This window comes from Enhydra lutris, unplaced genomic scaffold, assembly GCF_002288905.1.
Source record: "Enhydra lutris kenyoni isolate GAN:26980312 unplaced genomic scaffold, ASM228890v2 scaffoldscaffold2, whole genome shotgun sequence".
In the NCBI taxonomy this organism is placed as follows: Eukaryota; Metazoa; Chordata; class Mammalia; order Carnivora; family Mustelidae; genus Enhydra; species Enhydra lutris.
The window spans coordinates 18,275,838-18,347,926 of NW_019154086.1; the positions used below are offsets into that span (position 1 = coordinate 18,275,838).

Genomic DNA, 72,089 nt, shown 5'->3' on the forward strand with positions numbered 1-72,089 from the left:
TTTGGCTGGGACCTGGACTAGCACTTCCATGCGCAGCGTTAGCTACACAGGGACAAGTGCAACAACGGCACCATGTTTAGCCATGGTCATCAGTGGCTCAGACCCCCCAGGGAGGAAGGGCTGGGTCACTTAATCAGGCCAGCTATGCAGACTAGTATAAGTACTAATGGAAAGGGATGGGAATCTAAGACAAGGGGAGGAAGAAGATGACAGAATGTCATTTGCCACCCCCATGACTAGCTGCAGCAGCGGGGACTACGGTACATCCCATCAAATCTGTCCTTGCAAGTTTTCCTTAGAAACTGTAGCCAAAGAGGATCCTGCAGAATCTCTAAGTCGATGGAGGGAACTTAATATATTAAGAAGCAAATGGATCTGACTCTACGTGGGGAGGAAACAGTGGGTGCCGTTGATGTGTCCCAAGATCTGCTTTGCCCAGCTAGGCCTCAGTCCCCACCCAGCTGCTGTGCTCCTTCTCTGGAGAGTTATCTCTGGCCAACAGGAGCTGCCTCAACAAGTTTTGGGGCATAGGGGTGGCTAAGTCAGTTAAGCATCTGCCTTGGGATCAGGTCATGGTCCCAGGGTCCTGGGATCAAGCCCCGGGTCAGGCTCCTTGTGCTCGCTCACTATGTCTATCGCTATCTCTCAAATAAATAAATAAAATCTTAAAAAAAAAAATGTTTTGCCCTCCCACCTCACCACGGCCTCATCCTTACCTAGCCTTCTTCCCTTGCCCTATCCTGGTTCATGTTTCCCCTCTCCTTCATTAATCTCCCGCACACCCATGCCAATGTCAGGCTCTGCTTCTGGGGTGATCCCAAACAGTCACCATTAAATAGGTTTTAAAGAGGCTTTCTTATTAATTACAAAGAATTTGATGTCTTAGATGGTATTTTAGTTACACTTCTGTTAAAAAAAAAAAAAAAGATCCTTTCGCCAATTAAACTCATAACTTTGGGTCACTTTTCTCCAGTTTTTGTGTTTTTCCAGGGGGTGCTTTGTGAGAAACGAGTTTCTCAAGATAGTCCACCACTTATTTGCTCGCTCTCTCTCCCTCTCTCTCTCTCTCTCTCTCTCTCACACACACACACACACACACACACACACACACACACACACACACCACGTAAAAGATTTTGTGTTATGTGTTTTGAGAAACCCCGCAGTACATATGCTAGTGTGGGAGACTCACCAGGGAAACCATGAGCAGCAGTACCCAGTGGTTAAGTGACCCAACAGATCTGTTTCCAAATCCTAGCTCAGCCAATACTCATGATTAAGATCAACCCTTAACTTTTCTGATCCCCAGGTTCTTATACATAAAATTGATGGGCACATGCCTCACAGTTACAGTGCAAGAATTAAAGGACAGAATGCATGGGAATCACTTAGCACAGTGTCAGACACATAGTAACCTGCAATAAATCATAACAAATAAAGAAAAATAAGTGCCTTAAGCTGCTGGGAAGAAGAGGACTGTTACATTTTTTTCACCACAGAACCCTTAAAACAGACACACAAACACACACAAAGATCAGAGAAAAAACACAAGATGCATTTTACAAAATGTGAATTTGGTGAAATTGAATCGCACTCGCCACAAAGTAGGGAGCATTATCTAAAGAATATGAACAAAGTAAACAGCAAATAATTTCAGTCAAATACCACTAATGACAATTCAGAGATCTCTGCATTAAAAATAAACAAACCAAAATAACCCCCAAAAAGAAGTCATTATATTAATTCTAAGAAAATTAGCATCTGCCTTGCTTTTATTTTCCAAATCAACATTAATTTTCCACCTCGACTACATTTTTTCATCCAAATGGTATTTTCATCCAAATCTTCCACCTCGACTATATTTTTCATCCAAATGATATTTATTTACCTGATTATATGTTATATGTCAAATTGAAAAACTGCAATTCCCCCAGCGTCTTTTTTTTTTTTTTAAGATTTTATTTATTTATTTGACAGAGAGAAAGAGCAAAAGCAGGGGGAGTGGCAGGCAGAAGGAGAGGGAGAAGCAGACTTCCCAGCCCTGAGCAAGATCCCAGAAGGCACAATGGGGCTGGAGATCAAGAGGCTCTGAGCTGGGTGTCTGGGTGGCTCAGACCTTAGCATCTGCCTTTGACTCAGGTCATGATCTCAGGGTCCTGGGGTGGAGCTCTGCATTGGGCTCTCTGCTTGGCGGGGAGTCTGCCGCTCCCTCACTCTCAGCCCCTTCCCCCCTACTTCTGCTCTCTCTCTCTTTCTGTCTCTCAAATAAATAAATAAAATATTTAAAAAGAAAAGAAAAAGAAAAAAATCAAATAGCAGATTAAAGAAGAAAAAAAAAAGGCTCTTAAGTACCAAAGTAGTGGGTGGAGACAAGGTGTGTGTGTGGTTTGTTCGGTAGGGACAGGAGGCTGCAGCCAGAGTACTTTTGTAGAATTAAGTCAACAATTCTTCTTGTTCCCAAAATAATCATGAGAAAATTTCAGACAAGGAGACTCGGTGGATATTACATTAGTTTGCTAGGACCACCAGATAACAAACCATCACAGATTGGGGTGGCTTAAACATCAGGTACTTATTTTGTCACCGTCTGGAGACTGGAAGTCCAAGATCAAGGTACTGGCAGGCTTGGCTACCCCTGAGGCCTCTCTCCTGGGCTTGCTGGTGGCTACCCTCTCGCGATGTCTTTTTATGGCCTTTTCTCTGTGTGTGCAGATCCTGATGTCTCTTCTTTCTCGTATAAGGACATCAGTCCTGTTGGGTTAGGACGCCATACTTAAGACCTCAGAACCTTCCTTACCTCCTTAAAGGTCCCATCTTTAATACTGATCACATTCTAAGGTTGGGTTTCAACATATGATTTTGGGAGGAACATAATTCAGTCCATCACAGGTATTAACATTAGCCACACATATTTTTTGACCCCTAAAAAAACAGTCCTGAAGAGCTATTTATTACCCTTGTACTCAGTGACAGAGTTGTATCTATGAATATTTACCTCTGGAGTGTACTGCAAGGTATGATTTCCCTCTCTGGACTCTTAGGAAAATGCTATTCAACTTTAGAATGATCATTTTTAAATCATTTCAACGTTGAGAAGAGAGCGGATCTCCTCTCTCATGGGGCCTTCCCCAAAGGCTGTCTATGTCAGATTCATAAATTTCCATGCAGAGAAAAGAGCCATTTTGGATTCAGAAATCAGAATTCTAGTCATGGTTTTACCTCTTTGTAGTTGGAAAGTTCACTATGTCTCCTTAGGGCAAGGAAAATTCACCCTGCAGCATTCTTGGGACATAGGTTCCCTTTCACCTTTTTTCACTTAGGTTCAAATGTGTCAAAGATCGTTGGTGTTCACTGTTCTCATTTAGCTCCTTTGTTACCAAAGCTAACATTTAGATAGCATACAAAGGAGTGAGCACATTACCATGGCATGAATCCAGGCTTACCAGATAAACAAGATAAGTTCATAGAAACACAGAACTTAAGGATACAGACTCTGATTTCAACAGAGGAAAAAAACCCACCAAGATTAATTTTTTTTTAAATTGGCACAGATATGGGTTTTTCTCCCCTCTTCCTAAAAATAAAAAATAAAAAATAAAAAAATAAAGTTTCTTTAAAGTAGAAAAAGTGTCTCTTTCCAGTTTTCTTCTCAGATGAGTCATTTGCAGATTATCTGTGTTTTGACGGCCTTCACATGGGTGGGGGAATAAAAAGAGCTGTTATATGGAAATTCATCAAATGTTAGAGCTAAGAAACCGGCAATACAATAATATGGTATAACTTGAGTGCCTGAAAACTAACAAACCAAATCCAGATATAGTCAGAGATAGCATTGGGTCATTGTCATGTTTCCCCAGCTAAAATATGTATTTTTCTGCACCAAAAACAGTGATTTATGCTTTATTACATTTCTTGTAAATCCCAGAAAACTGCCAGGCACATGTTAATATTCTATAAATACTTGTGTATCAACAGTGCCATTATTGTAAAATGATGGTAGTAGAGTCTAAGAACATTAAAATTCTCAACAACAAACAAACAAAAGGACAGGTATTAATTTAATAACAGAACCATATTAAAATATTTTATTTATTTATTTATTTTAAAAGATCTTTTTATTTATTTATTTGACAGAGATCATAAGTAGGCAGAGAGGCAGGCAGAGAAAGAGGGGGAAGCAGGCTCCCTGCTGAGCAGAGAACCCAATTCGGGGCTTGATCCTAGAACCCTGAGATCATGACCTGAGCCAAAGGCCAAGTCTTAACCAACTGAGCCACCCAGGTGCCCCTAAAAATATTTTAAAAGATTAATATAGTTTGGTAAAATAATTGCTAAATCAATGGTATCATCAAGAAAAGCCACCATGTGATTATGCAATATGCTGTGATATAGAATCAAAGAAATCTGTTAGAGTTAGAGGGAGCCACAGAAATTGTCTAGTAGCAGCTTCTAATATTGAAGTCAAGAAACTCAAAGAAATGACAAGAATAACCAAGATTCCTTCTCTTGAAGAAGAGATGAAATGGCTTATTTATAGAAGACAGTGTAGTATTGATAAAAGAACAGGCAAATATATCAACGGTCAAAATTGGGAACTCACATAATAGACCTATGCATATACAGATACTGGATATGTGACCGAGTTAGCACTAGAGATGGCCAGGAAAAGAGTGGATTTATCCATAAAAGTTCTGGCACAGTAGGTTATCCAAATGGAAGAAAAATAACATGGGGTATCCTACTTCACTCCATACCAAAAAAAAATTTTTTTAATTAATTCCAGGTAGATTAAAAGCATAAATGTTAACACCTAAATAAATGGAATTTTACATTGTGTTTATGACTTGGAGTAGGAAAGGATTTCTTTTTTTTTTTTAATTTTATTTTTTATAAACATATAATATATTTTTATCCCCAGGGGTACAGCTCTGTGAATCGCCAGGTTTACACACTTCACAGCACTCACCATAGCACATTCCCTCCCCAATGTCTATAACCCCACCCCCCCAACCCCCCTCCCCCCATCAACCCTCAGTTTGTTTTGTGAGATTAAGAGTCACTTATGGTTTGTCTCCCTCCCAATCCCATCTTGTCTCATTTACTCTTCTCCTACCCCCTTAACCCCCCATGTTGCATCTCCTCTCCCTCATATCAGGGAGATCATATGATAGTTGTCTTTCCCCGATTGACTTATTTCGCTAAGCATGATACCCTCTAGTTCCATCCACGTCGTCGCAAATGGCAAGATTTCATTTCTTTTGATGGCTGCATAGTATTCCATTGTGTATATATACCACCTCTTCTTTATCCATTCGTCTGTTGATGGACATCTAGGTTCTTTCCATAGTTTGGCTATTGTAGACATTGCTGCTATAAACATTCGGGTGCACGTGCCCCTTCGGATCACTACGTTCGTATCTTTAGGGTAAATACCCAGCAGTGCAATTGCTGGGTCATAGGGTAGTTCTATTTTCAACATTTTGAGGAACCTCCATGCTGTTTTCCAGAGTGGTTGCACCAGCTTGCATTCCCACCAACAGTGTAGGAGGGTTCCCCTTTCTCTGCATCCTCGCCAGCATCTGTCATTTCCTGACTTGTTAATTTTAGCCATTCTGACTGGTGTGAGGTGGTATCTCATTGTGGTTTTGATTGTATTTCCCTGATGCCGAGTGATGTGGAGCACTTTTCCATGTGTCTGTTGGCCATCTGGATGTCTTCTTTGCAGAAATGTCTGTTCATGTCTTCTTCCCATTTCTTGATTGGATTATTTGTTCTTTGGGTGTTGAGTTTGCTAAGTTCTTTATAGATTTTGGACACTAGCCCTTTATCTGATATGTCATTTGCAAATATCTTCTCCCATTCTGTCAGTTGTCTTTTGGTTTTGTTAACTGTTTCCTTTGCTGTGCAAAAGCTTTTGATCTTGATGAAATCCCAATAGTTCATTTTTGCCCTTGCTTCCCTTGCCTTTGGCGATGTTCCTAGGAAGATGTTGCTGCGGCTGAGGTCGAAGAGGTTGCTGCCTGTGTTCTCCTCAAGGATTTTGATGGATTCCTAGGAAAGGATTTCTTAAACAAGACATAAAAAGCACAAACCATAAAGGAATAGATCATTCAATGTAACTACATTAAAGTTCAGACATTCTCTGAATATCTGCTTATCAAGACACACATTAAGAAAATGCAAAGAAAATCCACAAAAATATCAGAAGATATTGGGAATGCATGTAAACAACTAAAGACATGCATCCAGGATATGTGGAGATTTTCCATGAATGCGTAAGAAGACAACCCAATAGAAAAAGAAAGTTTAAAAAAACGTGAACAGTTCCCTCACAGAAGGTGGAACCCTAAATGACCAACAACATATCAAGAGATACTCAATCTCACTATTAGAAAATCCAAATTAAAGCCACATGATTTCCCATTCTACTCCAACTAGACTAGCCCCAAAGTCCTACAATTATAAGTGTTGATGAGTGTGCCATGTAGCAAGAATTCTTTTACCGAAAGTGGGATTACAAATAGTGCTAGTGCTGGAAATCTTTCCCTAGTCAAGTGACATGAACATAACCTATAATCCAGGTTAATAGGCATATGCTTCAGGGAACATTATGAATGTGCTCATAGCAGCACTAACTATCCAAAAAAAAAAAAAGAGAGAGAGAGAGAGAGAGAGAAACCACCCAAAAGTCTTCTTAGTGGATAACTTGTGGAATATTTATGTGATGAAATACTTAAAAGCAATGAAAGTTTTAATAAATTACAGCTTCATACATCAACATGAATGAAGCATAAAAATAATGAGACTAAATTAAAGAAGCAAGTCACAAAAGAATATTTACTGTATGATGCCTTGTATGTAGAATTCAGGTGGTTAAACTATCTTTTAAAAGGCAAGAAATTGGGGCACCTGGGGGGCTCAGTGGGTTAAAGCCTCTGCCTTCAGCTTAGATCATGATCTCAGGGTCCTGGGATAGAGTCTCATATTGGGCTCTCTGCTCAGCGGGGAGCCTGCTTCCCACCCCCACCCCAACCCTCTCTGCCTACTTGTGATCTCTGTCTGTAAATAAATAAATAAAATCTTAAAAAAAAAGTCAAGAAATTAAGACAAAACTCAAGACAACTCTTTTCTCTGGGAGCAAAGGGAGCACATAGTGAGCATCCAAGTTCCTGGACAAGGTGACCGATCTTGTTCTAGACCAAGGTCTTATAGTAGGCAAGGTTCTATGTATGACTTGGTTATAATTTTAAGACTTTATGATTATTGTTTATATTGTATGTATATGTTTTATAGTATCTTCTACACGTATGATTTTTTTTTAAGTTTATTTATTTCTTAAGCAATCTCTACACCCAATGCAGGGCTAAACCACTCACAACCGCAACCATAAGACCAAGAGTCACATACCCTTCTGACTGAGCCAGACAGGTACCCCATGTATGATATATTTTGCATCACAGAAATAATTTTAAAAGGAAAAAAGAAAGGCAATCAAATCAACATAGAAGAAAGCGTACTAGACTTGGAGCCAGGAGGTACTACCATAAATTCAAATGTTAAAAAAAAAAAAAAAGTTTCTGTAAACTGTTAGTCACTCAACTGTTCAGTAGCAGGAAAAGTGTTTGGAGCAAGTGGAAGTAGTATAGTGGATAGGCTTTTTAAGTTCTTTGGATAATATCACTATTTTTTTAAAATTATGTAAAGTTTTTCGGGCGAGATAAACACAACACCAGGCAAAGTGGGTACAGGCAAGATTTATTAAAGGCACTCTCCGGCGAAGTTTCAGGGCTCAGGAGAAGGGGAGCCAGGAAAGTTGCACCGGGAGGAGGTGGGCACCCTCTGGCGAGGTTCCGGGACTCAGGAAAGCAGAGTGGCGGAAGTCGCGCCCAAGGCAGGGAGAAGGGGGCTTTTAAGGGGTCTCAAGGGGAGTTCAGGAGTCTTTTGGCAAGTTTCCCTTATTTGGATATTTCGCCTGCTCGTCGGGGTCCCATTGGTCCACTGGAGCCCGGGGCGGGGCGGGGGGGGGTCTCAGATTCCCACTTGTCAGGGTCCCATTGGTCCACAGGAACCAGGGGCGGGGGGGTTTTCAGATTCCTGCTTTGGTCTTTGTTCTCCTGTCCGAGCTCAGGTTTTGTGGCGGGAACTTCCGCCATCTTAAGTAGCCCTTTCTTTCTGCCAGCCCAACAAATTAAAGTCTTTATTTATTTGTCAGAGAGAGACACAGTGAGAGAGGGAACACAAGCAAGGGGAGTAGGAGAGGGAGAAGCAGGCTTCCCGCTGAGCAGGGAGCCCAATGAGGAGCTCGAGCCCAGGGCCCTAGGATCATGACCTGAGCTGAAGGCAGATGCTTCATGACTGAGCCACCCAGGTGCCCCCACTGACGATTTTTGAAGTCTGGGAATGCCCAAGCCCTCTCCCAGCACCAGACTCTTCACAACATTGTTTTGTGTTATTACAACGTGTCTACAAAAACTGTTTTACAGATGAGAGATCTGAGGGTCAGAGAAGTTGAATGCCTTGCCCAAATTAATCCAGTCAGAAAGAAGATAGTACACCAGACCTCCTTGAACTTTACTGTGCAAATGAATCTCCTGAGATCTTATTAAAATGCAGATTTGGCTTCCTGAGGTCTGGGAACCTAGGAATCTGCATTTATAACAGGCCCACAGACCCACTCTGAATATCATGGGTTCTGGAGCCACACTGCCTGGAACTCCGATGCCACCATTTTGCAGTTTTGTTTTAGAGGACAGTTACATTCCTTTTTCTCATCTGTAAAATGGGAGTAGTAAGACTTTACTCATCAGGTTGTTGTGATGTTAAAGTTACAGTATTCACACAGGGTTTCAAACAGTGCCTGGCACGTAGAAAGCATTTGAAAATATTAGTTATTTGTAGTCAGTAACATACAACTATGCTTCTAAGGAAAATCTGACTGTTACTAAAGGAGCTAATAAATTCTACCAGAGAGCCCTCAGCACAAACATTAGGAAAAATCGCCGAGACTCTCAGCAAGAAATTCTGCCATTCTGACTCCTTATACTCTCCTCATACATCGTGTCCTATCTTGTTATTTCATGTAACTTTACAGAAAAATACTTAATACCCAGAAGACTTACTCATGTGGAGGCTAATCTACATCTGTCTACAAACGAGCTGCGCTATGTGGGAGGAGGCAGCTTTTCTGGGAAAACAGCTAAGCCTGGGAATCCATCCAGCTGTTTAAAACTGCTGATCAAAGCCAGACTGACAAACACTTTTTTAACAGAAACCATTTTGAATTAAAATGTTACATTAAAAGGAATCATGGACTAAAGGTATTTGGGGAAAAATGCAAGCAACAAACAATATTAATACCAAATTCCTCTCTTCCCCAACATCCTAACACAACACTGCTGTCTCTCCCTAATCACAGAGGTTAAAGCTGGGGAGTGGTCTTTGTTCATTTCTTTCCTTTATCTTCCTCCTTTCTTCAGTTAGTCAGCCTATAAGGTTATATTCAGAACCTTTAGAAAGGATCTTAACACCACCAATAACCCTGTCTTTGGCCAGAGGAGAAACAAGGTAATTAACTGGGTTGTAAACACACTTTCCAAAAAAGACAAATGTGTGTTCCCATTGCTTAACAGAAATTGAAAAGTAAGAAACCTACTGGGAAGTAACAAATTGGTTACTCTAACCCCCCACACCCTCAAAAAAAGGATGCAATCCAATTCAGTTAGGGGACAAGCGAAACCACTTGGCCCGAGTCTCCACAGGTGCATCTGTCAGAATGATTAACCTTAGTCACAATCAGACATAGTGACCCCCATCAGTTAGATAATGGAGGTGCAAACAGATAGTGTGCCTTTATTTCCTGGCCAATTACACAGCCCTATTTTCCTCTGTGCTCAATGGAAGTGACCTAAAAGCTTTTGAGGTGCCCATCTAGATATGACAACCCCTCAAAAATTATTTCGTTCTCACATTTCTTTGTGGGGGGAAAACATCCTGCCGCCAAAGGGTATTGTTTTGTAGACCGGCAGAGACTGTTTAGGGGCGCTCTGGAATAGAAAAGAAAAGCAGATCTGCCTGTTGGGGGTTTGAAGCTGAATTTCCTCTTTCAGACAACAATTAATTTGGCCCTTTGTCTGAAAAGGAGGCTGAACTCATTGTGGGTGGGACTCTGTTTACAATGGATTCTGTAAGTTTCCATAGTTTTGTGAGTTTGAAAGTCAAACTGAACTTGAAATTTGGCTACTTGTTTAGTTAAAAAATTATATTTTTAGCTAAAATTCTACCTGTGACTGTCCCACAAAGATAAGAGGGAACTGTGGCAGGGCGGTTCCCCATGGGAAGCCCAGTGTGTTCTTTCCTGAAGACAGAGGAGAGGCTGTAAACCCACAGAAACAGGAGGAGTAGGTGTGAATTTGACAAATTTTACAAACATTGACGAAGCACCAGCTTCATAGAGACATGGAGTTACTGACACAAATGCACAGGGTGTCTGCCTTCAGCATCTCACACCCTGTCTGGCAGGTCCTCAAGGCTTGGCTCTGCCCTTCTCAGGACAGCCCAGGACAGGGGCAGCGACTAACTTATTGAGAAGCCAGACTAGCCTCCATGTATCCTTTCCCACACTGGGATGCATATCACCAGGTTAAAACAAACTTCTTGTCTATATATCTATACCCAGATCTGCCTAGAACTCTGGCCAGCTGTTGTACCCAGGACCTGGTGCAGGCTGAAATGCCACATGGGATGAGTTATGGAAACTTCTCACCTTCCCGAGCACCACTCCTATTTCCTAACTGGAACATTTCAGTCCTGTCCTCTGGCAGTGGGGTCTGGCAGTGAAGCACCACCCTTCCACTCTTCCCTGGAGCACACGCTCATCCCCCCCACCCCCTCCCTGTGCTCCCAGGGCATGGCGCTTCTGCCAGCCCCCTTCTCTCTCTCTCATTCTCTCCATCCCTTCCTTCCCAAACACTTACTGCTCCCTTATGGAGTGCCAGGAACTCACAGCACCGAAAATCAAGGACTTACAGTATGGGCCTCTGCCTATTCAGGGTCACTCCTGTGAGGGACCCCGACATATAATAAAATTTAGAGATTTTTTTTTAAGATTTTATTTATTTATTTGACAGACAGAGATCACAAGTAGGCAGAGAGGCAGGCCGAGAGATAGGAGGAAGCAGGTTTCCTCCTGAGCAGAGGGCCCGATGCGGGGCTCGATCCCAGCACCCTGGAATCATGACCTGAGCTGAAGGCAGAGGCTTTAACCCACTGAACCACCCAGGCGCCCCTAAAATTTAAATGCAATTAAAAAATCACAGTGTCCTTGAAAACAAAGGGACAAGGTACAAAAAGGGTAAAAAGCAGGGTGGTATATATTCTACAGGTGTGGGAAGGATAACAGAAAAGTGTTTCCCTGTGAGGTTACACTTGAATTGTTTTCTCTCTCCTCCCACTGGACAAACTTCCTGGTGTTTGTTTATCACTGGCTCAGAGTTAAACTCGCTGAGCGGAGCAGAGCAGTCTTCTGGGCTGCAGGGCTAATGGCAGAAGGCCTGGAGGAAGGGGAGGAAAGGGCTCTGAACTCCCTCCCATCCTCTGCCTACTCCGACTGCCATGGAGCTCTTGGAATCCCAACTCTATAGAAGAGAAGTTCTCATTGGAGAAGTTCATTGGCCTGCCCAAGGGCACACAGCTCCTAAGGTCTCCTTCTGAGGAGCATGACCAAACACTCAAGCAGTCTCACAAGGCCACTTGATCTTTTCCTACTCCTGGAGTCTCGGGCTCTTCCGCTCTACCACAGAAGACCATCTCTTAAAGGTGGCGTGAGGGCTGCAGTTCGTGGGAAAGGGGCAAGGCCAGTAGCCTCTGACAGGAGTGACAGCCTGGGGTGTAGTGCTGGGGACCTGCCCACTGCTGGGGTGGGGAAGGGCGAGCACAGAGTGCCCTCCTCCAAAAGCTTCTGCTTGTCTATCTTTAACCATTGATTACTGTTTGATGAACTTCGCATTTCTTTAAAATCAGTACCAAGGTGCCACTTCCGGAAGCTGTCCTCAGCAAGTCCGAGCACTTCCCGCTCCTTAGCACCCTCCTTCCTGAGCTCGTCTCAACTTCCGCTCGGCCCGGAGACGCAAGTCCTCACCTGCCTGCGCAACGAAAAAGGGCTCCCTGCAGAACCGACACCCAAACCCGCTGTGTGCTGTAGCCCCAGGAGCTGGTAGGGGCATCGTGTTAGCCCCCTGCCCCCATCTCCATCAAACACCCCCCTCCCAGACACCACAAAAAAAGCAAATCTTATTGGCAACAGCGTCTGATACGGACCTGCAGCTACCAGGTGAGAGCTCTAGCCATCTACCGCTATGCTCTTCCCACCCAAGACCACGCAAGCCACTTTACAAAAGTCTGTGGCCACCGCCACCGCCATGCCATGGGTTTATCACCTTTGACAAGGCCTTTCTTCCTGTCTAAAATACCAGCTGATGGTATCTTCAGGTATTTTTTTAAAGCTTTTATTAATTTATTTTATATTAGAGAGTGTGCACGAGTGGGGGGAGGGGCATGGAGAGAGGGAGACAGCATCTCAATCCAACTCCGGGCTCAGCACAGAGCCCCATGCGGGGCTTGATGCCAGGATCCCCGAGATCACGACCTGAGCTGAAACCAGGAGTCAGATGCTTAACCGACTAAGCCACCCAGGTGCCTCACTTCAGGTATTTTCAGTTTTCATTTCTACTTAAAAAGTAAAACCACCTGGTGCACCTGGGTGGTTCAGTGGGTTAAGCCTCTGCCTTCGGCTCAGGTCATGATCCCAGGATCCTGGGATCAAGCCCCGCATCACATAGGGCTCTCTGCTCAGCGGGGAGCCTGCCTTCCCCTCTCTCTCTGCCTGCCTCTCTGCCTACTTATGATCTCTCTCTCTCTCTCTCTCTCTCTCTCTGTGTGTCAAATAAATAAATAAAATCCTAAAAAGAAATGTAAAACCACCTCTTTTCCCAAAATTCATTGGTAGGGTAGCTGTACTTCTGTTTTCGAGATGGTGCTGGTTAATGCCTTTTCTCCTGGCAGAGTTATACCAGTGTCTCATGGGGACATTTCTGTCTGGCCTTTCCAGGCCCTGTAGACATGTGTGCCCCTTCCTTACCCACATGGATATCCTCAGGTGTTCCATTAATATCCCCTATAAACCCTTTCATGTGCCTCTTCAGTGTCTAATGGACCAGCATTTTTACTTTGTCTCCTGTGGTTGTTACTTTATACCCATCCTTTCTCCCATGTGGACATTCCTTCTAGTGTTGCATGCGGACATATGTACTACTTCAATAACTCACAGGTAGTCCTCCCTGTGAAGGCTGCAGGCCCCAAAGTCTTACTGAGTGGCAAAGAGTCCTTGGGTGCAAATGCTTACAGAGCAAATTTCACAAGTGGCTGAAAAAATTTTTCCTCTTATTTAAAGAGAGTCTATCCCAGAGCCACTTGGTAAATTTGTGTAAAAAGCAGATTCCTAAGCTTCATTCTAGACTTACCGAATCTGAATGACTAGGATTGAGTCCAAGAGTTTTGACTTTAAACAAGTTCCATGGTGCTATGGTCTGAATGCTTTTGTCTCTCCCAAACTCATATGTTGAAGCCTAACACTCAGTGGGATGGTGGTAGGAGGAGGGGCCTCTGGAAGGTGATTAGGTAGAGCCCTCATGAATGGAATTAGTGCTCTCATAAAAGAGGCTCAAGAGAGCTCTCCCCAAGTGGGGGGACCACTGCAGAGAGCTCCCTGTTAGGACAATGCCCAGTAGAGTCATGGTGGGGGGAGGCAGGCAACCCTACAGCCCCAAATAGGCAGAACTTCCAGCCCTGCAATGGGAATGTCAGGCACGCAACACAGGCACTGAGCCTCTGCAGGGATAGGACCACCCAAAGCCCAAGGGCAAGGCCACTCAGAGCCTTGGTGACCCAACTTCTGCCCCAGGGCATCCAGAAGATACTGGGTTTTAATGTCTTTTAAAAGGATCATTTTGGGGGCGCCTGGGTGGCTCAGGGGTTAAAGCCTCTGCCTTTGGCTCAAGTCATGATCTCAGGGTCCTGGGATCGAGCCCCACATCGGGCTCTCTGCTCGGCGGTGAGCCTACCTCCCCCTCTCTCTGTGCCTACCTCTCTGCCTACTTGTGATTTCTGTCTGTCAAATAAATAAACAAAACCTTTAAAAAAAGGGATCGTTTTGGTGTACAGCTTGGGTTGAAAACCAGTGGTGTGGCCCTCCTTTCTTCTATTCTCTCTCCTCTCCATGAAATACCTTCTTTTTCTTCCTAACCAAATTCTGGTTCTGTTCACGTATTTGTATTAATCCTCTATGCTCCAAGCAGTTCCTTGCCTCGGAACAAGCCAACTCCACTCTTGACTGCAGGCATAATTTTTTATTGTTAATTAAAGCTCGTTGCTCAAGAACAGTCTCAAAATATTTAGGAAAAAATAGGGACCCAATTCTAGCCAATGAACTATTAGGAGAACTTGCCAGAGATATCTGGAAAAACTCTTCCTTGTTCTTAAGAGTAAGTCAGTATTGGACTTCTAACTTAATAGAAGAGTGGCACGTATTGGACTACTCTTCTTCTGGTAACAGTTATAAGTTTTGAACAAAATAGAAGAAGAAATAACAATTGTTTTAAGGCACTGGAAAGCAAGCAAAAGCAGGCAAAAACTGAAAGGGACACAATCTTGAAAAAAGGGAATCATGCTGAGTAAGATATCACATTTAACTGGCACTTCCCTTGAGATAATGTCCTCATCTGAAAAATACATGAGTGGTCTCACTGGGTTGCGGAGTCAGAGGAGAGTTTTTAGGGTTATTGTACCTCAAAACTGAAGAGAAAATTCCAGAAAGGAGGGGGTCACAGAGAAGCAAATCCCAAAATCTGAATACAAACTTCCTTCACATGCTTGGCTGACTCCTAAATTATGCATGTATGTGCCAAGACTCCAGGAAGCCCACCCAGAAAGAAATTCTGGAAACCTGAAAGAGATGGGCAAGGATTTTAGCAATTACTTAGTGTTACGAAACCTGAGTTTGGAGTTCAAATCATGTTAAATTGGATACTTTGGTCTTTCCACTGAAATCCCAAGTGTCAGATCTTGAGAGTAAGAACCAAAATCCAGGACTAACAGCTATACCCTAGAACTAACAGAAAACATAAAATAGACCTGCTGTAAAAAGCCAAAGCCAGGGGTGCCTGGGTGGCTCAGTGGGTTAAAGCCTCTGCCTTTGGCCCGGGTCATGATCCCAGGGTCCTGGGATCGAGCCTCACATCGGGCTCTCTGCTCAGCGGGAAGTCTGCTTCCTCTTTTCTCTGCCTGCCTCTCTGCTCACTTGTGATCTCTGTCAAGCAAATAAATAAATAAATCTTAAAAAAAAAAAAAAAAGCCAAAACCAAGCCTCTGTAGGATCAAAGTGTTCTATCTGTAATTTAACTGTCTGCTAGGAAAAAAAACTCAGCACACCTTATAGGAAAATTATGGAATCCACAGTTTCTACAATGTGTCATTGACAATGTCTGGTATATAATCAAAAATTACTAGAAGTGTGAAGAGACAGGAACATGTGATCATATTAAATTTTTTAAAAGTTGATAAAGAGCTCTGGATTACCCAGATGTTCAAGTTAGTAGACAAGAACTTTAAAACAATTAAAAATATAATTTAAAAATCAATAGAAAACATTGATACAATCAGTGAAGGGATAGGAAATTTCAAGAGAGAAATGAAATCTGAAACAGAACCAGATGTAAATCCTAGAAGTTAAAAAAAAATGTTGAAATCAGCAGCACCTGGGTGGCTCAGTGGATTAACTGTCAGCCTTCAGCTTGGGTCATGACCCCAGGGTCCCGGGATTGAGTCCCGCAATGGTCTTTCTGCTCAGCAGGGAGAGAGCCTGCTTCTCCCTCTCCCTCTGTCTGCCACTCTGCCTGCTTGTGATCTCTCTCTCTCTGTCAAATAAATAAATAAATCTTTTTAAAAAATGTTGAAATCAAACATTTATCAAATGGGAAATATAGAAAGATATGGCAGAAGAAATTTGATAAAGTTTGATGATAAAGTTGTTGACAAGTCAATAAAAAAATTGTGCAAACTGAACCACAGAAAGAAGGAAAACTGAAGGAGGAGGGGAGAACAGAGGCTCAGTGGTTGTGGAACAGTATCAGGTGATTTAAATTCTTATATTTAAAGACTCAGAATAAGAAGAGACACAATGGGGGAGAAAATACATTTAAAGGTAGATTAGGGGCACCTGGGTGGCTCAGTCAGTTGAGTGACTCTTGGTTTTGGCTCAGGTCATGATCCCGGGGTCCTGGGATCAAACCCCATGTCGGGCTCCCTGCTCAGCACTCTTTCCTGCTTCCCCTAATTGTGTTCCCTCTCTCACTGTCTCTCTTTCTGTTAAATAAATAAATAAAATCTTTAAAAAAAAAAAAGAATTACTAAAAGAAATTCTTCAGGCTGTAATGGAAAGGTACCTGAGAATTCAGACCCACAGGAAATGATGTAGAGGGCTAGAAATAATAAATATGAGGTTAAATGTAAACCCTATTTTCCCTTTTTCCCCTTAGATTTTTTATAAAGACAGTAGGGTTATTAAAGCCAAATAATAATAATGTATTGGGGTATATAACAAGCAGAAGTAAAACATATGTCAACAATAGCCCAAAAAAAAAAAAAAAGAAAAAGGAAAAATAGTATAATGCTACAAATTCTTTTTTTTTAAGATTTTATTTATTTATTTGACAGAGAGAGAGAGCACAAGTAGGCAGAGAGGCTGGCAGAGAGAGAAGTGGAAGCAGGCTCCCTGCTGAGCAGAGAGCCCAATGTGGGGCTCGATCCCAGGACCCTGAGATCATGACCTGAGCCAAAGGCAGAGGCTTAACCCACTGAGCCACCCAGGCACCCCCAATGCTACAAATTCTTATATATGAAATTGTATAATTTTAATTCAATAATTCATAAAGAATACATAACTTCTAATAAAAGATTCAGATTTTTCTTGGGAAAAATACTAACAGAAATCAAGTGAAAAAAAGAGGCAACCCACAATTATAACTGAGATTTTAATGTACTCTTCTCAGCAATTAATTGAAGTAGTTATAAAAATTTTGAGCTACACCAACAACCAACTTGTTTTATTTGATATTATAGAACACAACACCAATTACTGCATTCTTTACAAGAGCACATGGAATTTCCAAGACAGATTATATGTTGATTCATAAAACAAATCTTAATTCATTTCAAAGAATTAAAATCATATAGAGCACATTTTCTGCCCACAATAGAATCATATTAGAAAGTCACTATCAATGATATGTTTAGAATATTCCATAAATATTTAGAAATTTACTACATACTCTTAATGACCCTCAAAGAAGAAATTATAGAGTGTCAGAGGACATCACCAAATTTGAAAAACCCATGATTCTCCCTCCTTTGCAGGGAAAAACCCAGTTCTTCCTTAGTGGGTGTCTTTCTTTCCTTTACACAGAACACTCACGACACTTCACTTCTGACACTTCCAGTCACCAAATGTGGGGGAGCCATCCCAAGCAATTCTCCATGACATCAGCTGAGTACTCTGCAATTCAAGTCAATTCTGACACTATCTACCCAGGGATAGCATCTGGTCCCATCACCCAACTTTAGATGCCAATCACAAGTAGTAGGTTCCCAGGTTACCAGCAACTTCTGTTGATTTGGCTACAAATCAGAGGTTCCTAAGAGCCCCCCCACCCCAGGTTTGATTAATTTGCTAGAACAGTTCACAGAACTCTGGGAAAACACTTACTTACATTTACCAGCTTATTAAGTGATGTGATAAAGGATACGGATGAACAGCTAGATGAAGATACACATAGGGCGAAGTCTGGGAGCGTCCCAAGCTTAGGAGCTTCTGTCCCCATGGAGTTGGGGTGCACCAGTGTGAATGTATTCACCAGCCTGGAGACTTACTGAACCCTGTTTCATTGGCATAAAAAACAGAATATAGACAACAAATACTAATCCCATTTCCAGCCCCCTTCTCTCTCTAGAGGATGAGGGGTGGGGCTGAAAATCTTAAGCTTCTACTCATGATTTGGTCTTTTGATGGCCCGCCCTCATTCAGGAACCATCTAGGAGCCTAACTAGAGCTACCTCAATAGAACAAAAAGTACTCCTAGTGCTGTTATCACTTAGGAAATTACAAGAGTTTCAGGAGTTCTGTTCAATGAACCAAGGGCAGAGACGTATGTGTCATATACATGTGCCAGAGTCAAGCCTCCATCTAGACACACAGATATATGAGCTGATTGTTAGAAATTTATCTTTCACTTTGGCTGGCCAGCATGCAACCACTTCTATATGTTAGGAGTTCCCCACTTTATGGACACCCCACTTTTGCCACAGAAGCTAAAAATGTCAGATACTCACCTCATTGTTCCTTGAGGTTAAGGTGTGGTATGAGTAAGGCTCCACCAAACAGATGCATAAACCCACACTCAAATCAGAATCTCATTGTAATTCATGAAGTTTCATGAGGCAGAAGCAGGGGCTGAACATTTCTGTGCTGTTTCCAGAAAGAGCAATGTCACTGGTTCTAGTGGTAGAATCTGATGTCTAGTGTAGGTGGCGTCTGTGGGGCAGCAGTTACCTCAACACCAGAACATGTGGATAGACTGTGATGTTGTTTCTGAATATGAAATCTCCAAGTCTAAGTTTCCAGGAACCTCCATCACAATTCTAATTCCCCCAAATCTTCTATTAAATTGCTTTTTCTTATTCAATTTGTCTGAATTTGCTTCAGTTGCTTGCCATGAAAGACCCAGTTGAAATCTTCTTTGTCACAAATAGGGTTCTCTGTTAATTACAGCTGAAAAGTATCCTAAGTAACCCCAGTCCTGGGCTCTTTCAGGTATCTATTACCACATAATGCTTTGTAGCCAATGATGCAGTGGATTGAAACAACAACTATTTATTCTTGTTCACTTGTCTGTGGGTTGCCTGTAGGCTGAGGTCAACTGACTTTGGCTCCAAAATGTGGACAGGGTCTATGGTGGATAGCATCATGCATCTGTCATTCTCCTTTGACCTCCTAGGGCTTGTCTTCTAATGGAAATGACAGTAGTCAAAAGGACAAGACCAACTGTGCAATTATAATTCAAGCCCTCTCATGTTAGGTATACTAGTATTCCAATGACCAGGTCCCATGGCTAAACCCAACATCAACAATGCAGGAAATATATCCTCTAGTGACATGAATGGCACAGCATATGGCCAAGAGCATGCATAGAGAAGGGATAAATAATTGGGACAATAATGAAATCTTCTACATCAACCTACAGCCCATTCCTATCCCCACCAAAAACTGAAGTGTTAGGTGACACCTGGTGATGGTGTCATCGTTTCTGTTTTATAGGTGTTGAACACTTGTCGGAAAAGGTCTTGGACACACTGCCTTCAGAGGAAGAAATGAACCTCTGTCATCTTTGTATGCTCAGGTAATGACAGAATCATAAATGAATGGTTTGTTAAAGATCTTAAAGACCCCTTAGTAAGTCCATTGCTTGATTGATAAGGAAACTAAAGCCCCAAAATGTGAGTGATGTGGTCATGGTATACAGCTAGGAAATGGCAAAAGAATGACTGGAATGCACACTGAATGTGGTGGGGTTAATATTTTGGAAAAACATCAATGTGTTTTTCTTCTTTGCCTGAGTATGTGAATGCTCCCTACTTCCCTGGCCTGACCCAAGTGTGTGTCTGTGTGTGCGTGTGTGTGTATACACAAGGTAATGGTGAAGAGGGATAGGGGTGGAAGTAAGAGTGGGGTGGGTTAAAGATGAGGAGGGAGAGTATAATTCATTACAGGAGGTTTGCAAAGAGAAAAAATAATTTATATTCAGATTCTGACATTCAACATAGATTATGTAGGAAGACAATAGCTAGGAGAGAGTACTTCTGCCTTCCTTTATCTGCTCCAAACTCACTCCTCTCCAACCTCACAGTAGCGTAAGAAAAATCAAGTAAAGGGGCGCCTAGGTAGCTCAGTCAGTTAAGCGTCTGCCTTCTGCTTGGGTGGTGATCTCAGGGTCCTGGGATTGAGCCCTGTGTCAGGCTCCCAGCTCGGTGGGGGCCTGTTCTCCTTCTCCCTCTCCCTCTGCTTCTCCCCTTGCTTGTGCTCTCTCACTTACTCTGTCATTCATAGATAAATAGATAGAAAAATCAAGTGTGAAAATTTCGACTCACATAAATTCTCTTACAGTTTAGAAAACAAACCTTCTGCCTATGGCAGGCTTGGAGGTCTATGAGACAGTGAGGATATGTTATGATGAATTAGAGAAAATTCCACCTCCCCCCCTTTATCTTGAGGGGACTGTAGAAAGAAGGAGAGCGAGAAAGAGAGCAAGGGGGCAGAGGTGAGGACTATAGAGGGGTACACAGCCTCCAGAAGTGGAAGAAGGTTGTGCATTGTGCCCCCTTGTTTTCCTTCACGCAGCCTTATTTCAGGCTCTGCTTGGGCCGTGGGGCAAGGGGGCAGGGGTGAACAGCTGCAGACTCAATTAATCTGAGCTGGGACCCAGGAGTCCATGCTTTCAACAGGCTTCCTGGTGATTTTAATATGTATTGGGTTGAAAACCACTGAGGTCAAAGTGAGACAAGAATGAACGTGCGAATTCCTCTAACCTGCTTCTCAGAATGAAGCCCTCATGAGAACAGAGGTTAATTATGGGTAAAATAAAGAAGTTAATATTTTGTAGAACATTTGGGGCATGGGTTCATCTGTCACACATAACATGTGACAGAAAGTACTCTATAAATTGTAAAGAGCTCTCCTCTGGAAATTTGCAATTTTTAAATATTTTATTTATTTATTTGACACAGAGAGATACACAGCGAGAGAGGGAACACAAGCAGAGGGAGTGAGAGAGGGAGAAGCAGGCTTCCCACCCAGAAAAGAGCCCAATGCAGGGCTCTATCCCAGGACCCTGGGATCATGACCTGAGCCAAAGGCAGACACTTAACAACTGAGCTACCCAGGTACCCCTGGAAATTTGCCTTATGGTAACAAAGTTGCAGCCCATGGTAGAAAAGGAGTTCTCTGGTTAGGACTCCAGGAACCTGGGAAATGAAAATAGATGCAGGTTTTAGCTAAAAAGCCCACTGCCCAGGTGAATGTTCTTCTTCGAATAAAATTAATTTCTTTTCCCTAAATCAAAGTGATATTAGCCAAACAAAAGTCCTTTCTTAAGTAATTGATCACTAGTTGCAGATTCTGGAGGGCTTTGCCTCTGGAGTTGGAGGAGGCAGGTGGAATGGTCGTGGTTACAGCCAGGGCTCTGGAGTCAGAATGAGTAAGGTTAGAATGCTGGATCTGCCCTTACTGACTGCGTGACTTTGGAATATTTGCATAATTCTTGCAGCCTGTGTTCTCACGAGTAAAATGGATGTGTTTATACAGTTTGCCGTATACTCACAAAGGCTGGTGTGAGAGAAGACAATCCTCAGTACATGCTTTTGTGGAAAGGTTAGGAGTCCCTTTATCTAAGAATTCTGTTGAAATTATTTTAAAAACTGTACTTACTTGAGACAGAGAGTGCACAAGTCGGGGAGAGGGAGAAGCAGGCTCCGCACAGAGCAGGGAACCTGGTAGGGGATTCGATCCCATGACTTCGGGGTCCTGATCTGAGCTGGAAGCAGACACTTAACTGACTGAGCCACCCAAGGATCCCTCTGTTGGAATTCTTAAGAGAGACCTAGGTTCTATGGTAGACCTACTGAAGAAGAATGGCCAGAGGTAGACTTCAAACAGCCACACAGGATGTCCCTGTGCACATGGAAGGATTATTTGAGAGCAGTGGTTCTCAGATTCTAGTGCACATCAGCATCAGCTGGAGGGGCTTGTGGTAGCCGGGGGGCGGTGGGGGGGGTTGGTGGAGCATTTGCTGCACAGTTTCTGATTCTGGAGGTCCAGTGTAAGGGCCTGAGAATGTGCACTTCTAACAAGCTCTCAGGGGCTGCTGATCCTGCTGATGACCATGCTTGTAGAACCGTCCCGGGGTGAGGGTCAGCCAGCTAGGCGGTCAGCACAAATCTGACCACTTCTTGATTTGGTGAAGGTGATTTTCTTAGAGCACAAACCCTGAGGATATAGTGTCTCAGGTCTCTTCTGTACTACAATGGCGAAGTCAAGTCGTTGTAACGGAGATCACAAAGATTGGAATATTTACGATCCAGTCCTTTCCAGAAAATATTTACCAACCCTTTTTCCAGAGTAGAAGATTTCATGTGCTTTGGCATGACATCTTAGTGCTGGGAACACACCCATTATTAGATTAAATTATTCAGGGCTTGATAAAGGGTGGGGTTCAATCAGGAAAGTGTGCTTCCAGTATTTCAGTGTTGTGTTTCTTCAAATCTAGCTCTTGTTCTGTTTGTAAACTTACACATTCTTAAAATGAGTAGTTACGAGCTGGTACTAAAATTTTAATAAAAAATTCTATGAAAGGTAAATATTGATGATACTGTCTACTTGATTTTATTAGTCTTCATTGTCATGTCTAATATGTTAGCCTAACCACCTTTTATGATGCCAATAATTTACTTCAAATGGCTTCATCACAAAGGAATACTTGCACATAAGAGTCACCTGAGGAAACTTTAAAAACATACCAATATCCGGGTCCTACCTCCAGAACTTCTGATTTAAAAGTTACGGGGTGGGACTCAGTCTTTGATGTTTTTAAAAGCTTTCAGATGATTCCAATATGCAGCTAGCATTGAGAACCACGAACACAGTGCGATTTTTAAAATGTACTAGTGAAGGGGTACCTGGGTGGCTCAGTAGCTCAGGTCATGATCTCATGGGTGATGGGATGGAGCCCTACATCCTTTCCCCACAGCCAGCTCTGCGCTAGACAGGAGCCTGTGTGAGAGTCTCACCCTCTTCCCTTCCCTTCACTTGCATGCACGCCTTCTCTCTCTCTCTCTCTCTCAAATAAATAGATACATCTTTAAGAAAAAAATAAAAAATAAAACGTACTAGTTTAAATTATCCTCAAGGTCCTGAACTCTATGAATTGACACCTATGGGTGGTCTCTGTCATTCTCATTACAGAGCTGCCTTCTGAGCCATCATACTTCCTATTGTTCATGCCACACCCATACCATAAGCTCTGCTAATGGGCATAATGAAAGTCAGAAATTGGTTTTCATTGGTAGAAGTAGTGACTTGTTAATAATGAATATTAGACCTGGTGTCTGTTGAAACGATTGATAGTTAAGGTTTCCTAACCTGTTCTAAGTCCGGCTGTGAATTAAGAGGATTCTGATTGCCTGGTGCTAAGAGTCAACGAAATCCAGTCACTTCTGCCTTCAGTGAATCTTTTGTGTAAGGTGAATAGTCTGAGCATCTAAAATTTTTAGAGATCAGTTGTTCTCAGCTCTGGTTGACATTAGAATCATCTGAGGGAGATTAAAAACCCTCTCATGGCCAGGGTACACCCCCAACCACTTACCTTAGTCTCTGGGGTGGGACCCAGGGATCGGTATTTTCTAAATCTCTTCAGGTGATTTCAATGGGCAGAAAACAATGAGAACTGCTCATCTCAAAACAACAAACAACTGGGACTTCATAAAGTTGCAGGACAGGTGACCTGGTTGTTTCAGTATGCTAATAAATGTTTGCTTCGTGATAGCTCCACATGTGGAAGAAATGAGTCTGAGCCTTAATTTCATTTATAATGTGATGCAAGTTTTCTGGGAGAGTAGCTAACATGCACCCAGCTCATGAACAACATAGGAAACCATCAACAAAAGGAAAAGGCAACATCTGGAATGAGAGAAAATATTTGCAAATCATATACCTGATAAGGGGTTAATATCCAAAATATATAATGAACTCATACAACTCAATAGGAAAAAAAAACAATCTGATCAAAAACTGGGCAGAGGATCTGAATGGACATTTTTCCAAAGAAGACATACAGTTGATCAACAGATACCTGAAAATGTGCTAATCACTCATCATCAGGGAAATGCAAATCAAAAGTACAGCGAGACGGCACCTCATACCTGTCCAAATGGCTAGTATCAAAAAAACAAGAGACAAGTGTTGGCAAGGCTGAGGAGAAAAGGGAACATCTGTGCACTGCTGATGGGAATGCAAATTGGTGCAGCCACTGTGGAAAGAGTGTGGAGGTTCCTCAAAAAATTAAAAATGGAGCTACCCTATGATCCATCCATTTCACTTCTGGGCATTTATCCAAAGGAAACAAAATCACTCTCTTGAAAGAAGGACGTACCCCCATGTTCATTGCAGCATTATTTATAAAAGCCAAGATACCAAAACAACCTAATCGTCCATCAACGGATAAATGGATACAGGAAAGGTGGTATGTATACACAATGGAATATTATTCACCTAAAAAAAGGAAGAAAAACCTGCCATTTGTGACAAAGCAGATGGACCTGGAAGGTATTATGCTAAGCGAAATAAATCAGACAGAGAAAGACAAATACTATATGAGCTCACTCGTATGTGCAATCTCAAAACCAAAGCAAAACAAACAATCAAAAAAGAAACAAGAAAAAAAAAAAAAAACAAGAAAAACCTGAACTCATAGATGCAGATTACAGATTGGTGGTTGTGGTTGCCAGGGGAAGGGGTGGGTATTATGGGTGAAGGTGATCAAAAGATACAAACTTGGGGGCGCATGGGTGCCTCAGTGGGTTAAGCCTCTCTCTTCAGCTCAGGTCATGGTCTCAGGGTCCTGGGATTGAGCCCCCATCAGGCTCTCTGCTCAGCAGGGAGCCTGCTTCTCCCTCTGCCTCTCTCTCTGCCTGCCTCTCTGCCTACTTGTGATCTCTCTCTCTGTGTCAAATAGATTAAAAAAAAAAGATACAAACTTTCAGTTATAAGACAAATAAGGCCTGGGGATGCCATGTACAACATGGTGACTATAGTTAGTAATATTGTACAATATATTTGAAAGTTGCTATTACATGGAAAATAATTTTGTACCTATTTGTGGTGATGAACTGTAACTAGACCTCTTGTGGTGACTATTTTACAATATATACAAATAATAATGTCAATATATGCAAATATATCAAGTTATGTTGTACACCTGAAACTAACACAAAGTTACATGTCAGTTACATCTCAGTTTAAAAAAAAAAATGAGTCTGGGGGTGCCTGTGTGGCTCAGTTGTTAAGCAGCTGCCTTCAGCTCAAGTCATGATCCCGGGGTCCTGGGATTGAGCCCCGAATTGGGCTTCCTGCTCAGCGGGAAGCCTGCTTCTCCCTCTCCCACTCCCCCTGCTTGTGTTCCCTCTCTTGCTGTCATTCTCTGTCAAAAAAATAAAATCTTAAAAAAAAAAAAGAGTCTGACATTATAGATGAAGAAACAGGTGCTTAGAAAAGTTTATAAGGTACCAAGAGAGGAAACAGAAACCTAGTCTGTCTCAAGGGACCACAGACTTTTACTCCCTAGAGCCTGCCACATCTGTGTTCTCTCGAGGGCTGAGAGGCAAAGCTGAGATTCCTGCCCACATGCCCCCACCTCCTTGTTTTCTGAATGTACTGGGAGAGCCCCTAGGATACTTCCCATTTCTTTTTTATTTTTTTTTAAAGATTTTATTTATTTATTTGACAGAGAGAGAGATCACAAGCAGGCAGAGAGGTAGGCAGGCAGAGAGAGAGAGGAGGAAGCAGGATCCCCGCTGAGCGGAGAGCCCGATGCAGGGCTCGATCCTAGGAGCCCAGGATCATGACCTGAGCCGAAGGCAGAGGCTTAACCCATGAGCCACCCAGGCACCCTGGGAGAGCCTCTAGGAACAAATCTGATTAACATTCCTTGTTTTATAAGAGCAGAAGCACATCCACAGAGGTAACGTAACTGAAATCACCTGGAGAGTCAGTATTAGAGACGGCCACAGAACTCAATGAAGTGTTTCCACACCGAGCTCGGGCAAAGGGGGGATGAAAACGTTTTTATTTATTTATTTATTTTTAAATTTTATTTTATTTTTTTAGATTTTATGTATTTATTTGAGAGAGAAAGCACAAGCAGGGGGAGCAGCAGAGGGGAAGGGAGAAGCAGACTCCCCACTGAGCAGGGAGCCTGACGTGGGGCTCCATCCCAGGCCCCCAGGATCATGACCTGAGCCGAAGGCAGACCCTTAAGGACTGAGCCACCGAGGCTCCCCTGAAGGAAGTTTTTTTTTTGTTTGTTTGTTTTGTTTTTTTTAAAGATTTTATTTATTTATTTGACAGAGAGAGATCACAAGTAGACAGAGAGGCAGGCAGAGAGAGGGAGGGAAGCAGGCTCCCTGCCAAGCAGAGAGCCCGATGCGGGACTCCATCCCAGGACCCTGAGATCATGACCTGAGCCGAAGGCAGCGGCTTAACCCACTGAGCCACCCAGGTGCCCCCTGAAGGAAGTTTTTAAGGTGAAGTAACCATTCTATAACTTGATTGTGGTGGTTACACCTTATATCCAATTACCAAGGTATACCAAAACTTTGACATTGATGAATTTTAACGTGTGTAAATAATAACCTAGATAAAGTTGGAAAACCAAATGGATATACATAATTGGGGTTGGGGTGCCATGACAAGAGACCAAAACAAATGCCTTGCATTTCTTACCTCGTTGATCCTTGGGGGATCAACATTTCCTTGGTCTTTCTGGGTGACATTTTCTGGAATTCCATATCTCACTGTCCATAAAATCTCACTTCGGGGGGGCGCCTGGGTGGCTCAGTGGGTTGAAGCCTGTGCCTTCGGCTCAGGTCATGATTCCAGGGTCCTGGGATCGAGCCCCGCATCGGGCTCTCTGCTGAGCGGGGAGCCTGCTTCCTCCTCTCTCTCTGCCTGCCTCTCTGCCTACTTGTGATCTCTGTCTGTCAAATAAATAAATAAAATCTTTAAAAAAAAAAAATCTCACTTCGGACTAAATGGGACTTAATTTTCAAGTTGGTGAGCAGCCCTTGCCCCATCCTCTGGTCCACTCCACTCTCCATGTCTGTAGCTAGAAAGGTTATGGGCTATATTTGCCAAGCAGCCCCAGGAAGCCAGGCATGAGTAATTAATTCATTTCATCCACCAGCTATGCTTTGGGGGTAGGTGCTGCTATCATCCCTACTTCATGGATGCTGAAGTTTAAGGACAAAGCCCTTAAAAACCCAGGTAGGGTTTCACATCAGGAAGCAGCAGGGCCGACATCTACCTGCAGGCAGTCTGAGCCCCTGAGGTCATTTGCTAAGCCCCACACCACGTGGCCTCCCAACCGAAGACACCAACCAGGCCGCTGAACTGCTGCACGGGGCCACCAAGTGACCTTGGAGAGATGACAAAGGAAGCTTCTCCCCCTGCAGCCTGCATCTCCGACTAGAGTGGCCTCTGCGGATGGTCAGATCTGTGGTCTGGCTCTCAGGGACCGGCTGCTGGGATGAGATGCAGCCTGGGAGCCCAGGAATGAGCACAGTCTCTGGGCAAGAGCACAGCCACAGGACCCCCAATGGGCCCCGAGCACTGGGGAAGCAGCTGTTTGTCCTAACACACAGCCCTGCCAGTTTTGAAAACAATTTTAATGTCTGTTTCCCTCCTTGGTCCCTGATATTCCCATAGAATGGAGAGAGCTTCCTGGAATTCTCCTTTCCCTAGCCTGTTGTTTTCAGTTTCATTTTGACTCTGTTTTTAAATAAATGAAACCCAAGAAGAGCTCCACCCCTGATCGTTGGTTCAACAGAATAACCCGCTGTCGGCTGCCTTTGCCACAGTGAGACTTGGACAGGATCACAGCGAGATGCAGGCCCCGGGGGGCCCCAGCCCTGGGCAGACTTGCGTGCTGATTCTGATTTTCACCGTGCTCCTGCAGTCCCTCTGTGTGGCCGTGACTTACATGTACTTCACCAGGGAGCTGAAGCAGGTCAGTACCATGCACATCCCTGACAGAGGCGCTCAGCCACCCCAGGGGGTAACGGCCTCTGTTTCCTCTTCTGGGAAAAAAAAAAGTTCCCTCTCTCTGCCTGTAGACCTTAACTGCTAACGCATATGATTACCGAGGACCTTGCAAAAGTTTAAGTTGAAAGGACTGTATGAACAGAGTGGGGTTACAGAACTCGTTCTATCAGCTCCTGACAGATGCAAAAGCAAAACTCCTAGCATATTTATTTTTTCCCTCTTCATCAGTTTGTGCATTTTATAATACTAGCAATTGAACTAAAAAAATCGGCACCAAGTCTTGGAGTGTCATTGGGTTTGTCTTTTTCCTCCAAGACATGGGGTGGGGGGTAAGTCCAATCTTTGAAACATGTTTTAGTTTGAGATCTGTGGCATTTCTGTGTGGACAACAGTGAAGATAGGAAGGACTGGCATTTGTCTGTTCCCTGGCCCCAGACATGTCATGCATAAAGTCTAGAATTAAGTCTGTTATCATATGGACTCCACATTTTATGTTCATGATAAAATAATTGAAAATAAAATGATTGCTCTATGTCTGTGGGTGGTCCAAGTGTGAATGCAGGTACATTTGACAGAGGGGGAAAAAAAACTTAGTACCATTTTAGTTCCTACATTCCTCAACTATATAGAACTTTTGGAATCATGAATGCAAAATTGCTGAAAATAAACCAAGCCAGCTTTTGGGTTCTAATGTATGTTTTGACTAATTGTGTATTATATAGTAGAGAACTGTGAGTTGGAAGGAAATTTGGACACCCCCCATTTTATAGATGAGGAGACTAGAGACCCCCAGACAAAATGACATATCTAAGCTCAGACAGGGCTTTGGAAGCAGAGGAGAACTCAAGTCTTTGGGCTCCTAAAACACACCTTCCTCCTCTACAGAGTGTTTATAGAGTTAACATATTTGCACCCTCGGATGCCCCCTGCATCCTGCCACATTACGATAAAGCAACATTCCATCTGCCAGCTGGCTAGGAAATGCAAGTAGAAGGGACTCAGAAAAATAGAAATTATCTAAATGCCATAGAGTGAGTATCTGTTATGGAAATGCTGTTTGCATACCCTGTGGAGCATACATCTGGTTATCTCAAATAGTTGCAAAATTTTCCTTTGGAGTTGGATGAAGTAGACTCTTGTTTGATTTGCAAGGAATTATGAAAATGAGGGGCTACCCTTGACCTGTAAAGTCAGCTTTGCTCTAGGGCACATTCAGAAGAGCCCTGGATATTTGTAACTAAAACATCTGTGAAACTATAAACATGCCTCTAGTTCTAAGTCCACCTGAGAGTCTGGAATACAGCTGTGTTCGTGAGTTTGGAGCTAGCATGTCCTAACTGTTGTTAGTTTTGCAGGATAAACAGAATGAGTCTGTCTCTATTGCACAAGCCATTCCCTCGGTTTGCTGACATTACAAGTTGGCCAAATTTTAAGACTGAATTAACTAATTATTGACTCATGCACTTCTCTGTGTATATGATCAAGTATTTTTTATTCAACTATAAAAATGGAAATTTTGAATAAAGCTTAACATCTCCCCACATGCATACATTTTTCTTAATTGCATAGTTATATATGGATACATATACGTATAGCCATATGGAAGAATTCATGGAGAGTGCCAGAAAGGGGGGAGAATGAACAGATCTTCAGCCAATACTGTGTTCCAGAAACTTGGCAAGATATTGCTCTATTTGATCCTTGAACTTGTAAATAGAATTACTGAGCTCACAACGAACTTGTAAATAGAATTGCCCTATTTTACAGATACATAAGGCACAAGGAATTAGATGATTTGCCCAAGATTATAAAACAGGTTAAGGGGAAAGCCCAATTTTGAGCCTTGGCATTAAATGAGTGCTTCATAAACTACAGTCGTAACTAGTGTTGAGAAGTCTCCTGCTGCCATCACCCTCTTCATCAGGAATGCTTGCAAGGAAAAGTGACTCTGCATCTCTTTGGTTGACTGTGTAAAATTTGGAAAAGCATATTTAATGGAAGAATTAATTTCCTTAAACAGATCAGAGATTCTACTTGGATTGATGAAAGTTCCCAGAAGGTAAGCTGAGCAAGGATTATAGAGAGCGTGGCCTATGCAGGGCTGAGGAGCTCTGATCTGACCTTCACACATAAGCACAAAGAAGCCTGTAGACTAGCAAGCCTGGATGCTAAATATGGGCTTAGCCTCTAAAGTTTATGTCTCTCTGAGAATATCTCGTGACAAGGGACTGCCTACCACTTTGGCATCATAGATGGGAAAGACAAAGGAGAAGGGGAGGCTTAGCCACCATTTATGCTGCTTGTGGTTCTTTATGCTGCTTGTGGTTCGCGGAAAATGATTCCTTAGAAACTCATGTCAGGGCAGGAGAGAAAGCCAGTGTCTCCACCTCGAAGTCTCTGAGCCAGCTGGCAAAGGAGTCTAACCTGCAGACCACAAGCCCTGCCAAGGACTGCCAAGGTTGGCCTTGGCCTAGACAATCACCATGTTTGTGATGGCACCAACAGCAGTCATGGTGGAAACCACCTGTCAGGGCTTCTGGGTCAGAAGAGCAGACGCTAGGTGCAAAAGCTCTCCGAGTGGCGTGCAGATGAAAATAGCACACATGACTCCCCGGCCTCCAACACCCAGATGTGGCTAATGAGAGACTAGCTCTGGTCTGAAGCATGCTTCAAGAAATTCATGCTTTGAAGTGGGAAGGATGTGGGAAAAAAGGACAGAGAGGGACTCATCACATTAATCATCATGAATCATTCTTGAAACAACCATGGTACCCCCTTACTCACGCAGCTAGTCACCAGCCCTGGCCAAAGCCTGGAGAAGAAACCACCAAATATGAAAACGCAAGAAACATGTGGGGCTGGGGAGGAGTGCTGGGCTTTCCCTTGGGGTTTCAATTATTCAGAAACCAGTATTCATGCATAAAATGTGTAGTAGGTGAAATACCAAAATGTTGATCATTGTGATCTCTAGACTGTATGATTAAGGATGTCTTTTTTCCTTTTCCATGTTTTATAAATTCTCTACCATGAATGCCATAAAAATATCTATGCTATCTATATATGATTTTTAGGTAGGCTTTAAAAACGTGACATTTTTATACAGTCTTAAGAGAAAACAACCATAGACGCAATTGCCCACATACAACCCTGAAAACAAGAGATATCATCGAGAGGTTATTTAAGAACTAGGATCAGGGTGATTTTAGTGGGTTTTTTGTTGATTTTTCATTTAGAAAAGCATTCTTTGCTTTTTTATATTTTGCAGATTGCCCATATACCACCAATGGTTCTAGGCTTCATTAAATTTCGGGTAACAGAGGAGTCACATTAGCTTGTCAGCCTCCCTCCCATGTAGGCCTAGGATCTTATGCGACAGGGTTCTCCCTCCCACCTCCTGGAGGTGTTTCTGGAAAATCCCCAGAGCGTGTCCAGAACCACTCAGCCGCAGCTGGTTCTGGCCTGGGCTGGGCCCTGCAGCATTTCCACCCTCTCAGACTCCCCTTCAGTTCCCAGGAAGCTTCCAGCTACCATGACTGCGGGGGCCCCAGGCAGCTCTCAGCTCTGCCTTCTCCTGCCCCTGGCCCTAGCTTCTCCTGTTCTTCATCTTTTTGTGATGAGAGAGCTTCCAGCTGCTGTGAAGTAAGAAAAGAAATCCTCCTCCTCTCTGTGTCATGCACACCTTTTCATGTCCACAAGTTATAGGCGTTTGTGAGCCTATTTATTCAGTTTCATCAGACCAATGTCTGGGCAGAGAACACCCATACTGGTTGTCCCGGGACAGGGTCCAATGTAGGTAACTTGCTCTTCCTGGAACCACCCTCTGGGCTTTGTACTGAATCCAGCTCCTCCTCTCTGACCCTCCCCACCCCCAGTTGCGGGATATGTTCTCCTATTTCTAAAGCATACCTAATCGAGTTCCTAGGAAATGCTTTTTAGCTCCCATGTATATTGGAGATGCAAGTAGATGTCTATAGGAGACGAGCATGGTGGGGAGAGAACAAATCAGTGTTGTTAACTCCACACAGCTTAGGCGGCCCCAGCTGTCACCATAGTACATCTACTAACACGAGAATGTTTGACTCTTGTAATTAAAGGCAGGAAGAAAGAAAGTAAACATCTATTTAAAAGTAAATGAATGTTCTGTGCCAGAGTCTGTGGAAGGAATTCGTCAACTCAGATTTGTGCTTTTGCACTTGAGGGAGCTTCGTCAAATGTCCGAGGGGCACGTGGCTGGGCCCAGAACAATGTGACTCTGACTGGGACCTCGCACAAACAAATTATTTTGATTTGGAATGAGATTGTCTTTTTACAGGAAGGAGCATCATTAAGTTTGATCTTTCCTTCAAGCTTTGGTGTCCCTTAAGTTCAAACAATAGATAAAAATGTCCATTTATTTCTCCAGAGAAAAGCAATTCAGATTTGCACAGGGAAATAACAGCTCCTCGATCCCAGTTGTTAAAAACAAAAACAGGAAAAAAGAAAAAAAAGAACTAATGTCTGACCTCGAATGGACTTCCCGTTTTCCTTTGTAAAATTAACCAGTTGTCAGCCTAGAATGTGCTGGATGGTTTGGGATGTGTGCGTGCACACGTTTGTGTTTGTGTTTGCGTGTGTGTGTGTGTTTGCGTGTGTGTGTGTGTGTATGTGTATTTGATATCAGGCTAGTACTTTGTTGACAGTTACCTGGCCATTATAAATGCTTGTTCTCAAACGGAAGGAGGGGTGAACCTTCAAATGGTGTTTCAAGTGTCTGTAGATGAATCCCTAACTAGTGTGGACATTTAATAAAACAGCGTTTAAGATTTCCAATGGAAATATATTCTAGATTCTACCATCCAGAGGAGTAGAATTCACAAAAGTAACTAGAATTTACTCAATACCAGAAGCACGGATTGAGAAAAAGAACATTACCTGCACCCCAAAGGCCCTGAAGGATTTGTTTACTTTTTTATTTAGGATCCTGGAATTTAAATGGACTCTATTGCCTACTGTTCATTTCTTTTCTTTCTTTCTTTTTTCTTTCGTTCTTTCTTTTTTTTTTTTTTTTATTCGAGAAAGAGAGAATTTGAGTGGGAAGGGGCAGAGAGAGAGAGAGAATCTTAAGCAGGCTCCACGCTGAGCCCAGAGCCCAGCACAGGGCTTGATCTCACAACCCTGAGATCATGACCTGAGCCAAAATCAAGAGTCAGATGCTTAACAGACTGAGTCACCCAGGTGCCCCTCTATTGCATACTTTATACCTAGGTGGTTTCCCATCTTTGAAATGGGATCCTCCCCATCCCAGAGTTGGAAATGATCTCAAAGATCACCACAATGAACCAGCTCAAAGATCAAATGAAAAACAGACACAGAAGAGAAGAAGCAGTTTGTTGAGGGACACACTGGGGCAGCGAAGGGCATTGTGACCCAGGCTGTCTGGCCCACACCTGTAACCTTTCCACCATATCCAGCTGCTTCCTTGTATTCACCAAACAAAGGACAGCATGCCTACTTCTATTTCAAGCCATGAGCTTATCTCAGGTGCCAAGACATCTTTGAATCTGTCATCCATCAGTTCCCATCACTTAACTTGTAAATGAACAAAAATAAAAAGCTCTTGTGCCTAATATTGTGTTCTACTCCATCTTAACCCAGATGCAGGACAAGTACTCCCGAAGTGGCATTGCCTGCTTCTTAAAGGAAGACGACATCCCATGGGACCCCCATGATGAGGACAGTATGAACAGCCCCTGTGGGCAAGTGAAGTGGCAACTCCATCAAGTTGTTAGAAAGGTAGGTGGGCCACCAGGTCCCTCCACTAGCAGGCGTGGAAGGTCACAGGACAGGGAACACTTAAGAGCATCGAGTGGAGATGCTGCATTTTGCAAAGGAGGAAACTGAGGCCCAGAGTATTTAAGTGATTTTTTCCCCAAATTCATAGAACTAGGAGAAAGTGGAACAGCACCAAACAGTGGGTCCTGGCTGACTCCTTGGTCTTGAGTTCACTCCTCTACTCGATCCTCCCCATCTAGTCTAAACTTTTCATCTCCCATCGTAGAAATTGAGGCACAGACAGGGCAGTGTGTTCAAGGTCACACGACAATAAAAGACATGTGTGATTTTTTTTGTTGTTCAGAAGACAGACGAAGCCGTGTACTGGTATTTTTATACTCTTCCAATCTTATTGATCTCTGGAATTAAACATATATTTATTTTTGTATGCATATAGAGATGAAGAAAGAGGAAAGGAAGAGGGAAGAAAGAGAAACTTTGAGAAATTGAAGGTGATGACATCTTGATTTATAGTTAATAAATAACCAATTACAAAATGTTTGTAGAAGTTGCTTAAACAGGATCCCTAGCAAAAACTCTCTGTCAGCAAACAGTTTATTTCATTAAATTACATAATTTTACCTTCTGCCTGTCCAGAAAGGTCAGGATGAGAACATGGGTATGAAAATAACTCTGTAAACCGTGATACAACATCATTATTTAAAAAAAAAAATGCTGGGGACATTCCTAGGGCAGGAAGGAGGTGTGTTTTGAAGATATGATTGCAAGCCCATTGTTTGGTGCTCGGTCTGTCTTTGCATATAAACTGTCGTGCTTGTGGTTAGGGCTCCAATTTATAACCCATGCAATCCTCACAGTAGAGCCCAGATGTCCTCTAGGATGCCATTTCTATGAGAAATGGAATCTGACCTCACGCGGAGGCCAGGGCAGGGCGCCCACTGCACACAAGCTGTACAGAAGCAACTTGACTCCATTGCCCCAGGTGGTCAGGTGCTGAGGACCAGGAAGTCTGGGGCTGGGGTGGGGGGCCGGGGTGGGGGTGGGGGTGTGGGGCAGGTGCCGGGTGGTGGGCGGGGAGTGGGGGCATCCTGAGAAGACTGAGGAATGGGACTCAGCAGTCCCTGGGGTTGGTGGGGGCAAACCCATGGATGGCAAGTGAGAGAAACTCAGCGCAAGAGCAGAAATCTGGAGCCTGAGGAGGGGGCTGGATGCTGGGGCCGGGAGTGGGGGGAGGGTAGAGAAGTAGTGGGAGTAGAATTCACATACCTCTTCCTGCTGTTCTCTCTCTCCCTCCCATTCTCCCACACTGCCACTCACTAGAATAGGGAGAGGCTGGGAGAGGACACAGATGGGTGGTCAGGATAGGGGGATTCCCATTTCCCATTTTTTTCAGGTGCCATTAATGGAACAGATTATTTTCCAGTAAACATCCTAAAATTCCATATGGTATGTCATTTAATCCTCAGAACAGCTCTTTGAGAAAGGAATCCAAACTATTATCTTCCTCTCCCTCTCTTTTTAAAATGTATTCATTTATGTTAGAGAGAGAGAATCTGAGGGGGTGGGGTAGAATCTCCAGCAGACTCATCACTGAGCGTGGAGCCCGACTTGGGGCTGGATCCCATGACCCTGAACCTGAAATCAAGAGTCTGACACTCAACTGACTGGGCCCCCTCTTACTCTTCTCCTTTTTTTTTTTTTTTATTAGATGAAGAATTTAAAGTTCACATCAGTTAAGTAACTTAAGCGAAGTCTCCCAGAGCTAGTGATTGACACATTTGCATCTGGACCATCTGACCAGACTGTTATTATTCTTTTATTCTGCTTCCCACACTACAGGAACTACCCTTCTCTCTTTCCTGCTGCTCCTCCTTCTTCCTTCCTTCCTTCCTTCTACTCCAGAATGAGAGAGAAAGAGAAACCATGCTAAGGCCACTGCTGGCTTCCCTCCTCCCCACCATGCCCATTGTGCCAGAGGTGAACCTGCCCTTATTGGGTCAGGGCTTGAGACCAAGGGAAAAACAGAGAGTTTCTGGTTTGGGGTGGGAGTATAGAGGAGGAGAGTTTCTGGCAGTTTCAAAAGGGACAACAGTTGCAGGAAAGGAGGTCAGTTGCAGGAAAGGATGGACAAAGGCCCAGGGGACAGAACTAAATGGAGGGAACTTCAGAAGCCACAGCTGCGCTCAGTATTAGCTCATCTAATAGAAAGATTAAGGTTTCCCTCTTTCTTACTGATTTTTCCCACAGGTTAGTACAAAGAAGGTGATGCTAGCTGTTTAGAAAAGGTATTGGCATGTGGTAAAACATGTTTATGTGAAGAATGCCCTGGCCGCAGGTTAGAAACGAGAGAATGGCACAGTATTGCCAGGTCCTGCCTTGGTGGGCTCTGTATGTCCAATGTGCCTTACACCTTGAGGCTTGGGTCTGCCCAGCCATTCAAAGCCTCTGAACACTGTTCCGCAGTGCACTTAACCCACACACTTGCCTGCAGACTCACGCCCCACATGGAGAAAGCGAGGAGGCCTGGGGGCCACATCCAGTAGCCACAAGGAGGTTTGGGGAACATTAGCCTCATCTACCTTGCCAGATGGCACCTTCCTCCTGGGCCGGTGTGGTCTTTGAAGGCCCCCTCCAGAAACAGAACTTTCCACAGCTGCCTCTGCCTCAGTGTTCACCCCAGCTCCCACCCTACCCCACGCAAACCCTGTGCTTGGACATCTAAAGCTTCCGAGGTTCCTCTCTGGCGTAGAAAGGACATCTTAGACATCAGCAAGAAGGGCCATAGACATTCTGTAGTCAGTTGAAATTTTTAGGGAAATTAACAAGCTTTATTCAATACTGTTTGCAGATGATTTTGAAAACCTATGAGGAAACCATTCCTACAGTTCCAGGTAGTATTTTTTGTTTGTTTGTTATTTTAATTTTCTGCTGTAGACTTCATCATGGGGTGAATGGCTCTCCAGCCCTTTTCCTCCACTCCCTTCCACGCATCCCTCCTCAGACTGTGATTCAGTGTCTCAAGCCACTTGATTCTATCTTTCTCTTTGCATTGGCCATTAGGAAGCTTAGAGCCAAACCTGGGGCCCCAACTGTGGTCAAAACTTTATTTCTTCTGAATCTTGTTTTCCCACCATGAATTTCCTTTTCACCTCAATTTCTTCAGTTATTTATTTTTTACTTTCAAATGTGTTGTAAGTAAGTCATCTAAATCCTTTCTGGAACATGGCTGAAAGTAAGATAAATGAGGGCCCAACATGACCCATCTTCTCTGCTTCTGACCACTACGAGGCTCTATGACTTTCTTTACGCAAGGGCCTCTCGCTTTGTCACCTTTCCCAGCAATCATTTACCACCCCCCCACTTCTCATCCTGTGGTCTCTCAGCCACGGCCACCTTCCTGTTCGCGGTCAGCAGCCTACTTCACCCCACATTCTCTTTGAGGGCTATTACCCAGGCTGCCTTCTTCCTGGCTTCTCATATAACTAACTCCTTTTCATTCTCATCTTATCATCTCATCACCTCTTCAGGGAATATTCCTCTGCCTACCTTTCTAAGTAAGTTCCCCCACACCCTGCTATTTCTATCACATTTTCTTATGTATTTTCTTTTATTTTTATATATATATATATTTTTATCCGTGTGCTCTCTGATTCCCTACTAGATTAAAGATCTGCAAAGATTGAATGCATGTCTGTTTCTCTCATCTGTCTATACCTAGTACCTAACTTGATGCTCGAAACCTAAGAGATTCTTTATCTCCCTGGCCCTGAGGGGTAACACCTTTTGTGTATGTGTGTATGTGTGTGTGTGTGTGTGTGTGTGTGTGTATTTTGATTGAGATGAAATTCACATAGCATACAAATAACTTTTGGGGGCACCTGAGTGGCTCAGTTGGTTAAGTGGCTGCCTTCAACTCAGGTCATGATCCCAGGTTCCTGGGATAGAGGCCCACATCAGGCTCCTTGCTTATTGGGGAGCCTGCTTCTCCCTCTTCCTCTGCCTGCCTGCTGCTCCCCTTGCTTGTGCTCTCTCTCTCTCACTATCTCTTTCTCTGTGTCAAATAAATAAACAAATAAAAATCTAAAAAAAAACAAAAAACAAGTAACTCTTTTTTGAGGTATCATTCTCATTTTATTTTTTACTGAAATATAGTTGACATACAATATTATACTTCAGGTGTATACCATAGTGAGTTGACATTTACATATATTACAAAATGCTGACTACAATAAGTATGGTTACTAACTATCACCACACCGAGTAATTATAGTATTAGTGACTATCTTCCCTATACTGCATTTTATGTCGCCATGACTTTCTTGTTTTGTAACTGTACCTCTTAATCTCTTTCACCTGTCTCACCCTTCTCCCCAACCCACTCCCTGGCAGCCACCAGTTGGTTCTCTGAATTTATGTGTCTGTCTTGTTTTGCTTGTTGGTTTGTTCTTAGATTCCACATACAAGTGAAATTTTACATTATTTGTCTTTATCTGTCTGACTTATTTCACTCAGCATAATACCCTCTAGGTCCGTCCGTGTTGTCTCAAATGGCTCGATTTCCTTGTCTTTTACGGCTGAGTAATGTTCCATTGTGTGTGTACCACAGCTTCTTTATCCACTCATCTATGGGTGGACACTTGGGTTGCTTCCAGATCTTGGCCCTTGTAATCATGTTGCAGTGAACATAAGGGAGCATATATCTTTTCAAGATAGGGATTTCATTTGCCTTTTCTTGGGATAAATATCCAGAGGTGGAATTGCTGGATTGTATGGCTTTTCTATTTTTAGTTTTTTTGAGGCACTTCCATGCTATTTTCCAGAGGGGCTGCCCTGATTTACCAGCAGTGCCGTGGGGCTCCCTTTCCCCCACATCCTGGCCAACACTTGTTGCTTGTCTTTTTGTTATTAGCTGTTCTGACCGGTGTGCAGACAGCTCATGGTGGTTATGACTTGCATTTCCCTGATGATGGGTGATGCTGGGCATCTTTCCACGGCAGGGCGGGAGCAAGTGTGGGGGGACGCTGGTCTCGGCCAAGCTGCTGTAGAGGGGCTTCTACCAGGAGGGACAGAGTGGGTGGGGCAGGTCCACAGGGCAATGCCAGGACCAGGCAAGGTGCTAGCAAGGTTGGTGGAGAGAGTCAGAACTGGCACCGGTCAAGCTGGCTAGAGAGAAGGAAGGCAAGAGAAAAGGCCGCCAGCACTTCTGTTCCCAAAGAAACTTCTTGTAGATCCTTGCCTTTCTATCACATGCCCTGAAGTTAGGAAGAAATCTCCTTCACATCTGGCCCAGGCACTTTTGAATCCACTGCCTCTGTGCTGGGTCTTGGAGTGAGTTTGTGTGCAAGCCCTTTGAAAGCAGAGTCTCAGTTTCCTCCAGCCCTCTGGCTCTCCTGGAGGTGAGCCCCACTGATTTTCAAAGCTGGACATTGTGAGCGCTGGTCTTCCCAGGGCAGGCCCCAGGTGGGGGAAACAGTGTCCCATGTGGGGCTTGAATCCCTCGCTCCCCAGGGGGAGTTTCCATACCTATGTCTCTCCTTACTGCTTGTAGATCACCTTGCCTTGCAGGTGAGTCCTGATGAGACCTTGACCCTGCCCCTTTCAACTCTTCTCCATGTGGCTTTTTCTTTATATCTTTGACTATGAAGAGCTGTTCTGCTAGTCTTCAGGTCCTTCTCAGAGAGAATTACTCTATAGTAGTTGTCTTATGGAACCTCGGCTGGATCCTAGTGGAAGAACCAGGCACTGGAGACCTTGGAGGATGGGAGGTTTATTTAATACTGGCAGGTTCAGAGGAGAGTAATCTCCCAAGGTCAGCCACCAGCACAAACAAAGGGGGTAGTTTATACACTTTTACTTCTGTATCTGTGCCACTTCTGTATGCTTGGCAGCCAGGCAGGAAGGAAAACCCGGAATGGCCCTGCGGCCAGGACTGGGATTCCCCTGCGGGATTGGTCGGCCACCTTAGAACACAGATTTCCCTTATCAGTTGTAGCCTTGATGTGTCCATGGGAGGATGTGAGCTCGGGATCCTCCTACTCCACCACCTTTGAGAATGTTACGCTCAACCATTTTGAAGGCCCAATTTAGTGGCAGATAGCACATTCGCAATATTGTGTCACCTCCCTCTCTCTCCACATAGAAGGCTCTTAATACGTATTTTTAAATGAATACATTAGTCAATAAAACTACTGGATAAAATTTGCTACTTTTTCACATTTGGCTCACTGTAGCCCCATTTTCCCATACTAATGGCCATGGAGGCCTGAATACACATACTGGAGACTGCCGTCCTGGGGCACACCAGCCTGGCAGAGAAGAAACCGTTCTCTAAGTGTTGCAAAGATGTCTTTCTACTTTTCAACTCTCCTTTTTCGATACCATAAGCTTCTTCATTGCTTAACAACTCCCATTTTTCTTTATTAAATATGCTTTATGAAACATGAAGGATAAGATCTGTTCCCAGGGTCTACGCATTCTTTCTGAAAATTTCCATGAAAGTGGTAATCAGAACAGTGAACACTCCCCTTCTTCTGATGAGGCAAAACCGATCCCTGGTCTACAGAAGATGCATGTACTATTTTCAGTGTTGTAAGAAGAATACTCTTCTCTATTCATCACACTAAGATGTAGAAATCAGGTACTAATCAGTAGACGAAGGTGCATTCATGACACACAAACAGACATATTCACGGGTTCCTTTTCCACATGTTGTCTGCTATAGCCAGTAGGAAATCTTGTCTTTGTTTGTTTGTTTATTTTTAGAAATGTCCTCTTTAGAATTTGCGTTTGTGTTTAGGCTTCCCTGAATCTTCACAATGACCTCTAAATGTAAGATATTTATAATTAAATTCATCTTCTGCATATTTTAAAACAAGGTGCCAAGGTCTAAGGGCAGGCAAAGCATTATGAATTATTAAACAGTAGAAGTTAAAGGTGAATGGACACATCAACCTTGAAAGCTGAGCATTCTGTGAGTATTATGTAGTTGTCCATGCATCCCCATGATACATTTGGTCTTCAGGACTGTACAAATGCCCATCTATCCTGAATTAAGTAACAACTTGTACAAGATGGGTGGAAGAGATTCTTATTTCCTATTCATTCCTTTCCTGTGAAATTTTGCCACCTCCTTTCTGTTCCTCTTCCTCCTAGCCTTGATTAAGACCTCCTGTTCTCAGTCCTGATCAGTTACAGTCTGGTAACTTGCCAGTCTCCAACCCTTCCAACTTCTACCCATCAAACCTTACTTTGAGATAGGATAGCCTAAAGCACAACACATTATCTCTTCATTTCCCCTACCAAAATCTTTCAGAGTCCTACCGTGTCCTATATAATCCAAATCTCTTAGCTTAACATTCAAACCCTCCATCATTTGGCTCCCCATTTAAGCCTGAATCTGAACCCCTTCTATGCTGCAGCCCTCCAGGAATGCTTTGTGTATCCTGCCTGTGGCCCCTGTCCTCGATCTCTGAAAATGCCCTTCTCTCATTCTTTCCCAAGTCTGCCCATGCTCATCCTCTTCAGATCGTTATCCTTACGCCTCAAATATTTGCTTGCATTCATTTGTCTCTAGTTCTTTCTCCTTGCTCCTAAAGGGGCGCCTGGCATAGATGTGATGGGCACCTTGGTTTGTTGGAGTAAACCTTAGCACAAAACCCTCCCCTGACCTCAGTCCTCCAATAAAGAGGACTCTTTCCCTCTTCTGAACACCCATCACCCTTTATTTATATTTATTTATTTATATTTATTATTATGTATTGTGTGTGTGTGTGTGTGTGTGTGTGTGTATTTGTATTTCTCACAAGTAAATTTTCACTGTCTAGTTCATATCTCTCCTAAAAGACAGTAAGTCCTTTGAGGGCTCAGTCTGTGTAATTAGTGTTTAAACAGTGATTTGCAACCCCTCTCTATTACAGTGTAGTACCTCATTGCTGGCAATGTTTTCTTTCTTTCTTTCTTTTAAGATTTTATTTATTTATTTGACATAGAGAGAGAGACAGAGAGAGAGACAGTGAGAGAAGGAATACAAGCAGGGGAAGTGGGAGAGGGAGAAGCAGGCTTCCAGCGGAGCAGGGAGCCCTATGTGGGGCTCGATCCCAGGACTCTGGGATCATGACTTGAGCCAAAGGCAGATAGGTGTTTAATGACTGAGCCACCTAAGCACCCCTTGGCAATATTTTCTTGATGATAAAATATCATTTATTGTAACCAGTGTAAGCACACTGGGGAAGTTTGAACTGATTTTCTGAAAAGGGGAGTTTGCTGAATTTGTGTATTTAAAGGCTGCTCCAAAGTACTGCAGAAAGTGATCAATAAGTCTTATTTGCTTATTCTTATCTAGTGAATTAGTGACTTTATTTTTATATACTGATTATCATGACCAGTATGCCAATTCATGTTTCCTTTGAGGGGCCAGGCGTGGGGGATAACTGTTGGATACCAGTTTGTAGCATCTATGGACCGTTGTTCTCACCATTGCTCCTTTAGAATCAGGATCGCTCTGTTTCTATATATAACTCAAAGTGGAAATTCATCAGTGCTTGGTTATTTGTGTATGCTGAATGACTCAGCAGAATTATTACATGTGCCCAGCTATTTATTTATTTGTTTGTTTGTTTGACTTAGAAAGGGCCAGAATCTTCATTTTGTTATATTCTGGATGGGCCTCACCTTTGAGATGCCAGTGAATTCTAACCCAAGCTACTGCTTATTCTTCTCATCTAAAATACTTTCAAAATTAAACATAAGCAGGAATCGATGGATGATCCTATTAAAATGTAGGCTATTTTGGTGAAAACCCATACAATCAACTTTGGAAGCCCAGTGTGCTTACAATGTCTGACCGACAGCAGTTCTGAATAACAATGTTTTTGAAAAGTGGTTTGACAACTGATAAAATTCTTTATCATTTTTCTTTTTTAGAAAAACAGCTAAATATTCCTAGCCTAGTAAGTGAAAGGAGTTTTCAGAGAGCAGCAGCTCACATAACTGGAAGTAGCCGGAGAAGAAGCTCGTTTCCAGTTCCAAGTAAGAGAAAAAACAAATATATGGCTAAAAGGAAGGCAATGGAAAAATTTGTCCCAGATAGTTTACTCTTTTAACTTGTCTATGAAATGTTGATATGGTTAGCTACAAAATGCTCGGTGGTAATGGGGGCTCAGATTGCTTCTTTTCAGAAGCAAGATTACAAGACAAATGGAAAATTATGTGGTGGGAGAACTTTGTCTTTGAGTTTCCCATACTCATATTTGTGCTTTTCTTCTTCTTCCTCAAAGTAATTTCTCTCACTCCCATCAAATCTTCCTCCTCTTCAAAAGTTCTAAATCAGTTATTTACTTTCACCATGAGACACTAGGTATTCCTTGTGGCATTTGTATTTGGTTGAATTATGGGAAGCTGCCAATATTTGACCATTTTTCACTCACAGACATGTCAATTTCATAGGGTTTAGCCAAATATGATAAGTCTATTTCTTACCTGAAGAACTGTTTTCTACGCAGTGCTGTAACAGTGAAGGAGTCCTGTGGTCTAAATCCCCATGCTGGAATACCAGCTCCTCTTTACCTAGATATATGTTTTGAGCAAATTACCTAATCAAATCAAGCTTCAGTTTCTTCACATACAAAGTAGAGATAATCTTTACATCATAAAATGCTGAAGATTAGCACAGGCGAAATTCTTGTGTATTTTAAGTACTCCATAAATAGTTGCTTTTCCTATTATGAAAGGTTTCATCCCAAGTTAAAGAAATTTCAGATGTCACTTAAAATATGAAAAGATTGTGGGATTTTTTTTTCACTTTTTGGTGAGGACAGTTGTCTTCCTGGTATTCCTGAATTCTTGCTTTATGAATGATTGACATGTTCTGCCTATGAGTGAGATCGTTATTATAATGTTACTATTTACTACTCAAACAAGAAAAACTTGTTTTTACACTATTGAAAAACTAAATTTTGCACCAATCCTGGAGATGGGTCCAAAGTTTAAAGGAATATCATATTTTAGAAGGGCCCTTTTTCACTCAAAGTCTTTGGGAGTTAAAGATCCAAGGGTCTGAAGATCTTTAAATCTGGGCTCTCTTTGCCCAACCGTGTGCCCTGTCTTATTGTGGACTAGAAATGCTTTCTGCTTGAATGGTGCCATTGACTCTGGATTGTGGAGAAAGACCAAGAAGGAACCCAAAGAGACCCAAAGAAATTGCAATAAGTTCTGAGCTCCAGGCTTAAGGAAATAGATATGTTTCTTTTGGTTTCCTTATTTGTTACTCATTTGAACTCACCAGCATAGGAAGGTAGGTAGGGGTGTGGGATAGAAGTTCTGCCCAAGAGTCAAGATTGCCAATTGAGTTAATCATCTCCTAAGCTACAGTTTACAGCTGAGTGTGGCATAAATAAAAACCTTTAAAAAATAAAAAAATAAAATAAATAGAGCTGAGTGTGGCAGATGTGGCCTAAGTGGTGGATGAGGTGGAAAGTAAGGGACTTCCAACAGATCACAATCATACAATACCCTCCAGATTCCTATAAGACTGAAATTTGGAATCCTTGTAAGATTGAAGGAGCAAGCAGTTTATATTAGATTGAAAGTCTTCAAAATCCCAACCCAAAAATTGGCTAGGCACAGCTACTGAGATCATTCTTACCTTTGTTGCAAACTTCTTTCTTTTCATTTTCTTTCTCCCTGAACTTCATCCAGGCTCCAAGAATGAAAAAGCTTTGGGCCAGAAACTAAACTCCTGGGAGTCATCGAGAAAAGGACATTCATTCTTAAATAATTTGCTCTTGAGGAATGGAGAACTGGTTATCCATCGAAGGGGGTTTTATTACATCTATTCCCAAACATACTTTCGGTTTCAGGAACCTGAGGAAATTTCAGGAACGAGTTCAACAGAACAGAACAAAAAGAAAAACAAACAAATGGTACAATATATTTACAAATACACAAGTTATCCTGACCCTATACTGCTGATGAAAAGTGCTAGAAATAGTTGTTGGTCTAAAGATTCTGAATATGGACTCTATTCCATCTATCAAGGTGGGATATTTGAGCTTAAGGAAAATGATACAATTTTTGTCTCTGTAAATAATAAGCAATTGATTGACATGGACCGAGAAGCCAGTTTTTTCGGGGCCTTTTTAGTTGGCTAATTAATCTGCAAAGAAAAAACAATATTCTCTAAGTGACCCTTCACAAAAAGTAAGGAAATCTGAGCAAAGCCGCTTCAACCGGAAGACCCAAAAAGCAACACACGCTTCTCTAATATCTCTGAAAATGACCAAGTCATTTTAAGAAAGCAAAATTCCCAAAGACCTTTCAGGGGTCTACAAGATATCAGTTTGCTCGCAGAAATCTAGAAGATTCTGTTTCCAAACACTTGTGTAGCAATCAACAGCTGTCTTTATTATCTACTCTTGTGAGGATTCCAGAAGAAAGATTAATGATCCATCTCTTTTTTTGGAGGCTCCATACTGGCTGTGTGGAGCCCAACACGGGGCTTGAACTCACAACCCTGAGATCAACGCCTGAGCTGAGATCAAGAGTCAGACATTTAACCAACTGAGTCACCCAGGCCCCCAGTGATCCATCTCGTAAGTAGTATATCACCTTGGTCATTTCCAGGTTACCATAACGGACAACAATGAGAACCACTAAATGGTCATGATATTGGGAGGTAGCCTCTGTCAATATATGGGATGTGCAAAGGGTGTTTGCGTCATGCATGACCTTACAGGAGTTATCTCATACACCTGGATTTGATGGAGATAAGAACATTCTACTCAAAATAATATCATTTTGTTTAAAAAAAAAAAAACTAAATTTATGCTCAGTGAACAAGGAATTACTTCTGAATGGCTTGTGATTTTCACTACCAAAAGTCAAGCTGACCCAAAGTACTGATAATATTTTTGATAAAGGACTCCATAACGAGTGAACAGCTAATCAGAACAAGGGAATTTGGTCTCATGGGAGCAGGAAGAGAAATGGGAAAGTGGAAACACCAAACACAGGTAAATTCGCAGAGAAGAGCCTAGGAAAGATCTGATCCCCATCTCCCACCCCCTACCTCATCCTCCACTACCAAATGTCATTGTCTAGTATACATCTGCTTAAGGTTGAATCAGTTATTTGCCTCAGCCAGAAGAGGAGCAATTGCTTTTATCTGCCAAAACTGTGACACAAAACATTTTATTTCACCATTTAATCTAGCCAGTTGGAAAAAAATTAGTTGGAGTATTTGTCTAATCTCTTCTAACTGTTGTTCTAAACGCAGCATAATTTATACTTCGGGGTTGTCTGCTCAAACGTTCATTTAAACGTGTCTGATCCAATAGGTCTTTCTCAAAAAAGTCTCCTTTAAACTTAAATTTACAATACCCTGCAGATACCTGGCACTTCTGGCCCTTCTCACTCTATTTTCTATAACACTAGTTAAGTTTTTACATACTGACAAATTGACATATTTGTTACTCTGTGTTTTAAAGCCTGCCTCCTCTCACCAGAATATAAGCACTGTGATCACAGGGCACGTTTTGTCCTGTCCCCATCTGTAACCTCAGTCCCTGGGACAATGCCTTAACACAGCACCCACACAAAATACATTTGTGAATCGATGAATGACTGAGGGAATAAATACTTAATCATACGGGAAAAAATTTTAAAAGCATCCTCTGCCTTATCCCTTATACTGAAAAAAACTTTGAGGAATTTCAAAAGTAATCTCCAAGTGAAGAAGACCTTCTTTTTAAATAACTTTTTAAGATTTAACTTTTAAGTAATCTCTACACCCAATGTGGGGCTCCAGCTTACAACCCCAACATCAAGAGCCACATACCCTACCGACTGAGCCAGGCAGGAACCCAGAAAAAGACCTTTTAAACAAGGATTTAAAAGTGAAAGAAAAAAGACTACAATGTGTGTAACATAAAATCTTGAAATGAAAGAGAAAATTTTTGCTCTATATTTTTATACTAAATTTTTAAGATGTTACTTTTTCAATAAAGATGACATATTAAAATGTGTAATTTTTGTTTAATATTTGTATTTGTCTTATGGTACCAAGATTATTAATACAGAAAAAAGGACTTCTCATCTCTTTTTCATGATATCTTTTATCTGATGTTTCTTACAGAAGAAAGGAATTAATTTCTCACTTTTTATTTAATGTGTTAAAATCTTAAAAAAAAAAGAAGGAAATTTAGAAACAGGCACACAGAGAGAAGACCAAGTAACAACAGAGGCAGAGATCGGAATGATGGCCATCACCAGAAGCTGGGGAGAGACAAGGAAAGATTCTATCCTGTCTCAGAGGAAGGATCTGAGACCTAGAGTCTCAGAACTCTGCTGACACCTTGATTTTGAACTCCTGGCCTCCAGAGCTGTGAGAGAATGAATTTCTGTTGTTGAAAGCCACTCAGTTTGTGGCACTATGGTCCAACAACCTTAGAAAGCTAATACAGATTTTCATACTATGTCCAAGAAATCTTTTTAAAAAAGATTTTATTTACTTATTTGGCAGAGAGAGACAGAGAGAGAGGGAACACAAGCAGGAGGAGTGGGAGGAGGAGAAGCAGGCTCCCCATAGAGCAGGGAGCCTGATGTGGGACTCGATTCCAGGACCCTGGGATCATGACTTGAGCTGAAGGCAGACGCTTAACAACTGAACCACCCAGGTAACCCGAAGAAATTTTTCCTAATGGTGCTACGCAGGCATTGCCATATATTTTTTTCTAAAAGCTTTACAGTTTAGCCTTTCATAGTTCAATAGTAGCATTCAACTCTAACTTATGTGTGATGTGAGATAAGGATTAGTAGCCAGTTGTCCAACACTGTTCATTGGAGAGTCCATTTTCTTCCCTACTGATTTTAACGTTTCTTCTATCATAGAGCGAGCTCTCCTAGGGCTTGGCTTTTTTTTGTTTTTTTCCTATTGATCTAACTGTCCATCTATGTATCCATACCATATGGGTTTTTTAAATTGTGGTAAAATATACATAAATTTTACCATTTTAACCACTTTTGTGTGTAAAATTCAGTGATATAAAGTACATTCACTTTGTTGTGCCACCATCAACACTATACATCTCCAGGATGTTTTCATCATCCCAAATCAAAACTTTGTACCCATTAAACATTCTCCCTTCCCTCAAGCCCTAGTAACCACTCTACTGCCTTCTTTCTCTATGACTTTGACTATTTTAGGTACCTCGTGTAAATAGAAGTACACAATATTCGTCCTTTTGTGTCTGGCTTATTTCACTTAGCATAATACCTTCAAGATTCATCCATATTGAAGTATGTGTCAGAATTTTATTCCTTTTTAAAGCTGAATGATATTCTATTGTAAGTATATACCACATTTTGTTTATTCATTCACTTGTCAATCATATCATCTGGCTTTAATGGTTACTTTGCTTTACTACAAATTTGTTTTATTGCAAGTCTAGATATCCAGTATGTGTGCTCAGCTTCTTCAGTCCTCTATTTCAAAATAACATAGTCTATTCTTAGCCTTTACTTTTTTTCCCTGTGAATTTAGGAATCGCTTGGGAGCTGTATGTGTAGAAACACATATATATGCACACATACACATAATCTTTTAGATATTTTGATAGTGTAGGGGAGAAAATTTTCTCTTTGACTCTCTTAGGGTCTTCAGCTAGGCTTAAGCATTAAACTTACGTAAGATAGATTAATAAGAGAAAAGATACAAGGTTTCATTATTATTTTGGGTGGAGAAGTGACTAGAAAGTTAAGGGTTGTTTTAACAAGGTTCTGTCTATGAACCAGGCAGGGAACCAGACATGAAATCTACTGGCACCTTCATCTTAGACTTCCCAGTCCCCAGAACTGTAGAATAAATTTCTGTTGTTTATAAGCTAAGGTATTTTATTACAGCGGCCCAAACAGACTAAGACAAGGGGTGAAGAGATTATATGAAGATAAAATGGCCATAAACTTTTTTTTTCTCCAAATTTGAGGAAAGATGTGAATCTACAAATCTGAGAGGCTCAATGAACTCCCACCAGATAAAGTAAAGAGGTCCATACCAAGATACATTATAATCAAACTGTCAAAGACAAAGAGAGAATCTTGAAAGCAGTAAAAGAAAAATGACTTCTCACACAGAAGATGCTCAATAAGGTAACAAGTCAATTTCCCAGCAGAAACAGTAGGGCCAGAAGATGGTGGGATGATGTATAAAAATACTGAAATCAAAACAAAGTCAACAGAGAATTCTATATCCAGTGAAGCTGTCCTTCAAAAATGAGGGAGAAATTAAGATATTCCTAGATAAACAGAAGCTGAACAAGCTCATTACCACTATACCTGCCCTCCCAGAAGTGCTAAAGGGAATGCTTCAGGTTGCCATAAAGGGACACTAGACAGTAATTTGAAGCCACATGAGTGTGTGTGTGTGTGTGTGTGTGTGTGTGTGTGTGTGTATACATCTGGTAAAGGAAAATATATGAGAAAAATACCAAAACCACTAGTGTTATAATTTTAGTTTGTAAAATTCGTTTTGATTTTCTATGGTATTTAAAGTCGAATGCATAAGATAATCATAAATCTATGTTCATGGGTCCAAAATATATAAAGATGTAATTTGTGACATCAATAACATGAAGTGGTAGGGTGACAGAACTGTAAAAGAATAATTTTTGTATGCAGTTGAGGTTAAGTTGGAATCAAGTCAAATTAGATTGTTATAATTCTAGGATATTAAATGTAATTCCCATGGTAACCACAAAGAAAATATCTATAGACTATACACAAAACAAAATGAGAAGGGAATTAAAACATGCCACTGTAAAAATTTAACTAAACACAAAGGAAGGCAGTAATGGAGGAAGTGAGGAACCAAACGTTTTAAGACATACAGAAAACAAATAAATGGCATTTTTAACTATATTGGATTAACTACCTAATCAAAAGGGATGGAATAAACATGTGGATAGATACAACAGCCACCCCCAGAAGGAAAGCAGCCAATTTGACTGCAGGAGACAGACATAAGAAGAATGAAGAAAAGCTGTGAGATTTCTTAGATTTTATAGGATGGGTCTATAGAGCTATTCAGCTATGAATACACAATGTTCTCCAAGTCAAGAGAAGACCCCCCGAAATGATTCAGAGATGATTAAGTCTGCCTCCTTGGTGTTAAAATACAGAAATCATTTGCTTGAGTTTCAGCGGACCAGAAAGCCTGTGCTCATAGCTGTAGGATTGGTGCCTACAAATGCTGTGGGGTCAGACCACCTAAAGCCATAGAGGGCAGACCCTTGACCAGAAGAGTGATGGGGTATGGCTGCCTCCACCTAGATTTCAAAGAATGGGTCCACCCAGATCTATGATATCCAAATCAGACAGAAGATCACAGAGAGGGTGAGGTCAATGCAGAGAGTCCCCTGCTAGCAAAATACCTGGTGGAGTCATGCCCCCAGAACCCCAGACCAGCAGAGCTACCAGTGTGTAATTTCAGACAGGGAAGCTGCAGGTATGCAAACTCAACCCATGAGAGCTGCCATCTGAGCTGCCCCAGAAAAGCCATGGGGGCAAGGAGACCCCAATATTCCCAGAATATGCTACCCTCATCCCACTGGGCCTGGCAGGCAGAACTTCTAATTTAAGATTATTTAAACCTTAAAATTTGATGTTTGTCCTGTTGGGTTTGGACTCACGAGATTGCCTCTTTCTTCCCTATTTCTTCTTTATGAAATGGGGAGTTTACCCTATGCCTGTCCCACCATCGTATTTTGGAAGCCCATGACTTGCTTTATTTCACAGATTCACAGCTGGAGAGCAATTCACCTCAGAATGAATTGTACCTTAAATCTAATCCGTATCTGATTTAGATGATATTTATATGAGACTTTGAACTTCAGAATTTTGAGTCGATGCTAGAACAAATTAAGGTTTTTTGGACTGTTGAGATGGAGTGAATGAATTTTGCATGCAGAAAGGACATGAATTTGGGGGGCCAGGTCATGAGGGCTCCACCTTCAGGGACAAGGTTAATGTCTTCATAAAAAAGGCCTGAGAGCAGTTCCTTGCCCCTTCTGTGATGTGAGAACACACTGAGAAGCCTTAGACCCAGAAGAAGGCCCTCACCTGACCCCACTGGCAAGACCATTATCTTGACTTACAGCCTCCAGAACTGTGATAAATAAATTTCCATTGTTTGTAAGTCACTAATCTGTGGCATTTTGTCAGGGCAGCCCAGACGAACTCAGATGCTCTCCTATGAAAATACATGGGGTGGATGAATAGGTTTAAAAAATAAGATCCATCCCTGATATGAAGAAGTTGAGAGGCAATGTGGGTGGTTTGGAGAGTTGGAAAGGAATAAATAAAACAAGATGGGATCAGGAGGGAGATAAACCATAAGAGACTCTTAATCTCACAAATCAAACTGAGGTTTGCTGGGGGGTGTGGGGGTAGGGATAGATAGGGTGGCTGGGTTATGGACATTAGGGAGGGTATATGCTATGGTGAGTGCTGTGAAGTGTGTAAACCTGGTGATTCATAGAACCTGTACCCCTGGGGGTAAAAAATTAAAAAGAAATAAGATCCAGTGCTATGATATGCTGTCTACAAGAGACTAACTTTGGATTGAAAGACACAGATAGACTGAAAATGGAGGGAAGGAAAAAGATATTCCATGCAAAGTAACCCCAAGAAAAGCAGGAGTGGCTATACTTATATAAGGCAAAATAGACTTTAAGTCAAAGAGTGTCTCTAGAGACAAAGTCACTATGTAATGATAAAAGTTCCATTCAACAGGAAGGAATAACAATTATAAATATATACACATTCAATATCAGAATCCCTATATATAAATAAATACTGACAGATCTGAAGGAAGAAATTGACAGTGATACGATAATAGTAGGGACTTCGATATTGCATTTACAATAATGGTAGAACATTTAGAATATCAATAAGGAAACAATTGATTTGAAAAACACAATATGCCAAATTGACCTTCTTAAATATATGGAACTTTCCAGCCAACAGAAGAATACACATTAACATTTTCCAGGGTAGAGCACATGTTTGATTATAAAACAATTCTTTACAAATTTTTTGAAATTTAGATCATTCCAAGTATCTTTTCCAATTACAATGGAATGAAACTAGAAATGGATAACAGGTGCAAATGTTAAGAAAATGGGAAAATTCACAAACATGTAGGAATAAGCAACATACTCGAACAACTACTGAGTCAAAGAGGAAATCAAAAGGAAACTTAGAAAGTACCTTGACACAAATGAAAATGAAAACACAATACACCAATGCTTATACATCAAGGCAAAAACAGTACAAAAAGGAAAATTTGTAACAATAAAAACTAAAAAAAAAAAAAGATCTCAAACAACCTACCTTTATACCTCAAGGAAATAGAACAAAGAGCAAACTAAACACAAAATTAGCAAAAGGGAGGAAATCATAAATATTAAAGCAGAAATAAATCAAATACAGTATAGAAGAATAATGGGAATAAAACCTAAGATAAACAAAATCAACAAACCCCTAGCTAGACCCACTGAAAACAGATAAGACTCAAATAAACTTAGAAAATAAAGAGAAAACACTACAATAATGTCTCTGAAATAAAAAGGGTCATTAGGTACACTCATGAACAATTATATGCCAACAAACTGGATAACCTAGAATGAATAAATAATTCATTCAACCTACTGAAACTGCATCAAGAAAAAATAAAAAACCTAAACAGACCAGTAATAAATAAGGAGAGCAAATCAGTAATCAAAAACAAAGAAAAGCCCAGGACCAGATGACTTCAGAGGTAAATTTTACCAAAGGTTCAAGAAGAATTAATTCTAATCCTTCCTAAACTCTTCAAAACTAGAGAAGAGGAACCACTTCCAAATCCATTTTATGAGGCTGGTACCTCCCTAATGACAAAACCAAAAATACCATAAGGAAAAAAAAAAACTACAAGCCAATATCCCTAATGAATGTAGATGCAAAAATCCTCATCAAAATATTTGCAACTGAATTCAACAACAATTTAAAAATTGCAAGAACGGTTCAATACCCATGTGATACACCATATTAACAAAATGGGAAAAAAACAAAACATGGTCATATCAATAGACACAGAAAAGCATTTGACAAAGTTCAGTATCCATTCATGATTAAACTCTCAACAGAGTAGGCATAAAAGAAATATATCTCAACAGCATAAAGGCCATATGTGAAAACAAACTGTAACATCATGATCAATGGGAACAAACTGAGAGCTTTCCCTTTAAGATCCGGTACCAGGCATCTAGTACCACATCTATTTAACAGAGTACAGAAAGTACTGGCCATAGCAATCAGAGAAGAAAAATAAATAAAAGGCATCCAAAATGGAAAGAAAGAAGTAAAATTATCTCTATTGGTGATATGATCATATATGTAGAAAATCCTAAAGACTCAACAAAAAAGTTGTTGGAACTAATAAAATGAGTTCTGTAAAGTTGCAGGATACAAAATGAACATAAAAAATTAAGTCACATTTCTATACACAAGCAACAAAGTATTCAAAGAGAAAATTAAGAAAACATTTATGTTTACAGTAGCAACAAAATTAATAAAATACTTGGGAATAAAAACTTAACCAAAGAGTTGAAAGATTTCTATACTGGAAATTATAAAGCAGGAAGATGAAGGAAATCAAAGAAGACACAGATAAATAGAAAGATATTCTGTGTTCATGGAGGGAAAGAATTAATATTGTTTAAATGTTCCTATTATGCTTTGTTACAAGGTTTCTATTGTGCTACGTGATTTACAGATTCAATGTAATCTCTATCAAAATCTTGATGGCATTTTTTACAGAAATATGAAAAAAAATGTAAAATTTCATAAGGAACCATAGAAGACCCTGAATAGCTGAAGTAAGTCTGAGTGAGAAGAACAAAGGTGGAGGCATCACGCTTCCTAATTGCAAAAATATATTACAAAGCTACAGGAATCAAAAACTGTGGCACTGGCTTATGAATAGACTGGTAGAACAGTGGAATCAAACTGAGAGTCTAGTGATAAGCCCATACATCTTTGTCCAGTGGATTTTTGATGAAGTTGCCAATGTCCTTCAATGGGAGAAAAAATAGTCTCTCAGTAAATGGCACTGGAACGACTGGATATCCACATGCAAAAGAATGAAGTTGGACTTGTACCTCATGACATGTACAAACTTAACAAAATGGATCACAGACCTATACATAAAAAAAAAAGTGTCTTACTCTTAGAAAAAAAACCATAGGAGTGAATCTTCATGACCTTATACTTGGCAATAGATTTTAGTTATGACACCAACAGTATGAACAACAGAAGAAAAAACAGAGAAAGTGGATGTGAAATTTAAAACTCTTGTACATCGGGGGCACCTGGGTAGCTCAGTGGGTTAAAGCCTCTGCCTTTAGCTCAGGTCATGATCCCAGAGTCCTGGGATCGAGCCCCACATTGGGCACTCTGCTCCGTGGGAAGCCTGCTTCCTCCTCTCTCTCTGCCTACTTGTGATCTCTGTCTGTCAAATAAATAAATAAAATCTTAAAAAAAAAAAAAAAACCTCTTGTACATCAAAGAATATTGTCAAGAAAGTGGCAAGACATCAGGAAAGTGAAAGGCCAGTGTACAGAATGTGAGAAGATATTTGCAATTTATGTATCTGATATTGTACACTTCTTTTTTTTTTTTTTTTTTTTGTGGGAGGTGAAGACAGTTTAATAAGCATTAGGACAAATCTTACAATATTTATTTTAAAATCTTAATGGACAATGACAACATGAATGTAAATGATACTACATTTGTTCATCATGATTCTCAAAGTAGAAAAAGGAAGAGTTTGGTAAAAGCCTGGACCCAAACAATCTCAGCATATCCCAGGAATAAGAAGAGGCAGGAGATGGAATATAAGGAAAAATGATTCTAAGGGTCTTGTCCAGGTAGAGTGAGATCAAGAGGACAGTGAAGATACTTCAGTGGGAGGGTGTGCTATTTATTAAGGTATTATCTCTCTGTTCCAAATCCACTGCTCTCTTGTGCTGGGGTTGGATCTCTGAAGTTATGTTTTACTTCTGTTAGATGCTTTTCTGTTGGGTTCTTCTAATAAGGGGCAATGGGGTAGCCTGAAAAGTGGGGCAAGGGGTAGGACATGCTTCTTCTTCCTGTTTGCTTGCTCTTCTGGTCAGTAAAGTCCTAGCAGTACCCCCTGCCTTGGCATCAGCAATTGGTTCCAACCTCTTTGAACACTCGCAAAACCAGCTTCATTGCGCTCTCACACAGGAATGATCAACAGCAAGGTACATCCCTATAGATACATGAAGGAGCCCTGGTCTGAAGTTTAGAATTAACTTTCATCTCGCTTCAGTACATCTTCTTAAACCGGTCGCAGGCTCGGTCAGCTCGGAGCGCGGCCGGAGGCAGGGTGACGGGAGTAAATCGGCGCTGTTCTCTGAGGGCGCACCGAGGAGTGGGGCCCCGGGATCTCGGCTCCTCCGGGAGGAGACTGAGAGGCCGCCATCTTCATTCCCTCCCTCTGGAACTCTGATATTGTACACTTCTATCCAGAATATGTAAAGAACTCTTACAACTTAACAACAAAAAGACAAAACAGCACAATCAAAAACGGGACAAAAGCCAAAACCACAGGGAGATGTCACGTTCTGCTCATTGGGATAGCTACTGTATGCAAACCACCAGCACAGCAGAGAGTAACAGCTCTGGTGAGAATGTGGAGAAACTGACGCCATCGTACATTGCTCTGGGTAAGAATGAAAAATGGTGCAGATGCCGTGGAAACAAATTTGGTGGTTCCTCAAAAAGTTAAACATAGAATTACCATATGACCCAGCACTTCCCCTTCGTAAGTGTAGTTCTAGGAGAAATGAAAACAGATACTCAAACAATCACTTGTACCTACATGTTCATAGCAGCGCTGTTCATAAAGGAAGAAAGAACCATATATCCATTTTTTATCCAGACGAATGAATAAACAAAATGTGGTATATACACAATGGACAATTACTCAGCCAGGTATACGTTGTTTAGGATACATATTTATGAATCTGTAATGAAAATCACCAATAGGAGAGAGGCAAAATTCCAGGGCAAAGGGAGGGGATGAGAGTATTGAGGGTCTCAAGGAAGCATCAGAGGGGAGAAATCTAGGAATCTGTTTCTGAATCTAGGCTCACAGTTGTGGTTTTCTTTGCTATCATTTTTTACATCTTGAACATATATTACTAATATTTTATAAATGAGATTTTATCTGAATGGTGTGGATAATCATGCCAAAGCAGAGATTTTGGAAGGCAATACAGTATTCTTTGGTCCTCCAGTGTGTTTTAAAAGAAAACTTTATCTGGTCTTTTAAAATGATAAAGAAATTCATGCTGTTTATGATGAATGAAATGTAGAATTGTATGAAAAAAAAGTTAAAAATCAAAGACCCTCCCACTCATCTCCCACCATGAAAAATATAATGTTAAAATGAGTGACCTTTATGGGGCACATGGGTGGCTCAGTCAGTTAATCGTCTGCCTTTGGCTTGGGTCATGATTCCTGGGTCCTGGAATCGAGCCCTGCATTGGGCTCCCTGCTCAGTGGAGCCTGCTTCTCCCTCTGCTCCCCTCTGCATGCTCTCTCTCTCTGTCAGATAAATAAATGAAACCTTTGAAAACCACACAAAAATTCAGCAACTCTTTAACTTAATAGTATTTGGACCCCTTTCCAACATTCAGGTCTAATTGATTTTTTAAAAACTACTGCTTAATACCTCACTAAATGACTAAATCCTAAGTCTTTATTCCACCACTAGCTTGTTCCCAGTTTGTCGCTACAAATAATACTAAAAGAAATGTCTTTGGCCTTAATCCTTGTGTTTTGGTCCAAAATTGGGAATGTAATGCTAATTTAACATTTTAGATGTTAAAAATAATGTCTGATGACTTTCTTAAACTTTGGCCACAGCTCAGACTCTCAGTAGCAAGAAGTGAGAACACCCTGGTCCCTATAGCATCATTAGAAGGCGATAGTTTAACAACTTTTCTGGTTTGCCAACCTGATGAGTGAAAATGGTAACCAGTTTGTGTGTTGTCCACTAATACTCCTTATCATGATCAGCAAAGGTGGTGTAGGACCTGGGGTTCCCTGAGCGCCTGGGTCTTCAGTAATTCCTGGGGAGCATCTAAAAACACAGGGGCCCGGGCTTCATCACAGACCCCCTGAGTCAGAACCTTTGGAGAAAAACCCAGGGATCTTTTTTTATTTGTGTTTTAACTTTCCCAAGTGATTCTGATATGATTAGCTGGGCACACATATAGACAGGCAATTGAAAATCATGAACAGAACCTATCTAGGGTTGAGAAACTCAAATTTCAAGAGCTATGCTTTATGAATCAAGTATTTAAGAAAACAATGTGCCCAGAGATTCCTTGTGGTTAGAAATTCAAATATTCAGCTTCCATGTGACATTTTATTTCCACGACTTGTTTAAAACAAGGGATGCCTGTGTGTTCCTTTCTCTTCTGTAAAGATAAAGCCCAAGATATAGGAGGCAACTACGATGTCGGTATTTTAGCATAAGAATTTTCTGACCAACTGTGAATCCCTTCCTAGAAGGCATGAACACTGAATATTTGATCTTTTTGAAAATGAAATGAAATCAGGGTTGGGGGGCGGGGGGTTTCTGGCCCATTGTTGCTGGACTCTGTCCCATGAAACCTCTTCCCAGGAAGAATATAGAAAAAACCTGCTATTTCAGTTTTTCTTAGGATGGATCTGGGCAGGATATTTTAAAGACAAGGACCCTTCAGGCGAGGCCAGCTCAGCTGTTTGAGAGGTGCCTTGAAGGTTTAGGTAGCAAGGGAGATACCTTCTCACCTTCTACCTCCTTGAGAGCAGCAAGGGGTCACCTTATTGTCACATACCATAAGAAGCCACCAGGTGGCGAGGTTCCCTCATTTTCCTCAAAGTCCAACGTGCTTTCCAAGTGGGTGAGAATAAATGACTTTAATTTCTCTATTTGGATAAAATAAAAGTGAAGGGGACAAGGATGCGTGGCTTCTACAGTCATGTCATTGCCTTCCTATGTCTCAGACACTATGACCCACCTTGCAGGGAGGCTGCGAGGACATACTTAATAGGTGTGAAGTGCTAAGACCATCCCCCTTGGCAAGTTGTAAGCACTCGAGAAACTTCTTTTTGAAAAATGAAAAGTTGAAATAAATAAAGCCTCTGGTACAACAACCTCATTTCGATTGCTTTTATGTCAAGTTCCACTTCAGACTTCTGCTTGTTCTTTTGTTTTAAATTGAAGTGTCCAACAGAGGGGTTCAACAATTCTGCACGTTATGTCAGTCTCATAGGCGTAGCTATCATCTGTCACCTACAGTGCTATCACGCTGGCATTGACTGTATTCTGTACGTCATGACTTTTATCCCCATGGCTTGTTCATTTCCTAACTGGAAGACTGGACCTCCCACTCTTCTTTCCTGTTTGGCCCATCCCCCCGCTCCCTGCTGGCAACCATCAGTTTGCTCTCTAGATTCCTATTTGTCCTAAAATCCCCTGCAAAATCATATCTCTGTCAAAATTGAAAAGGGGATGGGTGGTTCAGTTGGTTAAGCATCTGACTCTTGATTTTGGCTCAGGTCAGGGTCTCATCTCAATGTTGTGAGATGGAGCCCCACTTCCGGCTCAGTGCTGGGCGTGAAGCCTGCTTGAGATTTTCTCTCCTCTCCCTCTGCCCCTCCTCCTACGTGGCACACATGAACTCTTTCTTGCTCACACACACAAAAAAAAAAAAAAAAAAAAGGAAAAAAGAAAGAAAATGACCTAGTTTAAAATAGTAGAAAACAGTTCAAGTCCAAATACTTACTGTTTTGAGAAAAATCAATATACAAACCTCCCAAGTTTATAAAGCAGATAAGTAAGTTCAAGAGATTGCAAGAGTCTTTATTTTAAGAAGAGATGCATCATGGACTTCCTTAAAAAGTAAGTTGCCTTTCTGCCTTAAGAATTTGATTCAACTTATTTTTCTTACTAAGATTTTGTTTATTTATTTGAGAGAGAGAGGATGCACCCAGGAAAGCTTTTTGGAGCAGAACCACAGACAGAGGAGGAAGGGTAGAGGAGGAGGGAGAAGTGAGGGAGGACTCCACAGTGAGCTTGGACTCCAAGTGAGGCTCAGTCTTACTACCCTGAGATCATGACCTGAGCCTGAATCAGGAGATGGTTGCTTAACCGGCTGAGCCACCCAGGCGCCGCTAATTCAACTTACTAAATTCAGTTTGCTCCTAATTGCTACGTGAAATGAGATGAAGAATTCCTCAGGATAAACTGTGAAGCAGACAATTTGACTTCTGCATCCTTCACTTCCTTCTCTTTATAAAATTGTCCCTTTCCTATAAAGTTCCCCATGCTATCTGCGTGCAGTCCACCCTCCTTTGTCCTCCAGTCCCCTCTGGGAGGGGTAAACACAGTGGATGAACATTGGGAAAAAATGAAACCGAATCTCCCTTCCCCTCCACTCCACCTCGCAGGAAGCTCATCACAGGAACCGGAAGTGGAAAGTGACCCGAATGCGCTGCTCTTGGGGCAGCCTTCTCCTTGGAGGCACCTTTCACCCTAGCGGGATAATACTTGGAAGAGGAGGAGAAACTGTTTCTTGAACACTCTCTCTACTGTGGGTACTCCTGTTTGCATGTGCACTTAATGTCTGTAAAAGCCTTAAGATGGAAGGACGGGGATAATCATCCAATTACTATGAAGAAGCCAAGAGGAGCTCAAGCCAGAGCTCTAGCTCCTAGTAGGTGAAAGATCCATGTCTTGACCTTAACTTTGTCTGATTCAACAGCTAAGTCCTCCCCCTCATTTATTATGCTGATCCCTTCTAGAAAAAGTTTTCCTTAAATCTAAGAATGTGGAGCAAGTTAGATGGTACATTTATATCATCTTGGTCAAAGTGAATTATTCTATTTATCATCCAAAGTATATGATTACTTTTGTTTCATTCTCCAGAATTTTTCACTAAAGAATTAAACAAAATAATAAGGAATACCACATTCTCTTTAATTTCCATGGACTACCACTAAAGGAAATGTAGACTGTCATTCCTTGGGGTTTTATAGAGAATGATGATTTTCTATATTCTTTATACAAATGAGATCACTATTTTTGTTGTTCTTTGTTTGTTCTTTGTTTATATTGCAATGCAATATAAAGTCATAATCACCACATCTTGGGAACTCTAAAATGTGTTCAAACACATTTGAAAAAAAAACAAGAATGTCACCGAGCATTAAAGAAGAGGTTTTTAAACAAATAAAATATTTTCTGCTGGTAAAGATGGGGTAATAAGAGCAAAACTGCTTTACCTAAAGCTTGGTCTCATATTTTGCTTTAACAGTTAAAGAATGCCAAACAACAGAACAAGTTTGCTTCAGAAAAATCCGAGTGAAACAATGACAAAAGCTCAAATTATCTCATGGTAACTTTTTCAAAAAAATATTTTATTTATTTAGAGAGAAAGAGACAGAGAGAGAGAGAGAATGCAAGCCAAGGGTGGAGGTGGGGGAGGGGCAGAGGGAGAAGGAGAAAGTGAATCTCAGCAGACACCCAGCTGAGCACGGAGCCCAACTCGGGCTCCATCTCATGACCCTGAGATCATGGCCTGAGCCAAAATCAAGAGTGGGACATTTAACTGACTGAGCCACCCTGTTGCCCCTCATACTGACTTTTCTAAATTTATTAGGAGACCTGATTATTTTAATATAATTCCTGATGCACATTTTAAAGGGACTGATTTAATAGCCTATCATCTAAAATATACAGTTTTGAATTTGTCCAAGGAGGGTAAAACAACCTGACTTATTCATTAGGCTTGCCTATTATTTTAAAATAGTTCTGTAGCCACAGTGTCTTCACAGTATCCATAAAATCATTTCCCAATTCAGAGCATATATATTATCTCAAGAGAGAGATCAATGCAGTACAAGCTTCATGCTGTTTCTTCGTAACCTGTCCAGGCAAGTGCAGGAATCCAGACACAGTCTTCCCAAGGCAACATATCAGGGAGTGTTCCAGTTGGTTTCAGCAGCATTTAACAGAAGATCAATTCACCAGTTGATGATTTTACCAATTATGAATTACGGCGCCAATACCGTAAAAAGCCCGAGGGTGGGTGATTCCAGTCTTGGTTAAGTCAGGGGCTCATTGCCATCCCCGAGGACCCAGGTTCTCTCTTCATTCTTCTGCTGCCCTCTGCTCATCAGGTTGACTTTTTGCCACAGCCTTGCAGGAGGGCTGCCCCAGATTCAAGTCAGTGGGCCCTTGAAACACATAGGTTTGAACTGCACGGGTCCACTCACACATGGATTTTTCAAAATACATAAATACAGTAATACTGTAAGTGTATTTTCTTTTATGATTTTCTTAATAACATTTTCTTTTCTCTAGCTTCCCTATTGTAAGAATATAGCGTAGAATACATGTAACATACAAAATATGTGTTAATTGGCTGTTTATGTTCTCTGATCAATAGTAGGCTATTAGTAGTTAAGTCTCGGGGGGGGGGGTCAAAAGTTACACACGGAGTGCTGGAGCCTCTAGCTCCTCTCCCCCCACCCCTCGGCCCTGTTGTTCAAGAGTCAGCCGTACTTGACAATGCAACTGTACTTTACAACTTCCAAAGGCCCCCTTGCACTCCTTTTTAAGACTGAGAAAAACTCTTCTACACTCACTGTTCAGAATTATAGACATGCCCATTCCTAAATCATTCCCTGGCAAGGAAAGTGATCATTCCCTGGCAAGGAAAGTGGAATTTCCATAATTGGATTAGATTAATTATCATCCTCTATAGGGCTGGGGAAAGGTCCACCCTTTTCTAAACTATGTGGTCTCCTGGTCGCTGAACAAAATCAAGGTTCTGATCAAAGGGAAGATTAGTGGATGGAATGGTGGCAAAGTGGGGGGTCAACAGTGTCTGTTATGCTGGGTCAGAGGAAGAGCCTAAAAGAGATCTGTCTCAAAAGTAGGGCTGGTGCTTTCGGGCTCTTTGCCTTGTGGGAGGAGAGAAAAGGTTAAAGAATAACTGGGCAATACTGTTCCTTTTTTTCTGATTTGATATGGCAACCTTAACACCTGGTGATTTTTTAGGGAAAGATAAAACACTGCGTGATTATGTCTCTTAAAAGGGGCAAGAAATTCTTTATATGGAGGAGTCAGTAATTCAGTATTAAATTTGTAACTAACAGAAATTCAGTGGGAAGCATAATTGAATCAATTAGAATACTCTCAGTTCAATGTATTGAAACCCCATGCGTGACAGGCTTTCAGAATAGGAATATTCTTTCATCACAGGAATTCCAGAGGTGGGGCAAGCTCCAGTGTTGGTTTACTGGGCTCTTTCCATCTCTTGGTTCTGCGTTCTTCAGTGCTGGCTTCAGCCTCGGGCTGGTGGCTCTAGCAGACTCTAGGTGTCACAGCTACTCAAGGCAAGGTTCCAAAAGGGGCAGAACAGCAGCTGCCCGTTAGGAATGGCAAAATTTTTCCCAGATGCCCCTCAGCATACTTCCTCTCCTGTGTCACCAGCCAGAGAGGTCATATGTCTGCCCCTGACTCCATCACTCCCTGGAGGATGGGCTGAGCCAACATGTCTGGTGTGAGGATTCTGAGGGATAATCAATACCTCCTATCTCTATAACTCTAATTAATCTAGATGAGTGGGGAGCAAACTAATCTGGCCCACCACATGTTTTTGTAAATAAACTTTTATTGAACGCACCCCCACTGATTTCTTATGTGTTGTTGATCTATGCTTTCATGCTACAATGACAGAGTTGAGAACTTGAGTACTTGTAACAGAGACCATATGGTCGGCAAAGCCTAAAAATATTTTTTATCTGATTTTTATAAAAGAAAAAGTTTGCCAACTCTGATCTAGAGTCAACTGCAGTACTTCCTTTTATTTGCTTTAAACTATCTTCTGAAAATGCAAGTGTTAAATAATGTAGATTGCCCTCCCCATTATTAGTTGGCATCCTCCAATCCATTGAGGATCTGAATAGCCCAAAAGGCAGAGAAGGAAGAATTCACACTTTTTTCCTTGCCTCAGTTTTCAGCTAGAACATCCCATATCATCAGTTCCATCCCTTGGACTAGGGTTTATACTGTCAGCTCCCTTGGTTCTTGGGACTTCAGATTCTGCCTGAATTATACCACTGACTTTCCTGGGTTTCCAGCTTGCAGATTGCAGATGGCAGATTGTGGGATTTAGCCTCCATAATTACATGAGCCAATTTCTCATAGTATCTCCCCCCCATATATATGTATGTATACATACATATATATCTGTATATATACATATTCATATGTACGTAGGTATATATGTATATGTATGTGTGTGTGTGTGTATATATCCACACACATAGGTTCTGTTTCTCTGGAGAACTCTGACAACTACAGAATCAAACCTAAGTTTACCTCATCTATAGTTACATGATTAGATACATTTTACCAATTTACCGTGTGATTTTTCCAAATTGAAGAAACCTAATCTACATAACATACCCACATAAAATCAGATCACAGACTTGCCCAACAGTCATGCTGCTTGTATAGGGTTACCAGCCAGTGGTGTGCTGGATCCAGTTTTTACTGACTTCTAAGGGTTGATTTCTAGCATTACTTTCAAATTGCATTCAGTGACCTTAGTAGTATAGCATTGAATGTGGTGGGAATAGTTACACCACAGAAATTGGCAAACATACAAACAGAGGTTGTTGGAGGTTTTTTCCCCCTTGAAGATCCGGTTGTTAAATATTTACTAGCACACCATGGCTCCAGCAATTACTAGTACATTTTACATACCTATTTCTGTTATGTAACTACATGACAGAGAATGTCTTGGTGTAATCAGGACATTGCCAAGATATTATCAGTTTAAAATGAATGTAATCTGAAATAATTGGTCAATTAAATTTGACCTCTCACTTTGTTCTGGGATAACTGTAGTGTTTACTGAGATCCAAAGCAAAGCCCTAGGTTAGAAGAGGCTTGTCTTACCATAAAAAGTGCATCATTTAAACAAATATTTATTAAGCATTTATTAAGTCCCAGGCAATAATGACTCACAAGAGACCTGAGCCCTGCTCACCTGAGCCTTACATTCAAGTGGAGGAGATAGAAGTTAAACAAATAATCACATAAGTGAGTACAAAATCAACAGCAGAACAGAAGGAAAGAAAGAGAGATCTTTACAAGCCTGGAAAACCAGCCAACCCTGAGACGAACTGAGAGACGATCTCTGTATCTGGATTGCAGAGAGCAAGAGGGAGAGACTTCCAATCTGAAATCTGTATTTTAGGGAAATCTGTTTTCCAAGAGATCCTGGGAAAACATGCCAGCCTAGGAATAATGGGAACCCATGTGAAGGGTTTTAAACAAGGGAGTATCAGGATTAGATTTGCCTTTTCAAAAGACCACTGGCTGCAGATGACAATGAATTGTGCAATGGAAGAATGAACAGAAAGAGGTAAGTCCTCTGGCTGTTGCAGCCATTCTGGTGGGGGAAAATGGAAACTCAAACCAGGGCATTGGCAGAAGAAATAGTGAGAAGTGTCTGGAACCACATCTGAACTTACTGGGGTTCCCATAAAACACTTCAAGGAGCTTATAATGTCATTAAAGAGGTGACTCACAGGCATTAAATCACAGAAACAGTGTGTAATTAGGAAGTATACTGAGAAGTTCAAATTTTGAGGGATGTAGGAATTGAGAGTGAAAAATGGATCAGCACTCCAATGGTTAGGATTTAAAGAGAGAAGCCAGAAACAAATGGCAGGAAGATGCAGGACAGTGAGGGGAGAGGTCTGTGGAGATATGGCACATTGTGGGGAAGAACAACTCTTGTTGGATTTGGAGGGAAAGGCCAAATTATGAGGACATGAAGAAGCCAGAGTTTAAAAGACTTGCTGTGAAATTAAAGAATGAGCTATTACAAATGGTTTATATAGGAAGAGTACAAGATGAAAGCAACATTTTAAAAAGTTTAGTTTAACTAAACTCTTATGGGGAATTAGACTGAGAAAAACTTGCTGCCTGTGTGGGTGTTGAATGGTACACTGGACTTAGGTGTAGTAATTAGGTATGGAGATGAGGGATGGATATTAGGAACACCCATCAGGTTGGAGATGATGAATTTGCTTTAGACACACAGTAAGCTTGAAATGATGCTGAGTGGGGATGCCCGGGTGGCTCAGTCCATTTAAGTGGCTACCTTCGGCTCAGGTATTGATCCTGGATTCCTGGAATCAAGTCCTGTGTGGGGCTCCCTGTGCAGCAGGGAGTCTGCTTATCACTCTCCCTCTACCCCTCCCCATCTGCCCCTCCCCCTCAGAGCAGGCTCTCTTTCTCAAATAAATAAGTAAAATCTTTTAAAAAAATGATGATGATGAGTGCTCAGTAATAAATGTCCAGTAGGCAATATAGACTGGGTGATTTTCTTTGCATTCTTTTGCACTGTTTACAATCCCATATTGTCTTTCGTCATTGGTGTTCCCAAAAGGAATGTTCCATAATTTGCTCAAGGGAAATTTCTGCTTTCTAAAGCACTTTCAAGGCTTTACAGATTGAAATATTTTAATATATCATTTTAATTTCATATTAAATAATATTCTGACCTAACAAAATTGAATTTCCCAAATAGTCATTGTTTGTATTCTCTACCAGTTTTAATAAGTAATTACTGATTTTTAGAAAACTTGAACTATGAATAAAATCCTATTTAAATGAGCTTGGGGAGATATAAAAATAACAGTTTTTAATTTCCATTAAAATTAATGTATATTACAATCTAGAGTAAAACAGTTTCTGGATGTATTGTTGACTTTTACAGAGAAACTCATACAATCATATCTTATTTACTAATCTTCTCTACTTTATTAATACCCCACCTCCATTGTGCCTTTTTGTCAGAGATGAAAGTAATCTTTACCCTTCTGTTTTCCTGCCCCTCAACTCTTCTGAAATGAACCACTACCAAAATACTAATAGAACATTTTGTGGAAAGTCTCAAATTTCAAAGATCCAAACACTACAAATTAGAAACTCCAAAAGAACAATGTCTTTACTACAGAAATTAGCTTCAGAGTGGGTAACAACTGTTGAAGGCATCTGCTAAGTGGAATTTTTAATTTAATGGAATTTGTTATAACTCCATCAGTCAAGTACAATTGCTATGCACCATCTGTTGTGGCTTTGAAATTGCCTTGCTTCTATAGAACTGGATGTAACAATTATAGCCATTAAGATGGAATCCTGCTCTTTACTAACTTTTCATCTGTCCTTTTATTTTCCTATGCTATTAGAATCATTAGAGGATAAATTAGTAAGAAAAAACACAATCTCAAGAGTCAAATGGGCAACTCAACAATAAAAGGACAAACAACCTGATTAAGAAATGGACAAAGGACTTGAATAGAAACTTTTTCAAAGACATACAAATGGCCAATAAACCCATGAAAAGATGCCCAGCATCACTAATCATTAGGGAAATGCAAATCAAAACCATAATGAAATACCACTTCACACCCATTAGGGTGGCTATTATAAAATAAGAAAACAAACCAACCAACCAAAAAACAGAGACTAAGTGTTGGCAGGGCCACGAAGATGTTGGAACCATATGCACTGCTGGTGGGAAAGTAAAATGGTGAGGCTTCTAAGGAAAACCGTATGGCATTTCCTCAAACAAATAAAAAGAGCCATATGATCCAGCAATTCCACTTCTGGGCATATACCTAAAAGAATTAAAAGCAAGGACTCAAACAGATATTTGTACACCAATACTCATAGCAGCATTATTTACAATAGACTAGAGGTGGAAGCAACTCAAATGCCCATTGACAGATGATCAAATAAGCAAAATGTGGTATATACATACAATAGAATATTACCCAGCCTTGAAAAGGAAAGAAATTCTGGCACATGCTACAGCATAAATGAACTCAGGGGTATTATGCTGAATGAAATAACTCAATCATAAAAGAGCAAATATTGCTCAATTCCAATGATATGAGTTACTAGGATAGTCAAATTCATAGAGATAGAATATAAATGGTGGTTGTCAGGTGCTGGGGAGAGGGGGGAATGGGGAGTATGTAATGGGTATAGAGTTTCAGTTTAGGAAGATGAAAAAAGTTCTGGAGATGCATGGTGGTGATGTTGCTCAGCAGTGACTATGTACTTAATGTCACTGAACTGGATACTCAAAAATGGTTAGAAACACACACACACACACACATTTTAGCAAAGTGAGAGACAAAGGGACCCAGAGGAGAATTCTAATGACTGAAAGAACCTAATAAATGGCTTAAAGTTGAGTCAAGCAGTTGAACTGTGCTTCATGCTGCACAACCACCTCATCAGAGACTGGGTCTCCTGTGCTCCTCACACCGCAGGGTCAGTTTGACGGACTTCATGGTGCAAAAGGCTGGAAGCAAGGAAGAAAGGGAGTCATTCAGGGGAGCCTTGAGGAGCAGAGCTATAGGAATGTCTGCCCAAGAATGACCCTTCACTTTTCTTCTAGACAGGGCCAAGAAAATCATCTGGAAAAGTAGCTAAGGGAGCCTTCAGAATGGAGACTACACTGAGGGAAACTCCATCATCCCACTCTTATCCTTGGAACACATATTTTATGGTTCGCCTTTTTCCTCTTTAAGAAAATAGATAAAGGGATTTAAGTACATGTCACAGGGGTGCCTGGGTGGCTCATGTTTGCCTTCAGCTCAGGCCATGGTCCCAGGGATTGAGTCCCACACTGGGCTCCCAGCTCAGCCTGGAGTCTGTTTCTCCCTCTCCCTTCATCCCTCCCCCTGCCTGTTCTCTGTCTCTTTCTGTCAAATAAATAAATAAAATCTTTAAAAAATAAAAAAAAATCTAAAAGTATGTGTTACATATGCTATTGTTATAAATGTAATACTTTTCCACTGTAGAAATTTGAAAATTCAGAAGAGGAGAATAGAGGAAAACCTGTAATCCTACTACACAGAGGTTACTGTGGGCGGTTGGAGGTTTCCCCTCACGGTTTTGATACATTGTTGGGGATTTTGAAGCTCAACCGTAAAATGAGTTACAAGTGTAGAGTACTATGTCATATCATTAACATGAAGTAAATTTAAAATATTAGGATCTCACTCTTTCACATCATCATGAGACATACATAGATAGATAGATAGATAGATAGATAGATATAGTGTTGTAGGTAGATTTGTCATTATTCCCTACCATCTAAAATAATGAGCGTTATAGTCAATTATTTAAAAGAATAAAATATTACCTCTAAAAGGTCACAAATACACTTAGTGTCCAAGAGATCTCATTCACACATTTCAGAGGTGGTCTCATAAAATCCACTTCTCTCAGGTCTCCCTTCCTCTACTGGTTCTCTCACTCTTTTAATATTTCTTTGTAGGGTTGAACCATAGTTTATTTAATACTTCCCCAATTGTTATTTGATTTGGGATTTTTGTTTTATTTTGTACTGAAAGACATTTATGCAAAAGTAGATGGAACAGATGAAGCAAAATTGGCAAAATTTGAAGGTGGAGGATGGGTGCATAGGATTTCATTATATTGGAATATAAGAACTTAGAAAAAAACAAAGCATTGAAGCAAAAGAAAACTTCCAAAAATTAGAATTAACATTTTTAGGGCACTATGAGATTATATTGTATTTATATAATAAGAATGAGAAATAAAAAGAGCAAAAGATTCTTCCAGAAGTTCCAATATGTGAATGACAGAAGTCTTAAAAAGGCGACTAGAGAAAGTGGAGGGGGAGGTAAACAACAAAAAATAATTCAGTAACATTTTTGGGAACTGAAGGACATAAACTGAAAAGCTAAGAGATCATGAAGCATAATGAATAGAGAAAGACCTACACTAAGACACATTCATGAAATTTTGATAGCTTGGAAACAAAGAGATAATTCACTGAGCTAATCATCTTTTCTCAGTTCCTTATCCTCCTCTTGTATTTTCTTCTTTCCTTCAGCTTAAACTCAACTGTCAATACTTCTAACCAATTCCTTGGGTAGAACCTCCACATCTCTGTCTTCCTTTTGCTTTCTCATCTATCCTGAACAAAATCACAACTCTGGTTAAAGGAAATTTTCCTTCCACTCCATTTCTGCACCTGTGCAACTAAACATAAAGATGAGAAAACAAAGAGTCATGTCAATGGGTGTCATTTTAAATTCATCATCATTAACCTCAAGTGGGCCCTTCCTGCTGCCCAGCAATCAGATGATATCACCCTCATGAGTTCACTTTCCCACTTTCATAGACCACTATTTCAAAGTTGCATCTCTTTCCTCCATCCTCCACTACCACCTTCCCCACCCATTATCCACTGCTGCCCTTGCTTTCTATATTGCTGAAGAAACGAAGTTGTCAAAGAATTCCCACGAGTCTCACCTTGCACACCTACCTACCCTCCTACATCTGTGCTCATATATTCTGTATTCTCTCCTGTCCTGGGAATGAACTAGCCCACACTTCTACTAAAGCCATCCCTTTTGCTCGATCCTTACTAAGTCCAACTCTTCTTAGAAACACCACTCTAGCCATCCTTTTTTTTTTTTTTTCCCCTTCATATTTTATCACACTTTCAAGTTCCCCCTTTGGAGCATATTATTCTCAACAGCACACAAACTACTTTTATTGTTCACTGCTTTAAAAAGAAATTCCCTGGACCCACATCCTCCTTTACCTACCACTCCATTGGTTTCCTTCCCTTTATAATAAAACTCTTTGGAAACTATACTCACTGTCTCCAAAGTATTTTCTCCTATGCTTACTTGAACTAAATAGGTTCATCCTCAACACGGCACCAGGATCATCAATTAACGACTTCCTCCATGTTGTTAAATACAATGAACAATTCTCATCTTACTTGACCCATAGAGGTATAGATACAATTGTTCACTCCTTCTTCCTGGATATACTTTCTTCATTTGCCTTCTAGAACATCACATCCTCCAAATTTGTAATTCTATTCTACTGACTACTAGTGAGTATGTTTTGCTAGTTCCTTTTCATGCTAGTCCCATCTCTAAATGTTTAAGGGCTCCAAATCTCAAGACTCTTAAACCTCTTCTCTTTTCTAGCTGATCACTCCCTAGGTTATCTCATTTGGTATCCTAAATTTAAATGCTACCTGTTGCTGACTATTCCCAGATTTCTATCTCTAGCCCTGAACTCCATACTAGTAAATCCAACTCCTTTCTTAAGTTGCCTTTTTAAATTTCTAGTAAGCTTCTCTAACTTTCTGAAGCAATATATGTTGCTTCAATAATCAGAAAAGCATAAATATTTTAGATGAATTTCTAAAATGCATAATTATTTAATTATTCATAGTGATCCTTCATGATAATGTATCTCATTTAATAGCTAGAAAATGCTTTATAGGTGCCTGGATGCTAAGGTTAATTTTTTTGTTGAAATGTAATTTTTCTCTACTACTGATGTACTTGATACTAAATCTCAATTCTTACAGCTTGATTATCTGAAAAGAGTGCATTTCTTAGTCTGAAATATGTGCATGATATTCCTTTAATGAGGCTACATGATGTGATAGAAAAAGTAAAAGTGACAAAGCCAAATATATTACATTACATACAAAGCTTGAATGAAATGTGAAAAAAAATTATTATTTTATTGAAGGTACAATGTAACACTTAAATTTCTATATGAGCCTTCTTATGTGTCCTGTGTTTATATATATGATTTCAAATGAAAAATAAATTTAATCAAATCAGTAAATGTTTATTTTAAATGATCTTCTACCTATAAGACACTATATACTTAAGCTTTATGGGCCATTTAAGGAAAGAAATATTTTTGTTCTGAAATTACAATCTGGCTGGGAAATATGACAGAGATTGCATGCAAATTGCTTATCCAAATCTAGAACCTTGGGAGTGATAATGTGTCCTACTATAAATGTATATTTCCCAGGCTCTCCTGAAGAGGATTTAGCCAATGTGAAACAAGTGGGAGTTTTTTGAGTTGGGCTTCTAAGAAAACCATTTTCCTCTCTTCTTCCACTTCTTATTGCCTAGAAATCATTTGAATGACTATAGTTCCAGCTGCAATCTTGGATCATGAAGCAATTTTGATACTGAAAGCCACTCACAAAGTAAGATAGAGCAGAAAAGCAGAAGGAGCACTCTTCCCAATCACATCATACTAGCCATGCACATTCTACATTCCGATTTCTATTAGAAAAAAAAATAAATCCATGAACTTGAATCATGTTTCAGTCTCTCTCTTTTCCTGGTGTAGCCAATTCTAGTTCTAATTAGTACAGGAAATAAGATATAATCAAGCAAAATGTTCAAGAAAAATATACAATTCCAGTTCACCAAAAGAAGAAATGACACAGGGCAGGACATAATTTATTGAAAAGCACAAATAAAGCTTGGAGAGACAGTATACAGTGTCCAGGTGTTGAATCTTGACCCTGAAAATACAGAGATTTTATATGAGATAAAGGAGTCACTCAAATGATTAAGGAAAAGTGGATGTTTTAATAACCACTGTTGAAACAACTGGATAATCATTTGGAAAGGATAAAATTGGATCCATATATCGCTTCATGTACCAGGATAAATTGCAAGTGGATCAGAAATACAAGTATTAAAAAACAAAAGCACAAAATAATAGAAGAAAACATGGATGAATTCCTTCACAACTTGGCAATGAGTAAAGCTTTTATAAACATAATTCAAAATCCAGGAGCAATAAAAAAAGCAATAAAAAAGACTGACAAGCTTGATGACATCAAAATTTTAAACTTTTGAATGTCAAAATAAAAACCCCATAAGCAATATTAAAAGACGAATGACTGGAGAAAATATTTTCAATTTTTGCTATTTCAAAGAGATGTCTCCCTAATACAAAAAGAGCCCCTAAAAATCAATTTAATTTAATTTAATTTATTTAGAGAAGGAGAGGGGCAGAGCAGGGGCACACGGGGAGGGAGAGAATCTTAAGCAGTCTCCATGCCCAGTGAGGAACCCTACTGAAGGCTCAGTCTCACAACCTTGAGATCATGACCTGAGCAGAAATCAAGAGTCCCACACTCAACAGACTGCACTACCCAGAGGCCCCAAATTAAACAGCAACCCAATAGAAAAATGAGCAGAAGTCATAGCCTGAATCTCATACAAAAAGAAAGGCATTTAGCCCTTAAACATATTAAAAGATGTTTCACCTCACTTCTAATGAAAGAATATAAATTAAAAACACACTGAGAAACCATTTCTC

At 41.1% G+C, this 72,089-nt stretch overlaps 1 protein-coding gene across 1 annotated transcript; it reads left to right on the forward strand.

Annotated features, from left to right (window-relative positions):
• Window positions 1-27,714: 27,714 nt before the first annotated feature.
• Window positions 27,715-46,763, forward strand: LOC111152154 (TNF superfamily member 10). Its single transcript, XM_022510510.1, is given in 6 exon segments — window positions 27,715-27,754; window positions 27,757-27,938; window positions 33,608-33,745; window positions 36,594-36,636; window positions 42,668-42,772; window positions 44,441-46,763. Coding segments are annotated over 6 exon segments (960 nt in total). The 3' UTR covers window positions 44,893-46,763.
• The last annotated feature ends 25,326 nt before the right edge of the window (window positions 46,764-72,089 follow it).